General features: G+C 38.4%; 3 protein-coding genes and 1 long non-coding RNA gene across 9 annotated transcripts; 1 reads left to right on the top strand and 3 right to left on the bottom strand.

Annotated features, from left to right (window-relative positions):
• Positions 1-18,441: 18,441 nt before the first annotated feature.
• LOC121761935 (NEDD8-conjugating enzyme Ubc12-like) lies at positions 18,442-23,435 on the bottom strand. Of its 5 annotated transcripts, none has more exons than XR_006042129.1 (6): positions 21,736-23,434; positions 19,350-19,458; positions 19,091-19,169; positions 18,881-18,997; positions 18,603-18,804; positions 18,442-18,493 (listed from the first exon to the last, which is right to left on the bottom strand). XR_006042129.1 is itself a non-coding variant. In XM_042157651.1 (6 exons), exons 2-6 carry the CDS (start codon positions 21,842-21,844, stop codon positions 18,667-18,669), a joined length of 552 nt encoding a protein of 183 aa, XP_042013585.1. In that variant the 5' UTR covers positions 21,845-21,885; positions 23,309-23,435; the 3' UTR covers positions 18,442-18,666. The 5 variants fall into 5 exon arrangements, 4 of the variants coding, with proteins under 4 accessions (XP_042013585.1, XP_042013586.1, XP_042013584.1 ...); XM_042157651.1 differs by having other exon boundaries at positions 18,442-18,804; positions 21,736-21,885; positions 23,309-23,435; XM_042157652.1 differs by having other exon boundaries at positions 18,442-18,804; positions 21,736-21,849; positions 23,309-23,435.
• An 11,545-nt stretch (positions 23,436-34,980) lies between these two features.
• LOC121761936 lies at positions 34,981-35,515 on the bottom strand. 2 transcript variants are annotated; one of them, XR_006042130.1, is made up of 2 exons: positions 35,407-35,501; positions 34,981-35,144 (listed from the first exon to the last, which is right to left on the bottom strand). XR_006042130.1 is itself a non-coding variant. In XM_042157653.1 (2 exons), the coding sequence occupies exons 1-2, from the start codon at positions 35,503-35,505 to the stop codon at positions 35,001-35,003; spliced, it is 429 nt and encodes a 142-aa protein (XP_042013587.1). In that variant the 5' UTR covers positions 35,506-35,515; the 3' UTR covers positions 34,981-35,000. The 2 variants fall into 2 exon arrangements, 1 of the variants encoding a protein (XP_042013587.1); XM_042157653.1 differs by having other exon boundaries at positions 34,981-35,330; positions 35,407-35,515.
• A 16,346-nt stretch (positions 35,516-51,861) lies between these two features.
• LOC121761940 lies at positions 51,862-52,625 on the top strand. The gene is made up of 3 exons (XR_006042133.1): positions 51,862-51,903; positions 52,201-52,244; positions 52,472-52,625. It is a non-coding gene; the product is annotated as an uncharacterized LOC121761940 (long non-coding RNA).
• Positions 52,626-64,309: 11,684 nt separating this feature from the next.
• LOC121760480 (protein FAR1-RELATED SEQUENCE 5-like) lies at positions 64,310-66,256 on the bottom strand. The gene is made up of 2 exons (XM_042156139.1): positions 65,463-66,256; positions 64,310-65,309 (listed from the first exon to the last, which is right to left on the bottom strand). The coding sequence occupies exons 1-2, from the start codon at positions 66,254-66,256 to the stop codon at positions 64,310-64,312; spliced, it is 1,794 nt and encodes a 597-aa protein (XP_042012073.1).
• Positions 66,257-72,089: the final 5,833 nt, after the last annotated feature.

Below are 72,089 nucleotides of genomic sequence, written 5' to 3'. Positions count from 1 at the left end.
GTTTTACCTGCTCACTGGGTTGGATTAAGCAGGATCAGTGGAATTTCTTCCACTGTGCCTGCTTCGGTCTTGTCTCTGTAGGGCTCAACCCGATGACTATTTACCACGAAGGAAGACGAATTGGGGGGTGGTCTCCTGGGAGTATGTTTGCCTCATGTATGTGCACTGCATTCATGGTACGAGGGTCCGCCCACTTTGAATTCCGCCGCCTGGGTATCAGTTTGAGTTGACACTGGAAGAGTAGCTCTTTCTGCCCCACTATGAGCTCTTCCTTTCTCAAAGTGGGGTCGAGTCTGCGTCGTCGATTACGGTGGGGTGTCACTTCGTCTTCTAACCTGGCGGGATTCATGCACAGGTCTAGGTTAATCTCTGTTGTTTTCCACTTGACCACCTCTTGACCCAGTCTCAGTTCTTCCTTCCATTGTCGTCCATGTCCTTGCGGATTTGGTTTGACTGGTTTTTGGTACGTCTGGTTGGACTGGCTCTTGAGGGTAACTGGCGATGTAGGTAAAGACAATAGTTGCCTTGTAGGCGAGGGATTTTCCTTCAGCATTCCTCTCAATGGGTCAGTCTGGTCAGGTGGTTTCTCGACCCTTGCCGGTTGAGTGATCTTAGCTGGTCGTGGCGGCTTACAGAAATCCATAATTTTCAATGGCTTGATCATCCATTTCCCCAGTCATCGTTGCATCGAACCATTCAGTTGCTTCCTTCTTAAGCTGTTCATACCCTTGCTCCCAAGGCCTAATAGTATCCACATTTTGTATGCTCTCACTGTCCTGTGGCTTTCTCACAGCTCTATCAATGCCAAATGTAAACTGTTCTCCATTAAAAACCAGATTCATCGTCCCATGGCGGACGTCTATGACTGAGCTGGTTGTAGATAGGAAAGGCCTTCCCAAAAGGACTCTAGTAGATTCCTCCGCTCCTGGCTCTGTCATCTTCATGACGAAGAAGTCGGTGGGGTACTTGAATTTGTTGACATTGACGATTTCATCTTCCAGAATTCCCTCTGGGTGAATGCAAGACTGTCTGCTAGCTGTATCATCATTCCGGTTTTGACGAGCTTAGCTTCGCCCAGCTTTTCATATATAGAATACGGCATGATATTGATGGAAGCCCCGAGATCGCACATCGCGTGCTCTACTTGAATAGCTCCGATTGAAATCGGGAGAGTGAACATCCCTGGGTCGGTCTTCTTTGAAGGAAGATCACTCCGCTGGATCACGGCAGAGATATTTTCATCTGCAATCATTCTACCTTCCTCATTGACCTTCCCTGCCAGGTAGTCTTTAATAAATTTGCTGATCGGGGGAATCTTTAACGCCGTCAAGAGAGGTACCTTCATTTCTACGTCCTTGAACATACTTGCTGTTGGGGTTTGGAGCCCCTTGCACATCGGAAGACATGCATAAACAAATAAATCAGATCTATTTGACCGATTATGAGATTAATTGATTCACATGTTAAACAATCAATTGCATGCTAGAACGCACATTAAATCATGCTTAAGGAATTTAACCCTAATTCATGAATTCCTACGATTTAGAATTACCGATCTGATTCTCCAAAGAATCGACGATTGCTTGCGCCTTCTCATGTGATGTTCTTCATGCTCAACCACAAACCTTCTAATCTGTATCCCGAACTCTGATAATGACCTTTGGGTGGGCAAAGCTTGTCAAAATCGAAAAGGGCTTGACTAGGCAGAAGACAGAATTCCCACCAGAAGGGAATGAAAATTTCCGTCTCTTCTGGAAAAGAGGGAGCACGAAATTTTATGATTAAATTCATTAATTTTGTCTTCTATTTACTCTCCTTTATATAGAGTTATGATGGGCCAGATTAGGGATCCATGGAGGTTGGACTTTTACTAATTAAATTGAGCCCCAATTTAATACAAGTCCAATAGAATATTATTATCAACCACTATAGTATAATAATATTGACTGCCCTTTCCAATCCCAAATTACGAGGAATCCGGGGCTTTACCTCTTTAATTTATTATTTCCCGTGTTTAAGATATAATTATCTATTAATTAATTTAAGTATGCTATTTGACTTTAATTAATTAATATCTTTTTCCAAGAGTTGTCTAGTTCAAAATCTTTATTTATTATTCTGGAATAAATTCCAACCGGCCGGGTTTCTGAATAATCAAATCTTTATCGAACACCTCTTGAGGATATTATCAAACTGGACTCACCCAGCACACGATTCATTGCAATAACAATACTAGCACCTCTAGACATTAATCACCACTACCCAAGATATCAGGATTCTTGGATTGCGAAAAATCCGCACCATTTGATAAATCAAAGTAGTGCATAATCAATATCGTATTCTCAATGTTATATCAACAATGATTAAGAAATAAAAATCACCGAGACCTTGTCTTTTAGTAAATAGCAAGAAAGACTTATCTCAACTGTTAGATCCTTCAGTGCTATACCACACCAGTGTCGTTTATTTCCTAAGGTAAGGAAACATGCGGACTGACACTGCAACCTTTAATGATAGGTAGCCAAAGCCTATCTAGGTTGTGAAATTCTATTTCTCTTCTACAAAGGACCGACTGCGTCACCTTCTGTGAACGTCGTTCACGACCAGTCTACTATGCAGAAGAATTAGACTTATTTGCTTCTTATACATTTAAATGTTTGAGAAACATCTTATAAATGCATAAGAAAACACCAGTGCGATAAAATTAATTCTTCTCGCCTTGGGTTAAAAGTGGATTGTAGAGTTTATTGTTTACAAGCAATTCTATCGGTGCAACATGCTCGAAATATGCTTTTCAGTATACCAATCATAACACTTGCCACATCGATTGTGGCATCCCTCTTTCTTGTCACCATTCCACGGTACTGATATGGCTTAATTTTCTCAGTTTCCTCTCTCTGACTTTCCTTTGAGGATTCACCTCCAATTTTTGCCTTGCCCTTTTCACTCCCTTTTGCTTGCTCTGCTCCACTGGATTCTCCTTCTCCTTCATGGCTCGGCCTAGACATAGATGCTGGAGATTCCACAGGTGGAGTAGGGCCTTGGTAGGCTTTTCCTGATCTCAGTGTTACTTCGCTAATGTTTTCTCGACCGGGTGGCTGCACAGTGGTTGGAATCCTTCCTTCATTTCCTCTCAGCTCGCCCAGTGACATCGCAACTTGCGAAAGTTGCTTTGTCAGCATCTCCAACGTCGCCTGCTGCTCCTTCTGAGCCTCTTGGATTTCTAGCATCGCATTGTTAGGATGGTGCGACACTATTATATTCCCTTGACTATCGTTGGGGTGTCGATTGTATCTTTGATCCGGCGGTCCCCCACTGTAGTTGGGCTGCGGGTAGTCATATTGCCCATAATGCTCTTGCTGGTATTGCGGCTAATTGTGCTGTTGATTTCCAGGGTACAGATTTCCCCGTTGGTGTGGTGGAACGTAGCTGACCATCTGGTTGTTTGGCTGTCTTCCCTGGTTGTTTGACTGTGGGCCCTGGAGTCTGTATCCACAGTTCTCCCCCCCCCCCTCGATTGTCTGCTTGACCAGTTGGGTTGTCCTCCATTAGACCAGTTCCCTTGAGTTCCATTTGACCAACTTGCCTGACTTCCCTGCATTATGTTCCCTCCAGTGTTTGATCTATCATGTATCCGAGCAGGCCAGTTGGGCTGCTCTTCAGAAGGTTGCATCTGCTGTGTCGAGGGCTGTGGTGGCTGGCTTTGATTCTGGTCAGTCCATCGAAGGTTTGGGTGATCACTCCATGGGGTGTCTCTTTGCTTTCCCTGGATCCAGTTGCCATTTGCGTTCCAGTGGCCAACGGCATTTGCTTGGGGCAGCGGCTCTACCTCAGGGGGGGAATTCGCAATAGTAGTAGTGATGTTATTCTGGCGGAGGCGGTGGCGGCGCATACTGCATCTCTTTCGGTGCAACTGGTGGAGGCGGTCTGGCTTTCTCCACTGCCTCAAGCAGCTTCTTCTCCATCTGCTCAAATCGAGCCTCCAGCTTTTCGTCATTGCGTGCCTCAGCCACGTGCACCGCACCCCTTCTGTACTGGCCACGGGACGTCTCGTACGAGCGTTTGGCCTCGATAAGCCTTTCCAGGATGTTTTTGGCTTGGCTGAATGGGGTCTTTGAGAAACCCCCTTGGGCTGCGAGGTTTAGATCATTCTTGCTATCGACTGTCAGTCCACCATAGAATATCGAATAGATCTCCCGCTCCCCCAGTTTGTGGTTGGGGCATGCTTGAAGCAGCCCTTGGAATCTATCCCAATACTGGCCGAGGGGCTGATCATACTCCTGTCTGGCTTCTGTAATCTCCCGCTTGAGGGCACTCTTTTTTGACGTTGGAAAGAAGCGATCAAGGAATATCATTCGGAACTCGGCCCAATGTTTGATGGACCCTTCTGGCAGTCTCGACAGCCATACTCCAGCATCATCCTTCAAAATGAAGGGGATGGCCTTCAGCCTATAGTCCTCAGACGTAGATCCAACCGGTACAGGATGGATATCACTGTATCGGCAAAACTCATCCAGGAAGGCGTACGGAAATTCTTTTGTAAGGCCGTAAAAATGGGACAAAACGGCCAGTAGTCCTGACTTGATCGTGATAGTCCGCATCCCAGAAGTAACGATGATGGCGTGTGTGGGCTCCTTCTCGTCATGAGCGTGCAGAGAGCCAATTCCTGAGTCGTCGGCGACGAGGGCGATCTATGCTTCTGCTTGTTCAAGTGGTGGTTGTTTAGGTTGCGTGTTCTGCTCTCCTTCTCTTCGCTGGTCAGTTGATCAGCGGCTACTGCTGCTGCTAGCGCGGCTCTGTAACGAGTGGTAACTACGCCGGCTTCCTGGACTCTCCAACGCGTGTTAGTTTCTCTGTATAAAAAGGGTGATTCCATTGTCCACAGCGTTGGTACCTTCTCATCAACAGAAGAAGAAAAAAAACAAATTAGAAAAGAAGGAAACAAAATTATATACACCTATACGCTACACACAAACATAAAATAACACCATGCTTCCACGGCAACGGCGCCATTTTGGCGGACCTAACGATCGCCGCTTTTTTCTCTTGGATTCAAGTTATATGGAAGAGATAACTGAACCGAATGGATCAGTTAGCAAATGCCGTTGCCACTTGATCAAGTTGATCTCGCTACCGCACGCCACCAATGTAATTTATAAACTCTCAATTTTGCACTACTTTAACACTAAAGCGACAAGTTCGGGGTCAATCCCACAGAGAAGCTAGTGTATCAAGTGTGTGAGTAGTGAACAGGGGGTTGGCTGCTGCGACGCTTTAACTTGAGAGTTTTTAACTACTGATTTTTACTCTAGACAGAATTTAAGTCACTAACTTGATCAAGGAAATTTTTAACTACTGGGTTAAGTGAATTTCAGACTGGAATGAAAATTAACTACGTGAAACAGTAAACATGTCACAACTGCCCTCACTAAGGATAGTAAAGACGGGGAAATCGTGACTAGGGAAGGGACTAAGGAGCGGGGAAGAAAAGAGGGACGCAATGAAAGACAACAATAAAGGACGAGATTGAATATGAAAACCCAATTAACTTCAAAAAGAAATATTTTGGTCTATCGAATAGTTAAACAACAGATTAATGTCCCAAGGTAAATAATGTCATAGCGTAGTGTGGGAAAAAATGAAAGACTTTATCAAGAACGATTCGAAACAAGGCAGCGGAAACACAAGTATCAAAGGAGAGTGATAGGATGACGCCCATGTATGAAGACACGACGCATCCGGGAATTCCTAAAGCTCACTCAACATCCATCGCAACATCCCGCTCAACCTGCAAAATTTTAAAAAGAAATGCAGGGCTGAGTACTTATTGTACTCAATGGGCTCATGCCGAAAACATTTTATAATAGTTATGTCATCCATACCAGTGAACTCGAGTTTTACATGTAGTTAAGAAATATCATCGAGAACACAAAAACATTTTCATAGACTGACCAGACAAAACAATCTCCCCACTTTCTCATCAATCAATCAATCATTCACATCCTCTTACCATAGTGCGACGAAAGTGTGGCCACACTATTCACCCACGAGACCGGCCGACTTGCAAGGACGGCTCCCGATCCCACCTGTGTACAAGCCTGATAGGGTTTGCGGCCCTACTTAGACCCGAATTCGTTTATCATAGACCTATAGCCTAATGGAGCGAACTCACAAACTAGGCATCAAGCACAATCTCAACATAGCTCTATAGCCTAACGGAGCAAGCTCAAACTAACTAGGCATCAAGCACAATCTCAACATAGCCCTATAGCCTAACGGAGCAAGCTCAAACGAACTAGGCATCAGGCAACAATCTCAACATCAAAACAATCATGGCATGACATAACACTTTAAACCACCCTTATAGCTCCACAATCATATTTTTGAAACATAAAAGAGTTTAGTAAAAGAAAGCCCACCTCGCTTGCTTAGACAACACAATACGCAACTCAAAAGCAACCCTCGTTCCTTATGCTCACGTACGCACAACAACCCTTGTCAACACCACAACACAATCAGCCTTCCATCAATACAATTTAACATGCATGCCCTATCGTTCCTTTCATCGTTCTCTTAAATTACCCATCCCAAACATTCATCAACATAAGGAAAACACCCCATAGTATACCTCAACGTATAACACATAACCACGCCATAAGATACGTTCCTTAATCACACATGTATCATTTATTCACTCAAAACTTGACAACAAGTATTATTTTAACATGACAGAAATCTGGCAGAACTGCGCGGTTGGTTTGTAAAAATCACCAAAATTTCATCCGACCTCATATGAAGCTAAAATTTGGTCACAACACATTAGACACATTCAAGTTCATCCAAATACAATTTTTCATGCTTATAACACACAATCATGCTTAAAAAGGTTCTCATAATCATGTTCTCATATATTCACATATCATTCACCTACGAATCATCCACAACCTCACACACACATACATACACGCACATACGCATACTTTCTCATGCAAACATCCTTCACAACCGATTAATTTTTAGATCTACGATTTCTACACTCACTATATGCATGAGGGGAACAAGAAACATGGATTCAATGGTAATAATGAGAAAGATGAATCAAAGTATACATTTATCTTGAAAAACAATCGGTAGGAATGACGAATGATGCGATTCTTCGATGAATCTTGAATTTCCAACTCCACAATGATGCAAGAACAAGGAATTGCTAAAGGATTGATGGAAAAGGAGAGGAAGAGAGGGAAAAACGTGTGGGGTATTTATAGGCAAAATTGATAGGTATTGATAGATTTGGTGGTTGGAGAGATTTGATAAGATATGGTAAGATTTAATTGGATTTTAATTTGGATAAATATCCCAAAGCAATTAATTAAATCCAAGAAAGAAAATATTATTTCCAATAAATAGGAGGGCCGAAAATTCCAAATAAAATGGCTAGAAATATATGCATGATCCCATTTAATTTAATTCACACATTAGAAGCTTAATCACATTAACTCACATAACCCACAACAACTATTTTACATAATTAACTCAAACACATAGAGACTCAATTTCCACAAAAGAAATTCTTATTCAACATCCACATTAATAAAAAAAAAGCCATCAAATAAAAAAAAAAAATCAGAATTTTTCGGGGTGCTACAAAACACCATGATGAAAACGAAAACAGTTTGATTAAAACTAAAACTCAGAACAGTACAGCGTGAAATTTAAACTGAGCTAACACTTCGGAAATACGAAAGAAAGTAAAACCGGGGAGATCCTCGGCGGGAAACTTAAGAATACGCCGACAGATATCAAGTATTCTGCAGTGCTCCTTCGATCGCCCTTTCTAACTAAGCGTTACTTTATTAAGCTATCTAGAGAACTGAACTAGACTAGAGACCTAAACTAAACTAAACTAAAGACGGAAAGTAAAGGATCGGATCTCCTTTGCGTGGTGGCACATCCTCTATTTATAGGCTTGGCATGACGTCCAGCTGGATAACGATCTTGGCAGGGAATATTCGCTCATGCTTAGAGTTAGCGACTCATTGATTGATACGTGCTTTCCTTCTATAATGACGACGCTTTTCTATTACAGATTCGTGACTCAGCTCCATCCTTGCGTCTCATATATCAGCATGTGTCCCCTTCTAGAATGTTGTCCTTGATAACAGAATGCTGCGCACCATCCATCTCATAGCCTCATGTGTCCTTCTGGAAGCCAGCGGTCCCCTCCTTGATGCTTGATTACTCCCCTTGATCAACTCCCCTGCTTTCTGGCCATTTTCTTCTATTGTACTTGCTCGATCAGTTTGGCCTTGTTGCCTTGGTCAAGTGGCATTTCTGAACATTTAACACTTGTTTTGCGCGATAAAACTGATCAAGTAGCGATTCATGAAATGAGCCTTATCACTCCATCAGAATCTCGAACCAATCCTCCCTCCCCCGCATCCAGTGTCGATGTAGAGAAGGCACAGTCAGTGTTTAGCTTCACCCAAGGGCATCAGGGGGATGCCATAGGACCATGAGTGACCGCAGAACACGCTGTTTGGAGGAGAAAGGCATGAAATTAACCGACGGCGAACTTCCCCTCCAGTGGGTCGGGGTGATCTTGCCGGCCAAAACAAGCACGTGCAGGTGGTGAGTGACCTTCAAATAATATGAGAGTGACGAAAAGGACGACCGCCATGCTTGCAGCCGTTCCTCTCCGTCAAAAGAAACCAAGCAATCAAACATGGAACAAGAAAACTAATATGTAAAGCAGGAGCCCTCTGGAAAGAGGACCTCCGTCAGTGACCTAGTCTAAGAGCAATACCGGTGCTCGTGTGAATCGGTGTGTGCGAGGAAGGGAACCAGGCATCGAAATTCTCCCATGCAGAAATCGCCGACTGACTCGAAAAAAAGACATGACTAAGAGACTCGAGTGAAGGAGAACGACAACACTGACACCTAGACGCTAACTCAATCCCCCTCCTCTGCAACTTCTCATCCACCGGCAACCTACCAAACAACAACCTCTAAATGAACACCAAGATGGTAGGGGTCAACCCTTGATTCCAGATAAGCCCAAAAATCTCCCTCTTCGGCAGTCTAGTCCAGATGCTTTCACAGGCTGAGGTCACAGAGAACTCGCCATGGCTAGTTAGACTCCCCCACCTCACATCCTTTGCCCCCAACTAGATCGGCGTGGCTCTGATCTGGTCTATCACATCTGTAGGTACGCCAAACCTGAAAGATAAACTGTGCAGCATATCCTCATCCCATGCATGATCATGCCAATATGATGCAATGGCCTGAGATTGAGGAGGATCATTTCTCAGGACGCAAAACTTGCGCCGGAGCTGCTCGTAGCCTTGAGAACAGGCCCTAGATTCAATCTTTGAGACTTGGTTGTGTCCTACGGTTTCAAACCTTGGGCTGGACGATCAGGTGTCGCAAGGATCATGGTCATGGCGTCCGAGCCATGACCAAGCTGATCCATATTCACGCAAGGCTTTGGAGCGGCTGGCACTTTATCGCTGAGAGCTGCTCCTTCGACGGAAAATCAGTGGGAGCTGCCGGTTGAATGCCGGGGCAGCTCCGGATCACACGCCATTTGTCGACAGGAAGCAGGCGCTGATGGTCGATAAGTTTTGATCATGTTACAGGGCTTGCTGGTCGACGAGGAGGCGAGATCAGTGGGAGACGAAGGGCGTTGCTGGCTGTTCTTCAAGCCAAGAGAAGCGCCGACGATTTCCGTGATCTGAAACTGACGGAGACGGCTGCTGGTTGTGTTTTTTCATCCGAGAGCAGTACTGAGTGTAGCCGCAAGATCCGGAATTCTTTGAAACTGATTTAGTTTCGGGTTTTACGAGAATTAAGGATTACGTGAATTAATGGTGATATTTGTTTGCATGTTTTGTGAACAAGTGCGTTTATTGCGTGAATATGAAACTGACTACGTGTTGAACTGAATGAGACTATTTTGTTTCATGAATATTTAAATATGTAATCTGTTTGTGTGTTTACGAGAATTGTGGAATCATTATTTGAATAATGGGATTGCACATTTTATATCATTATGCGACTAATGGAATTATGTTTATTCAATTGATTTCTTGCGTAAACAATGATTGAGACATAAATTAATTTTACAAATTTTGGATTCCTATCCAAAATTAAAATTAATTATATGGAATATCATTAAATTAATTTATTAAGATTTACATGTGTTTGATTAATCTATATCTTATGGATTTTGATAGATTATTTCTATCTAGATATATCCTAGTTAGAATAGATTTGGTTGTTCAAATAAATCCAATAAATCTAGGATTCCATTTTTTATGGGAAAAATAAATTGGAATTTAATGTAGATTATGTCCATAACATATATACTTATCATGATATAGTTAGGTTTGAATTATAATCCTTATCTATAAGATATTGATAAATTTTATTTATCTAAAATATATCTTAAGATGATTTGGATGGGTATTTTTCTAATAAATCCTATTATATCTAGATTTTCCAAAACTAATGGAAAAGGATAAGTATTATAATTAATATTATTATTAATTATTAATTAATTAAATTATTTAATTATCTTAGTTTGATTTCATGGATTTAATAGAACTACCTATTAATTTGAAATTAATATAAGTGAACTTTCTGCCAAATTCACTTAAGTGATAATTAAAATAAAAATCATACCTTAAAATAACTAAGCAATAATTACAATCTCTGTCGTATATGGTCTCCAAAGAATTAGTCTATGTATGAAGCAGTTTCTAATATTAACGCGACTCACCTTAATGGGAGCCTTAATCCTAAGAAATAGCAAGTTCATTGGTTAGAGAGAAGGTATAGATTACTATGAGACCTTTTATCCAGTAGCTATGCTCAAGTCAATCTGAATTCTTTTGTCTATCGCAGCCTACATGGATTGGGAGGTATGGCAGATGGACGTCAAGACAACTTTCCTAAATAGAAGTCTTGAGGAGACCATCTACATGGAACAACCCGAGGGATATGTAGTCAAGGGCAAAGAACACATGGTGTGGAAGCTTAAGAAGGCCATTTAGGCCTCAAGCAAGCATCCCGATCATGGAATATGTGTTTTGACCAAACTGTTAAGTTTTTTGGCTTTGAGCAGTGCCCAGATGAGAGTTGTGTGTACAAGAAAGTTGAAGGTAAGAATGTAGTGTTTATGGTACTCTACGTAGATGACATACTGTTGATTGGAAACAGTAAAAAAATGTTGTCAGACGTGAGAGATTGGTTTTCAAGTCAATTTGAGATGAAAGATATGGGAGAAGCTGGACACATCCTAGGTATTAAAGTTCTTAGGAACCGCCAGAAAAGGATGTTGTGCCTATCTCAAGAATCTTACATCGATACGATAGTTAAACGTTTTAGTATGCAAGGTTTCAAGAAAGGTTTTCTACCTTTTAGCCATGGAATCGCCCTGTCTCAGGATATGTATCCCAAAACACCTATTGAGATAGAAGTAATGAGAAAGATCCCTTATGCATCAGCTGTCGGGAGTCTCATGTATGCTATGTTATGCACAAGGCCCGATATTTGCTTTGTCGTTGGCATGGTAGCAAGGTATCAGTCAAACCCTGGTCAAGCACACTGGATTGCGGTAAAGAAAATACTCAAGTATCTCAGAAGAACGAATGAGTATTCTCTAGTTTACCAGGAATCCTAGATATATCCTTTGGGTTACACAGATTCAGATTTTCAGTCAGATCAGGATTCGAGAAAATCAACCTCTAGATATGTGTATACTTTAGGAGGTGGAGCCGTAATTTGGAAGAGTGTGAAGCAGAAATGCATCGCAGACTCTACCATGGAAGCTGAATATGTGGCAGCATCAGAAGCCGCAAAGGAAGCAGTATGGTTCAGAAACTTTCTTATTGATTTGAATGTGATTCTGAGTATGCCCAGAGCATCACTGTTTATAGTGATAATTCTGGTGCTATGGCAAACTCAAGGGAACCAAGAGCCCACAAGGCAAGCAAACACATAGAAAGGAAATATCACATCATTCGTGATATAGTGTGGAGAGAAGACATTGAAGTGGTCAAGATCGCATCAGAAAACAACTTGGCAGATCCATTCACAAAGGCACTTCCAGCCAGGGCGTTTGAACGTCACGTGAAAGGATTAGGTGTTCGATTGACCTAGACCCGCTTTTAGTATAAGTGGGAGGATTTTGCAGTTTCGGTATACTCGAAAGTTGTTTTGAGTATAAGTGGGAGATTGTTAGAGTTTAGTATACTGAAAGCATCTTTCGAATGATTGTATATGTAATAACTCTTTTATCCATTTGTTACCATTTTATGAGAAAGAATATTTTGTTACAATGTATTTTGCTTATGTATTGCTTATGTATATATGAGATGTTGAAATGCGTTTTCCATTTAAATACATAGTTTAAGCAAAATGAGTCTAAGTCTTCTGCATAGTAGACGAGTTGTGAGCAGCGTTCACAATAGGTAACTTGTCGGTTCTTGCAGAAGGAAAATTATTTCACAACCTAGATAGGCTTTGACCACCTATCGTGAAAGGTTACGACGTCAGTCCGAAAGTTTCCTTACCGAAGGAAATGAACGACGTCGGTGTGGTATAGCACTGAAATGATCAAACAGTGAGATAAGTCTTTCTTGGCTATTTACTGAAAGACGAGGTCTCGGTGATTGTCGTTTCTTAATCATTGTTAACATAACATTGAGCATAAAATATTAATTGAAAACTACTTTGACTTATCAAATGGTGAGGGAATTTCGTTGCCCAAGAATCCTGATAGATTGGGTAATGATCATTAATGTCTAAGTGGTGCTAGTATTATTATTGCAATGAATCGTGTGCTGGGAGAGGCCAGTATGATAATATCCTCAAGAGGTGTTTAGAAAAAGGTTTTATTATTCAGAAAACTGGCTAGTTGGAATTTATTCCATGAATAATAAATAATGTTTCTAAACTAGATCACTCTTGGAAAAATAAATTAATTAATAATAGTCAGATAGCAGACTTGATATTAATTAATGGATATTTATATCTTTAACGCGGGAAATAATTTAATTAAAGAGGAAGTCCCAGAATACTCGTAATTTCGGTTTGGACGGGCAGTCAATATTATATCTATAGTGGTGATAATGATATTTAAGTTTGGGCTTCAATTAAATTGCTTTTAATTTAATTAGTGAAAGCCTGAACTGTGGCCCAATCCAATCCTCCACAGATCCCTGGTCTGGCCCAAAATAATTAACTTAATATAAAAGGGAGAAGAAGAGAAGACAAATTAATTAATTCTACCGTAAAAATTCGATCTCTACAATCTGTTGAGAGAAAAATATCGGTTTTTAGGGTTCTTCTTCTGTAGAGATTTATGTCTTCAATTCTTCCCCAGCTTTTGAGGATTTGACGAGCTTTGCCCACACAAAAGGTCAAATTTGAGTTAAAAGGGAACAGATCAGAAGATCTGTGGTTGAGATAAATTGAAGAAGGTGATTGAATTCAACTCTTGAATTCCTATGATATATTGTATTTAATTGCATATATTCAGTACAGTATGTGATTATATGCTGGTTGTAAACATGTTTCTAGTATACAACCGGATAAAAGCATGTTTAGATGTAAATCTTTCAATCAAAGTAAATAGATTTCCGCTGCAAAACCAACACACTGCCCATCCAAATCCAAAATTACAAGTAATCTGGGTTTCTGTTTTGTTTGTTTTTTATTTCCCGCGCTTAAGATATAAATGTCCATTAATTAATAAAAGTCTACTATGAACTTAATTAATTAACATCTTACTAATTCCAAGAATGGATTTAGCAAGAAACACTTATTTATTATTCATAGAATAATTAAATTCCAACTGGCTAGTTTCCGAATAATAAAACTTTGTTCGGGCTCCTCTTGAGGACATTATCAAACGAGACTCACCTCGCGCACGATTCAACATAATAGCAATCCTAGGACCGCTAGATATTAATCACCACTATCCAATATATCAAGATTATTGGGTTGATAAGTCAAAGTAGTGCATAATCAATACCGTATGCTCAATGCTAACTTATGTAGATTATGAAATAGTTATTTATCAAGACCTAGTCTTTCAGTAGATAGCATAAAGACACGTCTTGGTGTTAGATCCATTCAGTGCTATACAACACCAATGTTATCTTATTTCAGTAAGGCTTAGAAATAATCAGACTGACATTCCAACCTTTCGCGATAGATAGCCAAAGCCTATCTAGATTGTAAAATTCTTCTTTCTCTTTTGCAAAGCATTGCATAGAACCGACTGTGTTACCTTAAAGTGGACGTCACCCACAACCAGTCTACTAAGCAAAAGACTTAGGCTTTATTTACTTCTTATACATTTAAATAATTAAACAACATCTTATAAATGCATAAGCAAACACAATGTAATAATATATTGATTCTATTCGTGCAAACTGATCGAATAATATTGAATCGGGTTAAAAGTGGACTATAGAGTTTTTCGTATACAAACAAGATTCTATTTGTGCTCGAAACATGCTTTTCAGTTTACCAAACCTAACAATCTCCCACTTATACTCAAAACATGCTTTTGAGTATACCCACTGTCAAAAACTCTCCCACTTATACTCATGCTAAATTAACAACAAAGTCTAATTCGTACTCCCGCCGTCCCACTCTAAGTAGAGCATTTCTATTCTGGCACGAGATTTTATGTAGAGTTGTTTTGTGAGTTAATGTGTGAGAATAAGAGAGATAAAAAAGTACAGAGAGTAATGTTTCTATTTTTAGAAATGTGTCATTTAGAGTGAGACATTGCAAAAAGGAAAATGGTTCACTTAGAGTGGGACGGAGGGAATAACTTTTAAAATGAAACTTTAAGTTTATGAAAAATATCATATTTAAACAAAAATGAGTAAATAAGTTAATATATAGAAAAAAAAATACTCCATCTATCTTTTAAAAAAATAGACTAACTTGTATATGATTCGGATTTTAATATGCAATTGATAAAGTAAGAGAAAGAGAGGAAAACGATAGTGGAGGTAGCGTTAGTGAATTATAGGGTCCACATTATTAGTAGCGTTTAATTGACTAAAAACGTTTCATATTTTAGACTTTATCTAATTTTGGGGACGACCAAAAGTGGTAAAACTAGTCTATTTTTTAAGAATGGAAATAGTATTATATAAGGATAATGTTAAGCTAAGTGTAAAAACTGGTATAGATAATATTTGGAGATATTGCCAAAATACTTCATCCGTCCCACAATAATTGTCACTCTTGGTGTTGGCACGAGCTTTAAGGAATGTAAAGAAAAGTTGGTTGGAAAAGTTAGTGGAATGTGAAATCCACTTTTTTTCATATTAGTTTTATAATAAAATGTGAGTAAAGTGAGTTAGTGGAATGTGGGACCTATTTACCATTCATGATAAAAATTAAGTGTGACAATTATTGTGAGACGAGCCAAAATAGAAAAGAATGACAATTATTGTGGGACGAAGGGAGTAACAAAATAGAAAGAATCTCAACTCACACATGGTATAAAATAAAGACAGTACAGACACTTCAATATTTGTATCTTTTATGGGGTGGAAACTAGATAAAGTAAAGATAGATACTGCCTCAATTCACCAATGACCATCCTATTTTACTGTTTTTATCTATCCATCAATAAATATCTCATTTGTTTTTTATTATTTTTAGTAATGTATCCACATGTGGTTCGAGATATCTTTCAAACCCTTCGGCGTGGTCATTAGATTCATTCTGAAAAGTTTGTGTAAGCATATGATCAAAACAATATTATTGCACATAAATTATATGAAGCATTTCATCATCTGAACATTGGTGAAGTTTCCAAACACAGATGTTACCAGACCGTCTCAAGAAGTCAAATAAAGCGGCGTCCGTACAAAAAAAAAAGTAATCTCTCTGTTCCATAGTAGTGGATGCATTTCTTTCGGGCACAAAAATTAAGAAAAATTATGTTAAGTGAATTAAGTAAAGAAAGAATAAAGTAGGAAATGAAAAAGATAGAGAGATGAAGAGAATAAAGTAAGAGAGAATAAAATGTTGATATTTACTAAAATGGAAAATGACTCCACTACTTTGGAACGTACCAAAATGACAAAATGACCCAACTATTATCGAACGAAGGGAGTAATGTATTCACTACATTGTCTACACAGATTCTAAAGTTGGGGTTTAACTTCCCACTATAGAACATTTTGTAAGACAGTCCCAAGATGCGTATATGGAGGACACGTCTAAGGTAGCAAGACACTAACAGACTCCTTTACCTCCAATTGTAATGTCAAATCCACTTGTATTTACTTATTTAGAAACTAAAACACCCGAAGAGGGAGGGGTAACTTCTCTTAAATGGAATGCCCCAAACCACAAACCTAAGAGCATCCACAACCGTGCTTTTGCCAGCGGCACGGTTGTGGGCCCGACCCCACTTTTTCTACCTGCTCTCTGGCAAGAGCACAACACCCACAGCTGTGCTCTTCCGCAATGACGAACACAATTAATTTAAAATTCAATTACACAAAAACATTTCCATAATACTAAAATTCATTAAAAAACCACAATAAATATTACAAATTACAAATAAAATAAAAAAGACATAATTAAAATCCTAAAAATTAAAAATTACATAATTAAAATCCTAAAAATTAAAAATTACATAATTAAAATACTAAAAATTAAAAATTATATAATTAAAATCCTAAAAATTAAAAATTATACAATTATTGGCTAATATTACCCGAGGAAGACTACGCATCCGGCGGCACCAACCCCAATTATTTTTGGAGACCCAATATCTTGGTCTCGTGCGTTTGAAGTTGCGTGAGGGTCATAGATGACCTATCGGCCATATTGAGTTTGGCCAAAAGGGCACACAACGAGTTGTTCGGGGGTGGAGGTGGAACATAGGGTGCGGGTTCGGGAGCGGGGCAGATGGAGTCGCGGCGCGACGGCGTTCGGCCGCCGCCTTCTTCCTTCCTTGCGGTCGGCGTCGGGAACCGCTTGGTCCGGCATCGGGGCTACCCAAGTTAGCTTCGGCTAGTTGGCTAGCCACTTCTTCGCCGGCGTACGGATAGGGATGTCGACCGTGACCGTTTGGAGGAGCCGCTAGAGGAGGATGTTACGCCTTCCAGATACTTCGGGTGCGTCCTCGTTTCCTGCCAAACATTTAGGTACTTGAACGACTTACCGTTCATGGATTGGTAGGTGCTCAGCGCCGCAGTGATGATGTCGACCTCGCTCCGGCCGCTCCCAGCATTCCGCGACTTCTGGAGGAAATAGCCATTGAACTTGCCAATTTCGTCGTTGGCTCGACCGATGCAGTTGCGCACCATACTCTCGTTGCGCTCGATCGTTCCCGGCGGCCGGTTTGCATTGTACCGCCGAGAGACGCGCCACCAAAAGTGATCGCCGGATTAGTTCGTGCCAACCACCGCATCTTCGAATATTTCCAAGTACGCCTTGAACAATCTATCCATCTCCGCCGGTGAGTACGGTGTGCGGACACCGGCGCGAGATGGAGGAGTCGGAGTTCCTAGGCTCCGGTGTCCACCCGTATCGCCCATCGGAGCCACCTTGGTCGTCGACCGGGTATGGCCGGTAGCCACCCGGAACGCCCGAATCTTGGGTGAGAGGAGGGGCCGAATAGTCCGTTTCCGGACTAGGAAACGGTTGTGAACCGAACCATTCGGGGTTCCAACCGTGGGAGCCGCTTGGGTTATCGTCGTGACCGGACATAGTAGTGTTGTAGGGTGGGTGTGAGAGAATGAAGATGAAAATGGATATGAGAGATTGAAGATAAGAATGGAAATGAGAGAATGATGATGAGAATTGTGTAGTTTGATGTGAATTTTTAGAAGTGAAATTGGGGATATTTATAGATGAAAGTGTGTACTTTTGGGTAAAAAAAATTAAAAAAAAATTAAAAAGTGAGAAAAAACGGTTATAAACGGATATAATTTTTTTAGAAAGTGAAATTTTTTTTTATCGATTTTTTTAATTAAAAACTGATTTAAAAAAAAAATTAATTTAAACACAACGGCTATGCCGTTGACGAATGAGGGCGCGCCACGTCAGCTGCTCGCTGGCACGACGCTGCTCAATGCATCGAGCAGCGCCGTGCCAGCGGCGCGAGCGCAGCGGCGGCGGGTGGCGTCCGTGCCAGCGGCACGGACCGCCGTGGCGACGGACGCCACCGTTGTGGATGCTCTAACCTAACTTCCATCTCATCTCTAAATAAGCTCCACTGTTAGAACAATGATTCCCCAGAAATCTAAGCATATAAAGTGGCACCATTCTATTCTCTCTTCATCTACTGGTGGCAGGCACCCCCAATTTAGCAACTTCTCATTGTTCCTATCAAATTATTGATTGCTAAACAAGAAGCCTAATCAACTACATTCTTCTGTGGGGAAGCCCAATACATTCAAATAAAACCTGGTGTACTTGATCAGATAATGTGCACAATCATGAGTACCTGTATGACATGTTTCGCCCATCTTTAATCGAAACCAGACATAAACAAACATCTTATAATTTCACAGACTAATATGATACAGCACAATTTACTTGCCACATAATCATACCATAGCTCAACTAGTTCAATATCCATATCTTCCAAATCCACATAAATGCTGGAAACTTCACATACTATATGCAGCGAGGGAAGAATGTTTGTCCAACATAGCCACCAGCCATTGCTCTCCTAGCATTAGATTCAAACATTTTCGGGTTGTCTCTCAACACAGCAGCAGCATCATGATTGAGCGGATCCTCGTGATTGGGTTCCTGTAAGCACATTCATTAGAGAACAAAATGCTACAACAATATCGTGTTTAATAAAAAACTTATACTATTTCTATACCGTGAAAAGGTGATACAACCCGTAAATGATGGTGTTTATGTTAAGGACAGGTTTCCAATCTTCTCGAAGAATGTTTAGACAGACGTTTCCATCCAAGTCAATATTGGGATGGTATACCTGTAACATTCCCACGAATTGACAATAAAATTCAGATCAAAATACCTTTTGGAATAACATTTTCTACAAAGTACAAGACACCAGATTCACTACCTTTGTCTTGCATTTTACCTTTGGTGCCTCATGCGGATAGATGGGTGAAATTTGAAATGAGAAAACAAAAGTTCCACTCCTGAACACATGGTACTAGTATTAAGTGCGGATAGTAGATGGGTGAAATTTGAAATGAGAAAACAAAAGTTCCACTCCTGAACACATGGTACTAGTATTAATGAACACAAAAAAGGATTAGAAGAATACAAAACTACCATACAAGATTAACTAAAAGCCAAATTAAGACATAACTACTTACAGATAATATCCTTCATCAGGACGAATGGTAACTTCAAAAGTCATTAGCTCGTCCTTGCCATTAGGGAATGAAAAGGTACAGGTTTTTGGTAGGTTCAGTTCACTGATGTCTACACAAAGGAGTCAATGTAAAATGTATAAAGGGACTAAAAAGGATTAAAAGACATGTATATACGTTAAGGAGCCAGAGAATGCCCTCTCTGAAGTACTGGTATCATAATAGTAAAAATAAGATTTGCAGCCCATATTACTGGCAGACATGGTTATAATGACATGTCTGCACATGAAATCTGTGTCAGTTTCAGGCAGCAGTGGAGAGCAATTCAGGGTGAAGAACATGTGAGGAGGGAGAAAGGAAACAAATGATGCTGCACAACAGTAGTAGAAAGGGTACAAGTTCTGAAAAGCTGTAACCGAGGAAGCAAGCTATGAAGAAGAGTTGAATATTGAGCTGTAGGCATTGAACTATCATCAATATTGAAATTATTAACGTACACCTTGTGTGATGGGACCTGTCGGTGGCTTAGTTTTGATTGAATAACAAAAACAATTTTTAAGTTGTTGGACTTCATTTATATTGTAATAACGACAGATGTTAAGACATATCTATTTAAGACGTGTGCGTTGGATGAATTCAAAGGAATGGTTCCAGGTGTAATTACTAATTGACAAATACAACGATGCAATAATATAAATCTCCTTGAACATAATAACATCAATTACAGAGTTTTCTTCAGTTTGACAACCTGCTCCATGTTCTACACTGATTAATCAAGTAGGAGACGGAGGAAGTATTAGTTATCATTCTCAGTGTGTGTGTAGACACACTTACATAATTTTCCAATAGCATAACTACAACCTAACAGATACACCAATAAATATTATTGCATCCAGTACCAATTACTAAATATAACACATATCCATGCGCCGAATAATACGTCCACTAGCAATGACAAACCCAATTTGCAGTTAATTATTAGTGCATTGTAGATTTGATAGATGGACCAAACAGATTACTGTGCAAATGCTGTATCATCAGCAGAAAAGGGTCAGCCACCCCTACACACATGTGCATCTTATTATATTAATGTGTGCAGTTGTGCAAAGGAAGAAACTGGAAGCATGTACTCCCTCCGTCCCAAGGAAGATGACCCCTTCCTTGGGCGGGACAGGATTTTATGCAACATTATTTTGTGTGTTAATTGGAGAGAGTAAAGTAAGAGAGAGGGAATAATGTATAGATAAAAGTGTTTCCATTTTTGGTAATGGGGTCATCTTGGTTGGGACAAACCAAAAAGGAAAGTGGGTCATCTTCAATGGGACGGAGGGAGTATGTCCTAATTGGGTAAGAACATCAAGATCTAGTAGACTATGTGCCAGTGGTAATATCACCAGGCCCCAGCAGAGAAGTATCAGTTTGCACGTTCAAGAAAGTGATTTGGGAGGAACCTAACACAAGATGTTTTCAGGATTAGGCATCTAGCTTTAACTAAGTATACCCCTAAAGAACCTGTATTCCGGGTGCATTAAAGAACAAGTTGTAAACATAACATGTGTTACATTTCATTAATGAAAAATATTGTTTCCAAAAATAGTATTAGGATGTTACATCATAGGTATAGAGCTCAGTAGCATGGCATGAACTAACTGCAGTCAGAAGTCTATTTCCAATTTCCATTACATCATAATAAGGTTAGTATGTAACTGGCATATGCAAACTGAAAATAGTTCCAGAAAGAATGATGAAGACGTGTATTTTATAGTGACAAAATTGAGAATGAAATGCCCGACGTGTGCAAATGCAATTGGCCATGGGATATGCATCAATTCTTAGTTCTTAAGTTAACTACTTAGAGTGTCTATCTCTCCAACACCCCTATGACAATATTATCATGAATTGGAGTAAAAATGAGGGAAAAGGGGCAGCCCAAAAGAATTTCCATCATGAACATTGACCAGGGAAAAATTATTTATCTTAGAGAACATCTGAAAAGAGAAGAAAAGGCCGGAAATATATCAGAAGTGGAAATTTAAGCAGAATGTGCCTTTAGAAATATTTCCAAAAGTATGCCAACAGAAAAAGTATCATGCAAACTTCCATGCATTCTATCTTGTGTGAGAATCAATGTTGGCTTCTTCATACTACTGCACTTCTCTCTTTGGATAAGCAATGCGGTTCGTAATATAAATCTTAAGTCTTAATATAAAAGTACACAACTATTTAATATGCAATCAGTCAACACAAATCAACAGTTTCCAGCTTTGCCACATCTTTCCCAAAATAATTGCACTTAACTCTACAAGCATAAAAAAGAACTTCAAAAGGAAAAGGATAAAAAAAAGTGACAGCCATGCGTTCAAATATTTATCAATACAAAATAACAAACCTTTTTGAAGACGTAGTTCTCCAGCACTTTGTTTCTTCACTGGAGGCTTCCCATTAGCACTTTCTGCAAGTTCTCTCTGTTTTTCCTTTACTTTGAACAACCTAATCATGGTTCCTAAAGGTATAATACAGGAACACACTTCGTAGACAGCTATGAAGCATAGAGACAATATAAGAAACATGAGGGTATCTTCTAGCAGAAATATACTAAGTACTTCCAAATTCCAATGATAAAGTTTGGGAATTATTTTTTTGTTCAAGCATTTCGAGTACAGTGTCACACATCAACCAATCATAAATACTAAAAGCTCATTCAGGGAAGTATTACATGCCCGTGTTTGAGTGCAGATTACAATGATTTATCTGACCAATAAATGGGTTGGTAACAGCAAATAGTCAAGTAGACTAACATACACAGTATCTCAAATAGATTGCACGGATAGGATATATGACCTTCATCAGCTGATAGATGGTTAAGAGGCAAGAGCTTAAAAGTGCATATATTAAACGGCATGAAAAGTGAATGTTATGAAACGTTAAAGTAAGGTGTAAGCCATGTCTGTCAAACATCAAAGTACGAATATCTGAAGAAACACTACAAGTTTGGTTCCAATAAGACCAATTGTTGTTACTAAAAACAAGATAAATTATAAAGAAGTCAAATCAACAGAGCACAGGTACTCCATAGTCCATACAATTCTAATCTAAGCAAATCATAAACTTTTGAGAGAAGCATTAATGAGCATATGGTACTTTCAATGGGAATTTCTTTTTTTGGAAAATTCAAAACATATCCTGAAGTGCAGACAGTCAGATCTGTGTAATTTAGATGACCAGAGTATGTGTATGTAAAATAACTCAGACATGTGAACCTTATACTTCTTCGTGCAATCACAACTCTTTCATGGTGGAAGAGTTTTCAATATAAGACATAAATCATACCTACATTAAGCTATGGTATTAACTACAAGAAACTCAACAGATAGCTAGTCACATCACGATTTCAATGCTTTGATTTACAAGTTAAGTATCTTCTCACAAGAAACACTTTATGAAACTCGGATTCCATGCTTCGGAGTAAAATAAATAATAAATTTTGATTCAGCAAAGCATTGGTCTTGAGGTCCTGTAACTGAATATCGATTCTAGAACAAATCACTGCTAAAGGTGAAGTGTCAATTGCACCCAAATAAGCTGAATTAATCAAAATAAGGTGAAGTGTCAATTGCACCCAAATCACACAGCACGCACATGAAAATTAACTAAAGACCTAGCTACCGAAAATGTACTGAAAAGATTGGGATATCGAAACCTAACATAGCAATCGTTCAAAATTTAATAACAATTGAGAAAAACACTCCAACGATAACGGTCAAAGAAGAGTCAAAATCACAATAAGGAAAGATGTACACGGTAGATAATGGATTACTGATGAAAACACAACGATTTGAGAAAGATTCAACAGCTCCAATACGCTAAATGGGGGAGATTAAATATTCAGAACCGTGAAAAACGGAGATATGTAGAAAAGGATTGGGTTTACGGAACAATTAAAGGTGGTCGGGAAATTATACCTTTTCTGTGAGAAGGAAAATTAAGGGATGGATGAATTGATTGGAAGGGTTTCAGAGTAGAGAGGGGGGAGGAGGTGAGAGCGACAACCAGAGGAGAATCTGTGAAATGCCGCTGAAAGAGATTATTGTTTTGAATTCAATTTCAATTGCTTAAAAAATTTTGTTATTTTTTTTTTTCAAAACAATACGTTTTGATCTAAAATTAATATTTTAATAAATTTAACATTCACATATGATTTGATCAAATTATTGATTTAATTTTAAAGTTAATTAAACGATTAATCTGACTAATTTCATTTTAAAATTTATAAAATATTTTTTAGCTACATTAAAATATATTAATATTCATAAAATATTTTTTAACCTATAATAAAAATAAAATAGAATTAAAATTTATAAATATTCAAATTTTTCATAATATTAAAATTTATAAAATATTTTTCACCTATAATAAAAATAAAATTAAATGTAATAAATATTTTTTCACCTATAATAAAATGAAATATTCAAATTAATATTTTTATTATATGTAGAAAAATATTTATAAATTTTTTATATTAAATTAATTAGGTTAATCTGACTAATTAGATTCATAATTAAGTCACTAATTCGGTCAAATCACGTCTAACCGTTAAGTTTAATGGAAAATGTTAACTTTGAACCAAAATATATTGATTGAGACAAAAAGGTAGTAACAAACTTAATGTAAAGGACCTAAAAGTTTTTTACAGCAAATGTATAGGACCAAATTTGGACTTTAGTATTTTCAATTTTATCATAAACTAGTGTTAACCCTCGCGCTATGCGTGACTCAAAAAACGGAATAACGCACGAAATAAAATACAGAAACAACATATGATAAAAAAAAATAATCCATATACTACTAGTGGGTCATGTTAAAATACATGATTCAATCCACAACTAAGACCAATCCTACGCCATTAAATCTTAAAATGAGTAGATGAGATTAAATCTCACGGATTTCAATAAATAGTAGACAAAATATAAACAAAAAGGTAACATTGTCAATCTGTTATAATATACTTAATTTTCATGGGTTTTTTTTATCAACATAGTGTATTACAAATATTAACACAATGCATGAGAATTTCAACACAAATACAATAAAATATTAACATAGTTTTATTGATTTTGAACATGCATTACATTAAAATTTTATGATGCATTTATTGATATAAAATATGTTTATCAACAAATACGAAAATTAAAATAAAAATAATAAAATTTTATCATCCGATCATCGTCGAAAGTATGGAAATGAGATATTGTTACAATCCTTATAAAATTATCTTTGATTTGATATAGTTTTTACGAAAAAACAATTTAATTCCAGATAGTTACATAAATTTAAAGTTTTAAGATAATTTTGAGGAGAGAGAAAGAAATTAGTTTTAACTAACATATAGTATAAGAATTAATATCAATACCCTTTATGTTTATTTACTAATTATTCAAATTTTAAATACAATTCACTCGACATTATTTCAACCACTAGACCTTCTAATCTAATGGCTAAGAATTGGTCTTAATTTGGGATTGCTAATTAGTTAGAAAATGATCATAACCTATGATAAATATTTACATATATACATTTAAATAAGTTTAAAATTAATAGTAAATAATATGTTAATAACAACAATTAATATGGGATCTCTAAAATAAAGAAAAATATAGTCCTTAACAACATACGCACTTCAATACTAAAATAATCAAATTTGATTTGTCTATGCAGGAAACCTCTGTGTTTTCGTGTTGTTCGTGTCTCCCATGTAAATGCTAAGACCTTCTTCGACACATTTCTAATTCTGTATAGATAGTGTTTAACCGATGTACGATGATCCTGGATTCCTTGTCTTGCAGTCCGACATTCAAGAGGATCATAAAAAAACAAATCAACATAGCAGTTCTCAGGGCTGTTTTACATCTACACCCTCTTGAACTGCTTGATATGCCTTTGGTATGGCATGCCGGTTGTCTCTACCCGGTTCTTGTTTGTGATTAAAATATAGAGAAAATGGAAATTGGCAATCTTAGAATATACGAACAAATTAGGAGGATATCATGGGATTTATTTCCATATAGAGTGTGTATATTTTTAGGTGTATATTGTGTATTTCTTGTTCACTACTTCATCCCCTCTATAAAGGGTGATCACTGTAAACGTAATTATTCATTCAATTCAATTGATACATTTTCCTCAATACAATTCGATATGGTATCACGAGCAAGAGTTCGATCCTAAATCCAAAAATAAAAAACGATTGTTGGAACTCAGAAAAGTCTCATCATCGTTCCAATACCTTTCCCAAACCTTCGACAAAAATCCGGCAAACGTCCAAACCAGAGACAATCAATCACCTAACCTGAAAACAGAACCAAGACCAAATTCATTACCAACAATTGCCAATTTTTGCACCGTGTGTGGAATGACGAAACACATGAAAGAGACTTGCTTTCAAGTGATCGGTTACCCGGAGTGGTGGGAACACGGCCACAAACTTAATCGAAACTAGACGTCGAATGGGAGGTCGGCGATTTGCAGAGAAGGAGATGAAGGGGGTGACCGATTTGTCACCCCAGCGGGCAACCATGAGACCGTCGGCGCTGAGGTCAACGGTGGCAGATCGGCGGACGCTCCGACAGCGGCTGGCAGCTGGTGGGCCACGGGACAAGCGGAGGGGAAGAAGGATGAAGCTGTGAGGGCTCACTTTGCCCAATTTGGAGGTCGGCGATTGGCAGAGAAGGAGATGAAGGGGGTGACCAATTTGTTGCCCCAGCGGGCAACCATGAGACCGCCGACGCTGAGGTCGACGGCGGAAGATCGGCGGACGCTCCGGCAGCGGCTGGCAGCTGGTTGGCCACGGGACAAGCGGAGGGGAAGAAGGAGGAAGTTGCGAGGGCTCACTTTGCCCAATTTGGAGGTATTTGGTTTGGGGATTTATCCCTAGACCCACAAACTTTGCCTTTATTATGTAAAAGACCCCATTTGTTCGAAGATCAGCCCCCTACTTTGTTGAAACAACAATTTGACCCCCAGAAACCTAAGGAGCCGAGAATTAACCCCAAAAAATCCACCAAATACGAAATTGGCCCACAAAAATTCAATTATTTACATAATAACCCTCCAGTTATGTGTGAAAATCGTTTTTCTATTTTAGAAAAGGAGTTTGATGAATCTGAAATAGGAACTGCATGTCTAGCTAAGAACGATTGTGTAGAAGATGATAGGGGTTGGATATTCGATTGTGGGGCAACTAATACAATGACATATGATAGATCTGACTTTGGGGAATTATTTCAAACAAAATGAACACATGTTGAGACTGCTAGGGGAGCTCTTCCAATTGTTGAAGGGGCGGGAACTGTCCAAATTTCATCTACTCTGAAAATTTTAAATTGTCTTTATGTTCCGTCATTATCTCAAAAGTTGATGTCTATTAGTCATGTGACAAGGGAACTCAATTGCACTGTCCTAATGCATCCAAAATTTTGTTTCCTACATGATAATCAGACGGGGACGATCATTGGGCGTGGCATTGAGCGACACGGGCTGTACTATGTGGACGAGATAGCTCAAACTGGCAGGGCAATGCTAGCTCACAGAACTTCGGAGCGAGAATTATGGTTATGGCACAGGCGGTTAGGACACCCGTCTTCTAGTTATTTGAATATTTTATTTCCACATTTTATTAAGAATTCAAATTTTGAGTGTGAAACTTGTGTTTTGGCCAAGAGCCACAGATAGTCGTTTAAACCGAGTAATACTAGAGTTGATTCTATTTTTTCTTTGATTCATTCGGATGTTTGGGGACCTTCACCTGTTCTTGGGGGAAAGGATTTTGATATTTTGTGTCGTTCATTGATGATTGCACACGTATGACATGGGTGTATTTTTTTAAAAATAAGTATGATGTCTTCTCTTAGTTTATTGAGCTTTATACTATGATTCTTACCCAGTTTAATACAAAAATAAAGATTCTACGATCTGATAATGGGGGAGAGTATGTCAACTCTAGGATGAAAGAATTTTGTGCGGAAAAGGGTCTAGTGCACCAAACTTCATGTGCCTACACTCCCGAGCAAAACGGGGTAGCCGAGCGTAAAAACCGTATCATTCTCGAAATGACTAGAGCTATTCTCTTTGATTCAAAAGTCCCAAATTTTTTCTGGCCTGAAGCAATTGCCACTTTTGTCTACCTTTTAAACCGCCTACCAACAAAAATACTTGACCAGAAAAATCCCCTCCAAATTTTGTCCACCCTAACAAAAGTCCCACCTCCACTGTCCCTTGAGAGCATCCACAACGGAGAGCACGCGCTCGTTCGTCCGTCCGTGCCAGCGGCGCGGCACCACTGTCCGCCGCTGCGCTCTTGCCGCTGGCATGGAGCTGCTCGATACATCGAGCACGTCCGTGCTAGCGAGCAGCGTACGTGGCAGCGTGTGATTGGCCAACGACATATCCGTTGGAAAATTATTTTTTTTTAAATCGAAAATAATACCAAAAAATTTTAAAAAAAATTCCCAATCCCAAAAAAATAGCTGTTTTTTTGCCCGTTTTTCTGTATTATTTTGATTTTTTCCCCCAAAATCATCTATAAATACACACATTCATCATCCATTTTTCACATCAAATCATCTCTTATTCATCTCTCATTCATATTTTTCATACAACTTATCTACACCTTCATCTCTCACTCAAAACCTCAAATGGATTTCACCCATCTCATTGCGGAAGCGGAGCGCGAAGAACAAGAATACTACGAACAACATCGTGCCGCTTATGAAGCATATGTCGCAGCGAATACCCCCGCCCCTCTTCCTCAACCAACTAGATCAACTCCCCGCTACATCCATCGTGACCGGGAGGGAGCCCACGAAAGGCTCGTTGTCGACTAGTTTGCCGACCCGCCGCGGTTTCTGAAAGATTACTTTAGGCGCCGTTTTCGCATGTCAAAGCGCTTGTTTATGTGTATTGTCAACACATTGTCCGCCCGTGTTGAATTCTTCCAAACAGGTCCAGATGCAGTCGGTCGGCAAAGTCTATCGGCATTGCAGAAGTGTACGTGTGCCATCCGACAACTCGCTACTGGGAAAACGGCCGACCTCTTCGATGAGTATTTGCATGTCTGTGAGTCCACTGGAATCCTTTGTCTTAAAAATTTTTGCGAGGGCGTTCGTACAGCTTTCGGTGATGAATTCTTTCGGGCACCAACCACCGATGATTGCCAACGGTTGCTTCCTCTTCACAAATCAGTCCATGGCTTTCCAGGTATGCTTGGCAGCATAGACTGCATGCATTCAAAGTGGAAGAATTGCCCGACTGCTTGGAGGGGGCAACACTTAAATGGCCACAAAGGCGGCGGCCCACCACTTATCCTTGAAGCGGTCGCCGACTACCGCCTATGGATTTGGCATGCATATTTTGGTGTTGCCGGATCCAACAACGACTTGAACGTGCTCTTTTTTTCACCCCTCTTCAATGATATGTTGAATGGTGTAGCACCGGCGATCGACTTCACCGTCAACGGAAATATATACCACATGGTTACTATCTCGCCGATGGTATCTACCCAAGGTGGTCGACTTTCGTGAAGACGCTCAGCAACCCGCAAGACCCGAGACGGGTTCTTTTTGCGCAGCATCAAGAGTCCGCGCGGAAAGACGTCGAAAGAGCCTTTGGGGTCCTTCAAGCCCGATTCAACATTGTGAAAGCCCCGTCTCGGCTGTGGTAAGTGAAAAATATTGCCGACATCATGTACACGTATATTATCTTACACAACAATTTGACCCCCAGAAACCTAAGGAGCCGAGAATTAACCCCAAAAAATCCACCAAATACAAAATTGGCCCACAGAAATTCAATTATTTACATAATAACCCTCCAGTTATGTGTGAAAATCGTTTTTCTATTTTAGAAAAGGAGTTTGATGAATCTGAAATAGGAACTGCATGTCTAGCTAAGAACGATTGTGTAGAAGATGATAGGGGTTGGATATTCGATTGTGGGGCAACTAATACAATGACATATGATAGATCTGACTTTGGGGAATTATTTCAAACAAAATGAACACATGTTGAGACTGCTAGGGGAGATCTTCCAATTGTTGAAGGGGCGGGAACTGTCCAAATTTCATCTACTCTGAAAATTTTAAATTGTCTTTATGTTCCGTCATTATCTCAAAAGTTGATGTCTATTAGTCATGTGACAAGGGAACTCAATTGCACTGTCCTAATGCATCCAAAATTTTGTTTCCTACATGATATTTGGACGGGGACGATCATTGGGCGTGGCATTGAGCGACATGGGTTGTACTATGTGGACGAGATAGCTCAAACTGGCAGGGCAATGCTAGCTCACGGAACTTCGGAGCGAGAATTAAGGTTATGGCACAGGCGGTTAGGACACCCGTCTTCTATTTATTTGAACATTTTATTTCCACATTTTATTAAGAATTCAAATTTTGAGTGTGAAACTTGTGTTTTGGCCAAGAGCCACAGATAGTCGTTTAAACCCAGTAATACTAGAGTTGATTCTATTTTTTCTTTGATTCATTCGGATGTTTGGGGACCTTTACCTGTTCTTGGGGGAAATGGATTTCGATATTTTGTGTCGTTCATTGATGATTGCACACGTATGACATGGGTGTATTTTTTTAAAAATAAGTATGATGTCTTCTCTTAGTTTATTGAGCTTTATACTATGATTCTTACCCAGTTTAATACAAAAATAAAGATTCTACGATCTGATAATGGGGGAGAGTATGTTAACTCTAGGATGAAAGAATTTTGTGCGGAAAAGGGTCTAGTGCACCAAACTTCATGTGCCTACACTCCCGAGCAAAACGGGGTAGCCGAGCGTAAAAACCGTATCATTCTCGAAATGACTAGAGCTATTCTCTTTGATTCAAAAGTCCCAAATTTTTTCTGGCCTGAAGCAATTGCCACTTTTGTCTACCTTTTAAACCGCCTACCAACAAAAATACTTGACCAGAAAAATCCCCTCCAAATTTTGTCCACCCTAACAAAAGTCCCACCTCCACTGTCCCTTGAGAGCATCCACAACGGAGAGCACGCGCTCGTTCGTCCGTCCGTGCCAGCGGCGCGGCACCACTGTCCGCCGCTGCGCTCTTGCCGCTGGCATGGAGCTGCTCGATACATCGAGCACGTCCGTGTTAGCGAGCAGCGTAAGTGGCAGCGTGTGATTGGCCAACGACATATCCGTTGGAAAATTATTTTTTTAAAATCGAAAATAATACCAAAAAATTTAAAAAAAAATTCCCAATCCCAAAAAAATAGCTGTTTTTTTGCCCGTTTTTCTGTATTATTTTGATTTTTTCCCCCAAAATCATCTATAAATACACACATTCATCATCCATTTTTCACATCAAATCATCTCTTATTCATCTCTCATTCATATTTTTCATACAACTTATCTACACCTTCATCTCTCACTCAAAACCTCAAATGGATTTCACCCATCTCATTGCGGAAGCGGAGCGCGAAGAACAAGAATACTACGAACAACATCGCGCCGCTTATGAAGCATATGTCGCAGCGAATACCCCCGCCCCTCTTCCTCAACCAACTAGATCAACTCCCCGCTACATCCATCGTGACCGGGAGGGAGCCCACGAAAGGCTCGTTGCCGACCCGCCGCGGTTTCTGAAAGATTACTTTAGGCGCCGTTTTCGCATGTCAAAGCGCTTGTTTATGTGTATTGTCAACACATTGTCCGCCCGTGTTGAATTCTTCCAAACAGGTCCAGATGCAGTCGGTCGGCAAAGTCTCTCGGCATTGCAGAAGTGTACGTGTGCCATCCGACAACTCGCTACTGGGAAAATGGCCGACCTCTTCGATGAGTATTTGCATGTCTGTGAGTCCACTGGAATCCTTTGTCTTAAAAATTTTTGCGAGGGCGTTCGTACAGCTTTCGGTGATGAATTCTTTCGGGCACCAACCACCGATGATTGCCAACGGTTGCTTCCTCTTCACAAATCAGTCCATGGCTTTCCCGGTATGCTTGGCAGCATAGACTGCATGCATTGAAGGTGGAAGAATTGCCCGACTGCTTGGAGGGGGCAACACTTAAATGGCCACAAAGGCGGCGGCCCACCACTTATCCTTGAAGCGGTCGCCGACTACCGCCTATGGATTTGGCATGCATATTTTGGTGTTGCCGGATCCAACAATGACTTGAACGTGTTCTTTTCTTCACCCCTCTTCAATGATATGTTGAATGGTGTAGCACCGGCGATCGACTTCACAGTCAACGGAAATATATACCACATGGTTACTATCTCGCCGATGGTATCTACCCAAGGTGGTCGACTTTCGTGAAGACGCTCAGCAACCCGCAAGACCCGAGACGGGTTCTTTTTGCGCAGCGTCAAGAGTCCGCGCGGAAAGAAGTCGAAAGAGCCTTTGGGGTTCTTCAAGCCCGATTCAACATTGTGAAGGCCCCGTCTCGGCTGTGGTAAGTGAAAAATATTGCCGACATCATGTACACGTGTATTATCTTACACAACATGATTATAACCGACGAAGGACCGAGGGCGGCTAGCTTTTACGATGAGGATGAAGCCGGAAGCTCAAGAGCGAGGTCTCCCCACGCCGAGGTGTGCATACGAAGGTGGGTGAGAGGATCGAAATAAGGCACACAATGCGCGATACCCGAACCCACGTTGAGCTACAAGAAGACCTAATCAAACACATGTGGGCGAAATTCGGCCACGAGTAGTGGGTTTTTTAATTTTATGAATTTAATAATGTAATTTTTAATTTTTAGGAGTTTAATTATATAATTTTTTATTTTTAGGATTTTAATTACGTAATTTTTATTTTTTAAGATTTTAATTAAGTAATTTTTAATTTTTAATGTATTTTGTAATATTATTCCGGGTATGTTTAGTGTATGTTAATTTTGTGGAAATGTTTTTATTTATATTGAATAATGGAATGGTGGGACCCTTGTGCTCGTCCTTGCGGAAGAGCACGACTGTGGGTGTTGTGCTCTTGCCTAAGAGCAGACAGATAAAGTGGGGTCGGGCCCACAACCGTACTCGTTGGCAATAGCACGGTTGTGGATGCTTTGACCATCGTATATTTGGCTGCTCTGTCTTCGTTCATGTCCCGAAACATGAGCGATAGAAACTGTCCCCATGCGCTATTAAATGTGTGTTTATCGGGTATGTGTTCAATCAGAAGGGATATCAATGTTATGATCCAAAAACCCGACAAGTTATAACCATGATGAACTGCACCTTTCTCGAAACTGAATTGTTCTATAACACACAATTTACCAGTCAGGGGGAGAGGGGAATAAATGTCCTTATAACTGATGACATGCTAAGTTGGTTACATGTGTCCCATAATCATACTCTCACTGAAGGGCCACTCGAGCCAGCTACATCTGTCGCCGAGCCTGTCTTAAACACTACTCAGCCTGTGGAATTAAGTGTCCACCCAGCATCATCCTCTTCGGTATCTGTGGTAAATAATCTTACTGAGATTCCTGTGACTACTAATATAGACATATTTGATGAAGTTATAGATGGAGACACGGAACAATACATCCTACCTTCGAGGAGTACTTGGGGAGTTCCACCAAAGCGATATTCTCCAGATAGGGAAACCAGACGACCACGATATGCAATTGGAAATATGGCAAAATATAATTTGACAAAGATGGCTAGAGCATTCGAGGAAGCATTATACGAAGAGGAGGAGATTCCACAGACATGGATGGAGGCCATAAAAATCACACTGGAGGGAGGCAATGATGCTAGAACTGAAAGCTCTAGCAAGGAATCACACATGGGTTAAATGTCTATTGCCAGAGGGGAAGAAACCTGTAGGATGCAGATGGGTCTTCACGATCAAGCGACGGCCTGATGGATCAATTGAAAGATACAAAGCTCGTCTTGTTGCAAAGGGATACACTCAAACCTATGGAGTGGACTACTCAGAAACCTTCTCTCCGGTAGTCAAGATGAATACCGTCAAAGTACTGTTATCCGTGGCAGCCAATAAAGATTGGCCCCTACACCAGTTTGATGTAAGCAACGCATTTTTGCATGGTGAGTTGAAAAAGGAGGTATATATGGAGGCTCCTTCGGGCTTTGAGGATGAATTTGCAGATGGGGAAGTCTGTCTGTTAAAGATAACGCTATACGGGTTGAAACAATCTCCAATAGCTTGGTTTGAGAGGTTCACCAAAGTAATGAAGAAATAAGACTATCAGCAGAGCAATTCCGACCACACCTTATTTCTGAAGAAGAAGGGGAAAAAATCACTTGTCTTAACATTTATGTTGACGACATGATTATCACATGAGATGATGCAGATGAGATGGAATAGTTAAAAGGGGATCTAGCTAAGGAGTTTGAGATGAAAGATTTGGGAGCTCTAAAGTACTTCCTTGGAGTTGAAGCGCTAAGATCAAGAGAAGGAATTTTCATCAATCAGAAGAAATACATGTTGGATCTCCTAGTAGAAACTAGAATGATGGAGTGCAAACCGGCAGACACTCATATCGCAGTAAATCATGGTCTTCAGAATTCCAGAAGGAGCCCAACTAGCTAATCGAGAGAGGTATCAAAGGTTAGTAGGGAAGTTGATCTATTTATCACACACTAGACCAGATATAGCATATGCTGTCACTGTGGTAAGTCAATTCATGCATCGGCCACAGTGTGACCATCTTGAAGCAACTTTAAGGATAGTTCGATACTTGAAAGGTACGTTTGATCATGGTGTAATGTTCAAGAAAAATGACCATTTGGAGATTCATGGCTACACGGATGCTGGTTGGGCTGGGAACCCAGTGGATAGACGATCCACTTCTGGATATTTTACCTTCGTTGGGGGCAATCTGGTTACATGGAAGAGCAAGAAGCAGAAGGTGGTAGCGTTGTCCAGTGCAGAGGAAGAATTTAGAGGAATCAGGAATGGATTGACTGAGGTATTATGGCTCCGAAGATTGATGAATGAATTGGGATTCTTATCGCAGAAAACCTGTCAGATATTCTGTGATAATAAGGCCGCGATCAGTATCTCTGAAAATCCCGTCCAACATGACCAGACAAAACATGTGGAAGTCGATAGACATTTTATAAAGGAAAAATTGAAGATGGAATTATTGAGTTTCCATTTGTTCGATCTGAAAATCAACTGGCAGACATCTTGACAAAGGCAGTGGGATCCAAGAATTTTGCAGAAGCTTTGGGCAAGTTAAGTTTCGAAAATCCCGTTACTTAACTTGAGGGAGAGTGTTAGAATATACGAACAAATTAGGAGGATATGATGAGATTTATTTCCATATAGAGTGTGTATATTTTTAGGTATATTGTGTATTTCTTGCTCACTACTTCATCCCCTCTATAAAGAGTGATCACTGTAAACGTAATTATTCATTCAATACAATTGATACATTTTCCCTAATACAATTCAATAGGCAAATGGTCTTTTTCATCAATCAATTATGAATATATATACAATTTACAGAGTACAATTCATGAATGTATATACCAATTTTCTTTATAGACTACAATTCATGACTTTGGATGTAGGACTTGAAAAACCTTTCTTCATAGATTACAATTCATTAATACATATACAATTTTAAATATATGATTCCTTTCTTTTGTTTTGGGAATATACAATCACATTTCTACTAAAAAATTTCTTCGCTTTCTGGATCATCATCTTCCACATAGTTTTCTTTCACGAACAAGCGAATTTGCTCCAAGGACTTCGAATTTGGATAGAGACCAAAGAGATTATCCATATCTTTCAACATGTTTGGAGGCCTATCGATCTTAACAGTTTTTTTCCACCCGAAATACAAGCAACAGTTTTCGACGGTTAGCATGAACACAAAGCTAACAAAGAAAAAAATGAATTTGCTTGGCCAAATGTTAGAACTATGTACTATCCTTGCATCATTTCTTTCTCTCTCACGAGAAGCCATTTCAGCAGCATTGAGTTGTTCTACAATACTAGACTAGTAAAGAAACACACAATATTCAGCATACCGACCAAATATACAATAGAGTGTAGCAGAAGTATAATGTACATACAAGTGTCGGATGTGTATCTTTGAAGATAGTATCTGCGAAACAACTTTTGAGCATTGCAACCCGCAAAGCCTTCTTTGGAGACATTTGGACACCAGCCATCAAATCTGTAGAGGAGTAACCAATAATGAAAAGTATGAAACTATTCATAATCATGTTCACATCTGCAAGAAATTAAACAAAGTTAAGAACATCTATTTATACTAGTCAGGAACATGTGAAACTAAGATGTTAGAAACTTAAAGCAACAGATTAAGTCATGTGTAACATAAAGTCCTCGTCGAATAAACTCATATATCATGAGAAAAGCCTCATCACTCAAGCCACAGTACAAGGATTTTTTTCTTGATTGGAAGCAGCATCACGAGTACGAGCATCAATAGCTGGTTCTTGATATACAGGTTTAGAGTCGATAGAACAACCAGCGTTGGCAAATATTGAAGTGCACCACTTCATAAGTGCACCACAACCAGCGTTGGAAGATACCGAATTCAAACACCATCAACAACTCACAAATATTTCTCACGGATTTGCATACAAAACAAAAACATAGGCATCATGTCTCATATACTCCCTCATGAGTACTATAAAGTTGGCCAAGAAAAATACTAAGATAAAATAAAATCGTGAACTCGAGATCCGACCGAATAGTAACAATTGTGCGAAACAAAAATTCAAGGATATTGAAAAGAAATTCGATAATATTTAACATTAATTCCAATGAAAACATTGTACTATTTCTACAATGACGTTAATGTAGTTTGTGTTTCATCGAAACAAGAAGACTAGTTTGAATTGAACAACGAGTTTATGAATTATTGGTCAGGAAGATCAAAGTCTTCAAAATTACGAGAGAGTAAACAACCAAATTCAAGTGTTTTACAACCACAAATCAAACTTACAAGTTGAGGAAGGTCAGAGGAGGGCTTCGAAGAGAATTAAGTGAAATTTTACGAGTTTAAATAGGCTTTAGAGGTTTAGCAAAGTACAGACCTTTTGGAGTTCACTAAGGGAATAAAGACTTCAAACTGACTTAGGAATTTAGTAAGGAATAATTAAAGATAGTGTTTAGTAATGTAATCTGTATGGGATAATTAGTATTAAGAAAATGATTTAACATTCTATATGGAGACTTGGGTGTGAGCGTTTAAAAAACTTCTCTTAACAATTAATGAATGTATGTCTTAAAGATGGTAATCGAGAGAAATATTGAAAGATTGGTAAAGCATTTTAGTAGTAGGAGGTAGAAAGATAAGTTTATTGTATGTTTTTCTTGTATATTTGAAATGCTCATCTCCCTAGTATTTATAGGGAGATTTGAGTCCCTTGGAGTACATCAATAAATGGATATTGGAACTCTACCACAACTAGGAACTCTACACACATAAATATATTCTAGGAACTCCACTGTAATGAATGATGGGCGGCTAATGAATGATGGCCGGCTAATTTATGATTTCTTTTTCCAACACTCCCCCTCAAGTTGAGCAACGGTATCTCCGATACTCAACTTGCCCAGAAATTCTTTGAAGACTTTCGGACTCAATGCCTTGGTTAGTATGTCTGCAAGTTGTTCCTCAGATCGGACGAAGGGAAATTCGATGATGCCGTTTTCAAGTTTCTCTTTGATAAAGTGACGATCGACCTCAACGTGTTTGGTCCTGTCATGCTGTACGGGATTTTCTGAAATGCTAATTGCAGCTTTATTGTCACAAAAAAGCTGACTCTTCCGAGTGGGTGGAAAGCCAATTTCTGTTAACAATCTCCTAAGCCAAAGTATCTCCATTAGGCCACTTCTGATTCCTCGAAATTCGGCTTCTGCACTTGATAAAGCTACAACTTTTTGCTTCTTGCTTCTCCAAGTGACAAGGTTGCCCCCAACAAAGGTAAAATATCCTCCGGTAGATTTTCTATCCACCGGATTGCTTGCCCAATCGGCATCAGTGTATCCATCAATTTCCAAATCTTTCATCTTCTCTAAGAATACCCCATAGCTGGCTGTTCCCTTTAAGTATCTCACAATTCTCATGACAGCATCCATATGATCTTCCTGGGGCTGGTGCATGAATTGACTGACAACTCCGACTGCATATGTGATGTCGGGTCTAGTATGAGAAAGATAGATAAGTTTACCTACTAATCGTTGATATCTTCCCTGGTCTGTAGGTTTAGCTCCATCCACAATCTTCAATCCATGGTTGGGTACCATTGGCGTTTCGGCAGGCTTGCAGTCCAGTAGGCCCGTTTATGCTAACATGTCAAGAACATACTTCTTCTGTCTTAGGAATATTCCGTGCTTGGATCTCAACACTTCAATTCCTAGGAAGTACTTTAAGGCTCCCAAGTCCTTCATTTCAAACTCCTTGAAAAGATTCTCTTTTAGATTTTGGATCTCCTCGGCATCATCTCCTGTTATGATCATGTCGTCAACATAGATTATTAGACATGTCATTTTACCGTTCCTCTTCTTTAGGAATAGCGTGTGATCTGAATGGCTCTGTTTGAAGCCATGCTTGAACATTGCCTGGCAGAATCTTCCAAACCACACTCTGGGGGATTGCTTTAACCCATAGAGGGTCTTCCTCAGTCTGCACACCTGTCCTTTTCCAAATTCTTCACAAAAACCTGGGGGGACCTCCATGTAGACTTCTTTGTCTTTCTCAAGTTCTCCATGAAGGAAGGCATTTGTAACATCAAACTGGTATAATGGCCATTCTTTACATGCAGCTACAGATAGAAGTGCTCTTACTGTATTTAGTTTGGCCACAGGGGAGAAAGTTTCTTCGTAGTCTACTCCATACACCTGAGTATATCCCTTAGCAACCAATCTTGCCTTGTATCTCTCGATTGAACCATCTGCACGCCTTTTTATGGTGAAGATCCACCGACATCCTACTGGTTTCTTTCTCGGAGGTAGAGTACACTTTTCCCACGTTTCATTTTTTATCAAGGCATCAATCTCCTTCTTCATGGCTTCCCTCCAGTGCTTGTGTTTCCTTGCCTCTTCGAAGGACTGCGGAATCTCTTCTTCTTCATAAAGTGCAACTTCGAACGCCCTAGCCATTTCGGTAAGGTGTCCCTGGGTGAGATTGGCAATACTGTATCTGGATTTGTGCCCTTTCCAGTCTGGCGAATATCTCCGAGGGGGGATGCCCCTTGTACTTCTTTGGGGCAATCTGCCGTGCCCTGTTCCTTGTTCCGTTGGTGGCTCATTTATATCACTTCTGTTTTCCCTGCCACTGTCAGTGGTTTCAAGTAGGGTACCAATATTGGGATCAGAAGCGTTTACCTCAGGATTCAAGGACTGGTCAGATAGCTTGGCAGCGTCCTGAAGCGGCATGTTATGTTCCTGTGGATTTGATTGCCCGGCGGTACTGCTAACTTCCTCTGTTGGACCGATATCTATGACAGGATTTTGGCCTGATATGGTAGTTTGGCTGTTTTCCCCATGAATATCCTCCCCCTGAATGGTTTCTCCCCACAGAGGTAGCCAATTTAGGGCGTCACTGCTTGGATTTTCTGTCTCACTCTCCCCCTGACCACTAGATTGGCTATAGAAGTACTCACTCTCAACAAAGTCGCAGTTCATAGTTACGTACATGCGATCTGTTGACGGGTCATAACATCTATACCCTTTCTGATTTTTTCCATAACCCAAGAAGACACATTTTACTGCACATGGCGAGAATTTGTCACGATCATGTTTGGGTATGTGAACAAATACGGAGCAGCCGAAAATTTTGGGTTCGAGGTTGAGAGATGAAGGTGTCGAGTGTAGGGAAGAGAAGACCTCTAGGGGGGTTTTGAAGTTTAGGATTCCTGTTGGAAGACGATTGAGGAGGTAAACGGCTGTTGCAATAGCTTCTGGCCAAAAGGATTTAGGAATGTGGGATTCGATTAGGAGTGCACGGGTGATCTCCAGAATGTATCGGTTTTTTCGCTCGGCTACCCCATTTTGTTCTGGTGTATATGCACACGATGTTTGGTGGACAAGGTCTTTTTCGATGAAGAAGGTTTTCATTCTAGAGTTCACATATTCCCTCCCATTATCGGACCTAAGGATTTGGATTTTGGAGTTGTACTGGGTTTGAACAAGACTATAGAACTCTGTGAACTTCTCAAAAACTTCTGATTTTGTTTTCAAAAAATAAATCCAGGACATACGAGAAAAATCATCAATAAATAGCAAAAAATATCGAAAACCTTGTCCCCCAGTAACCGGGGCTGGACCCCACACATCAGAGTGGACCAAGGCAAATGGTGATTTTTCTCTAGTATTGTTCAATCTGAAGGAATGTCTATGACTTTTTGCCAAAACACAAGTTTCACAATTCAAAACATGTGAAGAAGAAACTAACTCGGGAAAGAGTAGATGGAGATATCCTATAGATGGGTGCCCTAACCGGCGATGCAAGAGCCAAATCTGTCTGTCTTTCAGTCCGTGAGTTAGCATCGCAGTACTCTGTTGGGCTATCTCATCCACGTAGTACAGTCCATGTCGCTCAGTGCCACGCCCAACTATCATCCCCGTCTTGATATCCTGTAACATGCAAAAACGAGGCTGCATCAGTAATTTGCAGTTAAGATCTTTTGTGACATGACTTACAGACAAAAGTTTGTGGGACAAAGACGGAACATAAAGACAGTTTGAGAGGCGAAGGGTTGGTGAGATAGTGATAGTTCCCGCCCCCTCAACTTGTGCTAATTCCCCACTAGCGGTTTGAACAAAATTCTTTGTGGATTGGGAAATATCTAGGAAATCGGACGCATCAAAAGACATTGTGTCGGTTGCCCCACAATCAAAAATCCAGTGGTAGTCTTTAGGTCCTATGTTTGAGGATGATGAGCACGCTAGAGCTTGGTATGAGTTTGAACATGGGATGGAAGGCTGAAATTCGAAATTCAGGGGTGTATTTCTGGAATTTTGAACAGTTTGGGGTATCTTTTGAAATTTCTTGGTCAAATGGGGCATATTTCGAAATCTCGGGTTTGACTGGGGTGGGTTTTGGTAGGCATTTTTAGGATGGGGTTGTATTTGGGATAAGAACAGACTGGAGGGTTTTTTTTGCAAAATGGGTAAATAATTAAAACAACCCCTCCCCCATTCAACCCTAGCCGTCCCCATTTTGATTTCCGCCTCCCTTCCAACCCTAGCCACCTCCTGTGAGGCGGCTCCTTTGGCCGGAGCTCTACTCCCTCCCCGGTCACCTGCGTCGCCTACCTTTGGAGCCCTCATTTTACCTTCTGTCCAATTCTTGGTGGTAGCAATCGAGGCCTTGGCTGTATTGTTTGGGAACGGGTTCCCGGTGGGATTTTTATTGGTTCCGCCGCCGCCGCTGTTGAGGTGTAGGTGGTTCTGTTGGAACGGTGGTGGAGGGGTTGGCGTGGAGGTGTAGGTGGCTCTGTCGCAGATGTTGCCCGTCGATCCGTCGGTGTAGGTGGCTCTGTCATCACCGCCTACTGCCGTCGCTGCCCTTCCTCCGCTATTGCCGCCGCCGCGCTTCCCACCTTGCTTTGTCCGCTTGATCTCTTGCCACCAATCGGGGTAACCGTGGATGTGGAAGCATGTCTCCAATGTATGTCGTTTTCCTCCACAGTGTGTGCAGGTTAACTTGCTCTTATCCTCCTCTGATTTCCGATTTGCACTAAATTTGGTTGTTGGCTGGTGTGTTCGGCTTCGGTCGAAGGCGCCAAGTCCAGTGGCGATTCCGGATTGGTCAGCTTCTCGTTTGAGAACTTTGTCATTGACCGCTTCTCTTCTCACCATTCCGTAAGCTTTTCGGACTGTGGGTAAGGGTTCTTGATTTAGAATTTCTCGTCTGATTTTGTCATACCTTTCATCCAGTGCCCAAACGAATTGATAGAGTCTGTGCCTTTGAATGTGCTTGTTGTATTTGTCGATGCTTTTAGGGCTGTCCATGGGGTTGGGATCTCTTGCATCAATTGAAATCCATAAATCTTGAAATTTATTCCAAAGGGCTTCCAGGGTCATATCTCCTTGCTTCATTGACATGGCTTGTCTGTGTAGGTCATGGACTTGGAATGGATCTGCTCCACTCCCATATGTGACAGCCAGACCTTCCCACAGGTCTTTGGCTGTCTTGTATTGGGATACTTCATTTACAAGGCTGGTTTCCAGATTGCTGATAATCCAATTGAAACAGCAGTGATCCCGTTGCTGCCATTTTGAGTAGCCGGGGTCGTCGGGTGGGGGAGGATCTGAACCTCCAGAGATGTGAGATGTCAGTCCCTTCCCCCCTATTGCTCTCTCCATCAGATTGGCCCAAAGGGGATAATTATCCCCATTAAGTTTGGTCTTCAGGTTGATCTCTCCTAAGGACTCCAGCTGCAGTTGTGGCTGTTTTGTGGAGTTTTCGGACTTGTTTCCAGATTTATTCATGAATTTCATGAATTCAGCAAATTGTGCTGCAAAATCTGCCATGGTTTCTGTTGGGATTGGTTTTGAGGTTTCTGTGTCAGAATCTGACATTTTGAATTTGTGTTGGTTTTGCAGGTTTTTAGAAAGGGCCGAGAAGGGTATGATCGGGACTATGATGACATTGTTCTGAGTCCCAAACTGATATATCCCGCTCTGATACCATCTTAAAGATGGTAATCGAGAGAAATATTGAAAGATTGGTAAAGCATTTTAGTAGTAGGAGGTAGAAAGATAAGTTTATTGTATGTTTTTCTTGTATATTTGAAATGCTCATCTCCCTAGTATTTATAGGGAGATTTGAGTCCCTTGGAGTACATCAATAAATGGATATTGGAACTCTACCACAACTAGGAACTCTACACACATAAATATATTCTAGGAACTCCACTGTAATGAATGATGGGCGGCTAATGAATGATGGGCGGCTAATTTATGATTTCTTTTTCCAACAGTATGCACCAAGAATTTGAATCAATGATTCCTTCATTCTTTGAAATAAATACGATTATATTTCTACTGGAAAATTTCTCCCACTTCTGGATCATCTTATTTCTCATTCTTCATATTCTTCCACCCACATGTAAAAGCCAATTTTCTCCAAAGCCTTGGGATTTGAATAGCAACCAAATAGTATACCCATCTATCTCTCTTAGAACATCTGCAATGGGCGGACGATGGCACGCCCGATGGCGCGCATCGTCCACGCCATTCATCGTCCGCCCCCACTGTGGGTGTGTGGCATAGGCCGCGGACGATAGTCGCGGCCTATGCTTCGGGCGCGACTTAAACCGCGGACGATGGCGACTTAAACCGCGGACGATGGCCATCATCCGCGCCATCGTCCGCCTCATTGCGGACGCAGCGGACGATGGTCGCGGACGATGGCCATCGTCCGCGACATCTTCCGCCCCATTGTGAAGGCCGCGGACGATGGCACGCGGACGATGGCAAGCAGTTTCGTTTTTTTATATAAATCTCGTTTCTCATTCAGTTGTGCATACGAACATATCGACTATCTCTCAACATATTCTCTCTCAACATCCAACGAAAATGAATCCGGCGAAGACACCAATAGTTCTAGTTCGTCTGATTCCGGTCGTTCGATTGACGAAGCATTAGATGCAGCCGTTGAAGAGGCCATGGCGGCATGCTATTCGCAAATGCAACGCGAGAAGGCGGCGGCTGCAGCGGCGGCTGAGCAAGTCCATCGTCCTATTCGACCTAGAACGTATGTCCGACGCAACCACGAGGAAGCTCACAGGCGTCTGGTTGAAGATTATTTTGCCGATCAACCACGTTGGGGCCCGACTGTTTTCCGCCGCCGGTTTCGAATGTCGAGGTACCTTTTTCTCAGCATTGTTCGTACATTGTCTTCACGTGAAGAATACTTCACGTTTCAGGAGGACGCCATCGGGAAACCCGGCCTTACACCATTGCAAAAGTGCACGACTGCTATTCGTCAATTGGCATACGGCACCACTACAGACCTTTTTGACGAGTACTTCCACTGTGGGGAGACTACAGGCCGCGAGTGTCTGAAGTACTTTTGTCGGGGGATAGTAGAGGCCTATGGCGACACATATTTGCGCAAGCCGACTGCCACTGATTTCCAGGGTTTGATGCAGATGCACGAGACGGTGCACGGGTTTCCTGGGATGCTCGGGAGCATCGACTGTATGCACTGGCAGTGGAAGAACTGTCCGAGGGCGTGGAGAGGCCAATTCACAAGTGGATACAAGGGCAGCCACCCGACGATGATACTCGAAGTCGTCGCTGACTATCGGCTTTGGATCTGGCATGCTTACTTCGGCGTAGCCGGGTCGAACAACGACATTAACGTCCTCAACTCGTCCACTCTCTTCACCGACCAATGTAACGGCAACGGCCCGGCCATAGAGTTTACTGCCAATAGACGCCAATACCATATGGGGTACTACTTGGCCGACGGCATCTACCAACGGTGGCCAGTTTTCCTAAAGACAGTCAGCTGCCCGATTGGTGAGAAGAGGGTTTTATTTGCGCAAAAGCAAGAGGCGGCGCGGAAGGATGTAGAGCGGGCATTTGGGGTGCTCCAATCACGGTGGGCAATTGTGAAAGGGCCGGCTCGTTTCTGGTACAAGGAAGTCATCGCCGATGTCATATATGCGTGCATAATCATGCACAATATGATAGTCGAGAGTGAAGGCGGAAGCATCACCAATTGGAATGACTACGACCGTGCATCTAGCTCTGCCGGCACATCGACCGAGACACCCAATAGAGGGTTACCGTTAGGTTTCGATGATGTTTTATCTAGGCAGGCCTCAATGCGCAACCAACAGGAGCATGCGCAGCTCATGAGCGACATGATTGAAGAAGTGTGGGCTCGTAACCGCCGTCGCTGAGTTTGCGTTTTTTATTATTTCGCATTGTAATGTATTAATTTTTATTAAATGAATGAAATTTTTAAAATTCGTATTTTAAACGTATTTTAGTTTTTTTTTTAATTCGTATGTATTTTGTAAATATTACAAAATTGATGATGTGGCGCGTCATAGGGCGCGCCTTAGGACGCCCACTGCAGGTGGAGAAGGAGGAGGATAAAAATGCTGACGTGGCGGGCCATAGGGCGCGCCTTAGGGCGCCCCACTGCTGATGGCCTTAGCAGGTTAGGAGGCGTATCAATCTCAGCAGTCTTTTTGATCTGCAATACGAATAATAGTTTTACACTTTGGTTAGCGTGAACTCAAAACTAACATTAAAAAAAAGATTCAATTTGTTTGGCCAATTCTTATCAGTCAAAGAAGTATGTACCTTCTCTAGTGCCATCCTTGCAGCATTTCTTTCTATCTCACGAGAGCAGCTTTGAGTAGTTCTACAATCCTCGTTTTATCATACTAGACCAGTAAAGAAACACACAATATTAGTGTCACATTGATGAAAGTGGAAAGCACAAGGTGTAGAACAACCATACTTACATTCTTAATCCCTGGTCTGAGCTTCAGCTTTTTCTCCAGGGATACGCGCCTTGAGTAGCCACGTTTTTCAGCTTTGGGAGCTTTCATCAAGCCGGCTCCAGCTGTTGGCTTCATAACTTGGTGACTGTTATCTACAACTAGCTTCATTTTGTAGCCATTGTTTCCCACCTCCTCTTGAAATTGCAATTCAATAGCCTTGCCTTGCGTTGCGAGGGTGATACAACATTGCATTCCCAAAAGTCAGCAGCATGTCATCAGCAATTTCCTTTCCAGCAGAGTACATATTCCTCTCCAGATTATGTTTTATTGTTCCTCTTAATCTTCTTGAAGTAATCAAGAGTATTCACTAGATCTACCGGCTTAGTGAACGCCCGTGCCATCTACGATCCATCAATTCTTTCACATTAGCCTCAAGAGGCTTAGTTCCACCAACAGAAACTCTGCTTCGTTGCCTTTGGTCTTCACGTGATATCTTTTGTTTTTTGCGCCTTTGACCATCAAAAGACATTTCTGGCATCCATTTTCCCGAGTTGATACTTGGCTTCACAGTAGAAGGTATGCGAGTCCCATCAGTTCCTTCGAGTAACTTATCTTCTACTTTAGGCCATACACTTTTGGGAGTTACTACAACGACCTGTCTTGTTCGTACCAACCTTGTGAGGGAGTTGCATCAAATAGCACGACCTTGTTTGAGTTTTGTTTTCAGCCATTGCAATTGTATTGCTTCAATAACGCTGGAAACACAACAAAAATACAGAAATCATCATAAATCATACATTCTCTCATATAAATTGAATACGTCCAAAACATAAAGTTGGCCAAGAGAAAGGAGATAAAATCAAATCGTGAACTAAAGATATCAAACAAAATTATAGTTTAAGAAATCCAGAAAAAAAAAAGATCGAACAGTTATGATTGTGCGTAACAGAAATTCAAGGAGATTTGGATAGAAATTTTGGTAGTAATACTTACTATCAGCTCTATAAAATGCATTACTCCTATTTCAACAATCAATTTATCGTAGTCTGTATATTCATGAAATAAAAAGAAGTTTGATTTTTTGGGTACACGTCAACAAGTTTATGAATGACTGATGATCGACAACATTAAAGACTTGAAAATTATGAATTGAGTAAACAACCAATTGAAAAATTTAACGACAAAAAATCAAAGTCTAGCTAGGTTTCGCTATCATAGCTGCAATATGATGAAGTTCGTTAGATAATCTGAGAGCGGATTTGAAGAAGAACGATGAACATTGGTAGTTAGCGTGAGAATTAATTAAGTGAAATTATCTGATTGATCTTGAGTTTAAATAGGGTTCGTGGTTTAATGTCAGGAAATAACGACTTCAAGCTGACTTTGGGTCGTTGTAATCTGATCGGATAATAAATCTCAAATTATTGTTTAGTGACACACATTAGTTAGTTTCATGTTTTATTTTTATTAGTAATCAATCATTATGTAAATCAATTTTAGTGGCAATGTGAAATTCGTAGGTTACAATTCTAGTTAATAAATTAGTTAAAATCTGTATAATAAATTTGTATATATCCTTAAGTATATGATTAGAGAATAAATTTCAACCACAAGATTAAGAAATCAAGGGTTGAAAAATCAGCTTAGGATTTCAAATTTATCCAGAAAATTACTTCATAATATAAGTAGGCAGGGGTAAAATACTCATTTAACAAACAAAGCTGGGTAAAACATGAATCTCTCTCATTTATATAATTTTTCTTCAGCCCGCCATCTCTTCTACTCAAATTCTCCAGAATCTCTCTCATTTATATAACTAGTTTTACCACCCGTGCTATGCACGGGCCATAAAACTTTCAGAGAACTCTAAGATAAATGAACAAAAAAGAATTAGATGATAAAAATTGTATAATTATACTTGCTGAAAAAGAATAAATGTCTAATAAAAAACATTATAAAAAAGGTTTACATGATGTCTAGAACTAAAGACTGAAGTTGTAAACTAACATAAAAATGTATTAATAATTTGCATCCCTCAATACTTATGACTGTTTTACATGTGCTCAATGTACATATAATCATAAACTGCTATTTCAAAGAATACTATACATAGAAATTAAAAAAATTTAATACTCCCTTTGTCCACATAAAATAGTAATATTAGCTTTGTGGACGACACAAGTTCTAATGAGAAATTGATAAGGTAAGAGAGATGGGGAGAATAAGTAGGTAAAGTATGAAGAGGGGAGAAAAAGTGAAAAAGTATGTGAGAGAAACTTTCCATTTTACGAAATGAGACTATTTTATGTGGACATCCCAAAATAGCAAAATTAGACTATTTTTCGTGGACATATGAAGTATATACGTTTCAAGTACACTACAGGAACTAAGAAGGACTGAACCAGAATCAAAGCAACTTTGGAACGATGGAACAAATCTTGTTTCTAGTGCATGCACAAGCATAAACAACACAAATAATCTGAAAAGGTAAGAAATATTTTACTGAATATAGTTTATACAATGTGGAGCCAAAAGATCTTTAAACTCAGACTATATGATTTGGATTAAATTCTATTTGGTTTAATAAAGCTTAAGATTTATATTTATGATTCAAATACACAACAAAAAAATTTTGGTGAAATATTACCAATCGTTTATAAAAGTTACAATAATTTCAACTATCAATTATTGAGTGTAGAAAACTACAATCTAATAATCAAACCAAGCAGTAATACGAAAATACATCAATCTTCATTCAAAATCGATGATTCTAAAATGCTCTCATTGACAATAGATATAGTACGTTCATAAAAAACAACATTACTTATAACTATAGGACTTTGAAATGATCCACCCACATTAGCTACAAAATATAAATCATAATTAGTAGAAAATTAATCAATAATATATAATTAAATTATTATTACTTTTCAAATTAAAAGAAATAAAAATAATTTACTAAAAACTTAAAAATAATAATAATACAAAAATTTACATTAATAATTTAAAGAATATTAGTACAAAATTAAAACCTAAAAAGCCACCAAACAAATTAGCACAAAAAAAATTATCATCTTTTTTGCCCCAACACAAAAATTAGTAGACACTTTAATTAGCTTATTTAAATATTCTAGCACATAAGAATGTTGCACGATTGAGTTCATATGAATGTTGGCAATGTAATAAATAAATATGCTACAATGCTACTGCTTGAATATTGCAGATTTGAAAGGAAGCAACTAAAAATATGGAATGCAGAAGATCTATTCAAAGCAGATTAAAAGAGAACAAATCTGGGAAGAAAGAATGTGGAGGTAACTACCTAATATTTCAGTTGCTTGTTTCACTTGATAGTAATTTTGGAAGAATAGTAGGTTTTATAGAGAAAAAAATGTGGGCTTACATTATAAAAGGTGGGCCTGTTGTGTAATCCAAAAGTATGCATGTTTCCCATAAAAAGTTAAAAACATAATCATAGAAAGGACCTTCCAAATAACACAATTAAAAGTATCAGATATAAATTATCATCCCTGAAAAATATTATTATGGTTAGTAAAATATTATTATGTAGTATTATATAATTAGGTTTAGTAAATCTTAGAATAAATAGAGTTTAGTGTAGCCTGTCAATTGGAAACCCATTGCATTTAATAAATAGAATTTATTATACCCACCTGCAAACATAGTATTACGATAAGTAAAGTATAAATGATCAATATATTAGGTTAAGTAAATCTTAATATACATCTCAATAAACAGAGTAAATAAGGCCTTGAAATCAAATACTTTAACTTTCAAAACAAATAATATAGACTTAAAGTAATACATCAAATAAACAAACAAACAAAAAGTTTCACCAAACAATAGAATTAAGGAGTAGCCGCCACGTGTCAATTACAAAAACAATGCATTTTATAAATAGGGCTAGCATAACCTAAAAAGATAGTAGCAGTTGCCTTCTTTGTGGAATTGTGGTAGTCCCTAATAGCCTAGACTGGTTCAGGAAGAAGTAGGACAAAAGAAGATAAAAAGGTATACTATTAAAACTTCATTCACAAAACGCATAGGGCTTTAAATTTGTTTCAAATATAATATGCTTCATAAGACTTAATAATTGCTGCAAAAAAAATTTAAGAATAGCACCCCTCCAAAAATTTTAAAAATTGCATCCATACAATATCATACTTTGTCAATAACTTCTTTTATGAAATAGAAAGATAGTAAAAGTGTATATATAATTTGTTTTCGTTTTAAGTTATGATTTCAGAAAAGAAAAATGCAGATATGATTGCTGGTTCAAAATAGTGTTACTAATCTTGATTTTCATAAATTGACAGAATTCGATTAGTTTTATAATCATGCCCAAGTAATATAGGAATATATGTTATTATTCTGTCAATTATGAAACATATTAAGTTTATACTCTACAATTATGCGGGGTTGGAATACTTATTTTGATGACAAATATGGTTGAAGGGATAGTAGGAATTAGATTTGTGTTAAATTTTTATTTGCCAATGTAAAAATGAAGATTATACTTTTAGTTATGGCTTCTAAATTATTTTAAATTGCAGGTTTGTAGTAAAGAGACGCACAAGAGGAGAACCGACTGATTGAAAATCTAATAAAGATAATCAAGATTTGTAGTAATAGATTTGGATTTTATATTTCCAATGTAAAAGCTAATCATTTTGTTTAAATAGGCCTGCAACATGGACATTGGAACAACCAAGAAAGATAGTCATCACACTGCAGTTTAACATGCGCAACAACTGGCCCGAAATTTTTTAAAATATGCTTCTAAAAATTAAAGCCTACAAAAATTATTTAAAAAGAAAATCAATGAAACCACATTTTCCCGCTAAAAATGTGCCAGGTGGCATTCTAAAAAACTGTCACTTTATATATTGATAGATGATAGATAACCCAACATGAGCCAAAGATTGACCTTGACTTTTGTTAATTATCATTGCATACGACACAACCAAAGGAAATTGTAGTCGTTGAAATTTGAATGGCAAACTTGGATCAGAAGGAATTAAAGACATTCGAGGGATCAAAACTTTATGCCCAACATTATGGCCAACCAACAAAACATAATCACCTAATCGTGTAATTAGCAATCTTGTGCCATTACATAATCCATATATACAAACTAAAATAATTTAATGCATAAATAATATTAACCATATATACAACAAAGTGCAAAAAAATACCTCCACCCAGATTCAAATTTGATGAATTCAAACTAATCTAACTCACGTTACCGAACCATGTTGATTAATAACCTATCACTTAAAATAATGGATCTATCAACGAATCCACCAACATCAACTACAAAAAGAAAAATTGTTATTAGTCGAATCAATGTAAATTAAATATAATTAAATTTCAAATAAAAAATTCTTTACAAATTTAAAAAATTTAGAGAGAAATTAACATTTACAAAACTATTATATAAAAGAGGAAATATATTTAAAACAATTACTCTTATTAAATTTAATATAATTCATACAAATTTATCATAATAATGGGCCACAAAAAAATTAACATCTGGCCTATTTTCTTTATCGGTATAGGTATTAGAAACAGCCAATTCAAATACTCCAAACTAAATTGAGAAGCCCAAAATATTCTTACTCTAGATTGCCCAATTAGATTAACTGATAAAATTATAGAAGCCCAAAATATTCTTACTCTAGATTGCCCAATTTGATTAACTGATAAAATTATAGCGGCCGAATATCTCATCTCAATATATTTATAAAAGCCCAAACGATTTTTTCAATAACTTGCTAAAACTTAACATTACACTAACTAAAATTAATCAGCATAATTAAAGACATTAGGAATTATTAACTTATTGCTCAGAAAATATAAATAGTGTTTTTGTCACATTTCATGCGCATCCTAGATTGGAAACCCTAATTTCTCTCTAACTTCTCCACGGTTCCACCTGCAAAAATGGAGAAAGAAAGGCGGTGGACGGTGCACCGGGTCCAGGAACAACAAATCGGCGACTCCTCCACCTTGAGGCTAGTTTCCAACGACAGTAACAACACTAATCGCCGCCTCGGTGAAAAACCCTAATTCCCTCTATCTTCTCCACGCCTCGACCGACGAAAACGGAGAAAGAGGAAGAGAACGCCGGCAACGACTCGACTGAACAACAAATCGGAGACGCTTCAACCATTTGGCCAGTCGCCGACGGCGGTCTAAATCCTATTCGCCGCCTCAGTGACAAAACCCTATTTCCCTCTACCTTCTGCCTCCACCATCGAAAAAAGAGAAACAGAGGACGCCGAAGCGATTTCTTCAAACCACTACCAGATCGGCAACCGATCATCTCTCCCTCACCAAAAAAGGTACTTCACAAATTGTTTTTGTCATATAAGTTTTAAATTTTCATTACACGTTTAGATATGAACCAATTTCATTGAAAAAATGTTAGCAGGGCTGGATCTAAAAAAATCGATAAGCTTTCATTTTCTCAGCTGCAGAGCTTCTAAAATAATGAAAATATCATTTACAGATTAACTGTGGAGCTCTTCATGATTGTCAACGTGTGACTTGAATCATGTTATGTTGTAGCATGAGCCCTTTCCTGATTATGAGCTGTATATTATTCATGGAACAAACCCTCGTTTATCTTTCAAGCTGAGTTGTGGAAGGAACAAATGTGGTGATATCTCTCTGCTTAGTGACTATATTTATTGTTGATGATGGAATTTTCGTCACTCTGATTGAGAACTATTCTTTGCCTGTGTCTTCCATTGTTCTATGCAAATCACTTTAACGACTATGTTTATAGAGCTGCATTCATTCATACAACAGTGTAAACTGATAGTATTAATAAAACTTTACCTTAACCGAGATAGTAGATCAATTAGAGTTTGTTGATGGTCTTGCATACCAATTTTTGTATGAAAAACAATTGCATCTGATGACTCTCACTCTACTTGAATTGCAATCACAATGTCACATTTACTTTGACATGTTGTGCCTCTAACTCTCTTCGGGCTTTTGTTGTAACAGGAAAATTTTGTTATTCTAATTGGAAATATTGTGGAGAAAGACTTGATGGTTCTGTCCTATTTATAATTCTGATAACCTGAAGTGTATTCGGTAAGCCAGCTTCATATTTATTAATAATTCAAAACTCATCTCTGCGGATTAATAACAATTTTCAAAAATGTTTCAAGCCTCTCTGAAAATGAGCCTCTACACAATCTTTGCACTTGAGTCGATGTTGATCAGCTTTTTTGTGAGCCAATTCTGTTTGAGGCTAAAATTGTAAATATATCTAATTTCTAATTATCTATTTAAAGGTAGAACCCCTAGGCAATTTTAATATAAATATGTTTGCACCTGTGCAATTTTCGATGCATGAATTACTGACATAATTTCATATCTTTTGTGCAGAGACTGATTGAAAAATAAGGTATTGATGCATAAATATTCATGAGGTAATGCCTAATTTAGTTAAACTGAATAGACTATTAAGAAGAAACAAATATGGTAGAAATAAAAGTAGATACAAATATTGTTAAACATCACATAAAAAATGGTAAACATACCATGCTGGAGAATGAGAAGAACAAAAAATGAAGCTCAAATCTGAATGCATTAGTATTCAGAGGAATTACTATTTGAGAATCAACAAATAATGACATAACTTCATTCTTTTGTGCAGGGATTGATAAAAAAAGTATCGATGCCAGCTATGGAAAGCAGATTATATTTAAATATTAATGAGGTAATGCCTAATCTTCATAAACTAAATGCAATACTGGGAATAAACAAATATGGTAGAAACAGAAGCAGATTCTAATGTTAATAAAGATCACATAAAGATGGACAAAATAACAAACTAATCTCATCAATTTAGAGCTAATATTCAATTGGAATGATTTCAACTTCAGTCATTTCTTCCTATTAGTATGCAACAAATTTACATATAATTATATTTCTAAATAAAAGAAAATAATTTAAACATTTTTTTGCAGGTGATGATGTTCATAGATTGCAAATCGAAGTGGCAGGAAAAGATCCAAGAATGCATAGAAACTATAAAATAAGGAAAAATGACTATTAACAGGAGCTAACTACTAATTTAAAATGGTTTGAAACATAGTGAACATCGAAACAGAGAAAATAATACTCCGTATCACATATTGATTGCAGGGAATGATCTACAAAAATATCAAACAACGGAGGCATGACGAAAAAAGATGATATAAACATGGAGGCGATGGCAGATTCAAGGTTAGAAAACTACATTCATTATAAAATGAGTTTTTACTATGCTAATTATGTTAATTTTAATAACATTGAGAAATAAGACCACATAAACATGGAAATACTGACAATTTCAAGTTAGATAACTGCATCATCATGTAACTAAGTATTTACCGGAGCTAAATATCATAAACTAACTTCAGTACATATAGGGCATTTCAGAAACAGGAAGAAATATACTATAAAGAAGATTCAATAAAGAGGAATGCAGATAGAATTTGAAAAGAAACTTATCTAAGCTTGTGTTGTTGATTCGGTTGAGTCTTTCAGTTGTGAGGAGTTGGTGAGTGATAGAAGTGTAGGAAAGGGTATTTATAGGGTAAAAATGGTCAGCATGCTCCTTAAAAAAAGTAATTTAGGTTTCCAAAGCACACATGACATGACATGTCAGACATGAGGGGTTCAAACCTATTCTACTTCGTCAACATAAAACAGAATAGGTATGAAATTCTTTTCTTTTTAAATATGAGAACAAAATGACTCAGTTATATGTCTTGCATCTCACTCTAATGGGTCCAAATTAATTACTATCCCTAGTCAGAATTATATACTTTTAACTACATATACTTTAAATATTAACCACATAATACTACATCTTCTTTGCAATTAGCACAATACAACTTAGATTACATTTAATAATCTGTCATTCAGATTGAATCAGTTTCAAGTTACTAATTCCATGCCATTCCTGAGCATAAAGGAGATTAGGTCTTCAATACTATTAGTGAATCAGAGTTAATTTAGAATTAGTAGTCTTAGATTTGATTGCGAAGAAAAATACCTTCGAAAAATAACATTAAGACTTAGAAAAGATTAAGAGGTTACATTTTTTTAAACTGCCACAAATAAAACAATAGTTCGAAATAAATTTCATATACTAATCATTACAGTGACATTATTACTTTGCATATACTAATTACTTAATGCTTTGTAGTTAATATTATTGACTTTATTGGGATTTCTACATTTTTCCTATTTTATTTACAAAAACGAATTACATTGATTACTAATATATGTTGCATTTATTATCAGAGACAGATTGCATTAAAAATACACAAATGTACCAATGACAGCTTTGGAAATATGTAAAATATATATTTTGTAATAGAATACATATTTAATGACTACAATTGCTACTCTTTGCAAATCCTATTATCTATTTATTTAATAGGATGTATTATGCCTCCAATTTTCTTTACACAAACGAATTCAATGCTTTGTTTTTAAAATATATATACTATTTGATAGGTTTTTCATTTGGTATTGTATCTGTTCGTTTAGAACAGATTTATAAATTTATACTGTCCCACTCTAACACCTTTCTTTCTTATTTTTTATGTTCTAAAATTTTGATTTTATTCTCTTTCTCTCTCTTTCTCTTTTTGTCATGTTCTAAAATTGTATGTATACATTATAGGTTTTGAGTATGAGTACTAACATGATATTAATATATGTTCAGGGATTAATTGCATTGGGAAGAGATGGAAAGATATTCTGGAAGAATAGAATATACAGTATACATATATTATGTAATATAATAGTATTTCTTTTACATAAGCCTATGCAAGTATAAAACACATAGGCTGCATCCTACCCCCACACAATTCTCGGTACATACAAACTGATATAAGCTTTACTTTTAATCAAACTGATATAGGCTTGCTGCCTTTACACATTTTTCCAGAATGGCCGAAAATGGTGCAAAAAAACATGATATAGAATATTAACACAAAATGGTGCAAAAACACACAAAAACAGCAGTGGTAATGCACAGTTTCCCGCCAAAAAGGGCAAAACTGGCATTTAAAAAAAATTCTCAGAAACGGTCACTTTATATATTGATAGATTTTTCTTCAGCCCGCCATCTCTTCTACTCAAATTCTCCATCGATTCTCCACCGATTCTCCTCTTCCGCTCGAATTCTTCATCGATTCTCTACCAGTTCTCCTCTTCTGCTCGAATTCTCCACCAATTCTCACTCATAAATAGTGATTCACTACCGTCATCATCGCCTTCTTCACTGTGCCTAAAGTTCATTTGATTCACTACGTCGTCGCTTCCATCGGTTGCTCATTCCGTCGTCGCCTCCATCTGGTTGCTCATTTCGTCGTCGCATTCGATTCAACATACCTAATTGGCATAATTCACTTGTTCCTCGAAGAAGATAAAGTGACTGAGTAATCGCGTCTTAAAATTCAGGATCGTTATAGGTCCCTTCTTCTCTATTCTTTTTATGATTTGCTCATATGTATTTAAGAGCATAATCTGATATGTATCTGCTCGCTTTTGAAGGTTTTACTGAATGTTCGTGAGGGTCAGTTTCATCTGCCCAATTTTAGGCTGTTGAAAATTTGCATCAGATGACGATGGAAACTTTCCAACATTCAGGATGTGGGAGTTTTTGAATTGCATCCTGTAATATTATTCTATTGGATTTTTTTGCACTGACGGATGTAAATCTAATAAAATTGAAGTATGAAAACTCAAATTTGAATTGTATTAACTAATGGGGAACCATGAAGTGCCTATATTTTTATTGTATTATCTATCGTACACACTCTAACCATGGAACACATTACTATAAGCATATGTTTACTTCACTGTGATAAAAACAATAGATCACTATAAGCAAGGATCACAGAAACTTCACTATAATCACGAAATACATCACTCTAAGCATGTTTTTACTTCACTGATATGAAAAAAAATAGATCACTATAAGCAAGGATCACAGTCACATCACTCTAACCATGGAATACATCACTCTAAGCATGTTTTTACTTCACTGATATGAAAAAAATATATCACAATAAGCCAGGATCACAGAAACTTCACTATAACCACAGAATACATCACTCTAACATGTTTTTAGTTCACTGATATGAAAAAAATAGATCACTAAAGCAAGGATCATAGAAACTTCACTATAACCGTGGAACACATCACTCTAAGCATGTTTTTACTTCACTGATGTGAACAAAATATATCACTATAAGTAAAGATCACAGAAACTTCACTATAACCGTGGAATACATCACTCTAAGCATATTTTTACTTCACTGATGTGAACAAATTAGATCACTATAAACAAGGATCACAGAAACATCACTACAACCGTGAAACACATCACTCTTAGCATGTTTTTGCTTCACTGATATGAAAAAAATAGATCACTAAAAGCAAGGATCACAGAAACATCACTATAACCGTGGAACACATCACTCTAAGCATTCAATTGACCTTAATACCCTTATTGACGTTTTTTGTTGATCGTATTGATATTCCGGGGTTAATGATCTAGGCCCTTAATTTGAATATCTAATGGCTATTATTTAGTCGTAGTTAACAATTAAGTATTAAGTTAGCAATATAACACTCCCATATATACATATATATATATATATATATATATATATATATATATATATATATATATATAGGGGAGCATTATTCTCCTTTTCATCTATAAGATCATTTTCTCTTCTTAATTTACGCGTTAGATCTTATGCATCAACGGATCAGATTGATTCTACAAATCTAGTTCCGTGTTGCATTATAGAGTTTGTCTATATGCATTACAGGGGTAATGTAGACATTCAACGGGAAACGAACCGCCATATTTTGGTAAATGCGAATTCCACGGGATTTGAAACAATCCGTCTCTTCTTCTTTCCTCATTCATTATTACAAAACCGAAACCACTCCCTCCACCCTCTCCACTACCGAAAACCCTAGATCTCACTCCCCTTCGCCGTGTTTGAAGAATTAGCAGCAGTCCACCAAAATTTCAGCGACAACTAGCAACCGGCGCTAACATCTGCTCTAAAAAACCAACTCCTTTCGACTAGGAATGTTTGAAAAGGGATTTCGGCACTTTTTTTCGCGATTTTGTAGACGCGAATTGTTAAAATTGAAACTTTGAATATGCTTAGGCTCAGAAATTTCAGGAATAACTTGTTGTTTGTTTATGGTTTTATCTGAATTTATCGTGTATACATTGGGTTCGGTTAAATAGACATGAATTCTTGTATCTTATGTTTTTTTGGTTCTGCCAGATCCAAAATGCCTAAGAGAGGTCGACCGCTCTCTCAAGCATCAGAGGCTGCAGGTAAAATTTTCATCGGACCTTATGCAATTCAATATCCTATTTGTCGATTGTGTGATAGGGTGTTAGTAACTCTGTTGAATCCGCATTATCCATGTTGTGTGGTGTGGTGACTAAACACACGAAAGAGTTCATAAGTGCATATTTATTCAATGCATTGTGTAACTGTAATCGTGCATTTTTTTTAGTAGTGTCTGCATTATAGGCGCGGTATTATTTATACAGTCTAATACATTTTGTGTGTAACACATGTACGCCTTCATTATGGAACATAATTTATATAGACTATGCATTATGGAACATAATTTATGCATAATATTTACCAAATTTTGCATTACACAGGGTATTTGGAGTGTTGTAATATATGCTCAGGCAGGATGAGTTTTTTTGTATTATGTTGTGTGGGCAATGCATTGTGGAACTGTAATTGTGCATTTTTTTGTAGTACTGTCTGCATTATATGCGTGTAATTATTCATATAGTTTAATACATTTTGTGTGTAACACATGTACATTTTCATTTTGAGACAATGCATTATCAGGTCATATGTGAATATTTTAGTAAAGGCTATGCATTATGGAACATAATTTATGCATTATGTTTGCTAAAATATGCATTAGATAGGGTATTGGATGTGTAATATATGGTCAGTCAGGATGAGGTTTTTTTATTATGTTGTGCGGGCAATGCATTGTGAAACTGTAATAGTTTTTTTTGTAGTAATGTCTGCATTATATGAGTGGTATTATGTATATAGTTTAATACATTATATGTGTAACAAATGTGCATTTTCATGTTGAAACAATGCATTATCAGTAATATTTAATGCATTATGAGGCTGTGTTATGCATTAATTTATATGATATGATAGATGACTTTGTTTGCATTAATATGTAAACATTAATATGTAAACATCTTTAAACATAATGTAGTCTACTTTATTGAAAATGTTATGATAGATTATTTTTTTTTCAATTTCAGAGAAGCGACTAAGATCAGAAATCGACAACGCAGTAGATGATGTTATTCCGGTTGCGTTGGCTAAGAAGTTGAGGGATAGGTTGGCAGAGGGTGTCCCTAGTACGTCCGCAGGTGATGTTGAACAGAAACAGATTAAGGGACGAAAGACTGATCGTCTTTATTGTAGATGAACACTGTCGGAATTTCTGAACTGCTTGAAGCAGATAAATCCAAGACAGAAAAGGGCGGTTATAGAAATTGGTTTTGGTGCAGTACTCTCTTTTGACATAAAAGAAATCCCTAGCTTTCTTGCTTTTTGGGTGTTGAACGCCCTTAACCTCGCCCGCTGCCAAATACAGCTTTCTGGTGGCGAAGCACTGACTTTGGACGAGGAGGACGTCCACTTGACTTTGGGATTTCCAATGGGGCCCAGACCCATATCAAGACCGGTCGACAAACAGACAAACTTTGCTTACAACGACTTGGTAGTAGAAAGGTGTCAAAAGGGTCGGTTTAAGATGACCCCGTAGGACATCTCGGAGCTAATGATGGCTGAGACTGAGGGGGTGAAGAGTTCAAGAAACTCTTCATGTTCCTCCTGGAGAATGCTTTAATAGAGACTCCTAGTGATGGGCATTGCAAGCCCAAAATTCTACACTTCATCGAGGATGTCGAAGAGATTAAAAATTTGAATTGGTGTGGGTATGTACTTTCCGTCCTAGAGGCAACTTATCCAAGCTACGCAAATGGACAAAGTGTTTTGTTCAATGGACCAATACATTTCTTGGTGGTATGTGAATATGAAACTCCAATACATAATCAATATCTTCACTGGGTTATTTCATCCAAAATATTATCCTAATACTGCCACTAATTGCTTTCACTTTCAATGTTTCAATATTTAATCTTCTACATTATAAATATTCACATGCTACATTATGAACACTTTAATTTGCATTATTGACCCCTAACCTTGTTTGTTTGATAATAACAGTGCGCCTACGTCGACCGCGTTGTACATATCCGGAGGCGGGTCATCCGCGCATGGCCGACGATGAAGGGTTGGAACTTGGAGACCCTTAAACAACGCGAGGATGTGGAACGGAACCAATTCGGGACTGGGCGCTTAGAGTCGAGAATAGACAAAGAGAGATGGTTGGCCGAGGAGGAGATTAAAAGGCGAACAAGAGTGGCAGGAGGAGAGGCCTCCACTACAAGCATGCACAGAGCGAAGAGGCTACGAGACAAATTCATTGCTTCTAGCTCTTTGTTGGGCCATGCAGTCTCAATGTGGGTTGATGATTTCAAAAGCATACCTATGGAGCTACTGGACGACGACTGCTTCCGTGTGGGGAGCCAAATTGGACGAAAACTTTTGGGAATTACAGAACAGGAGCTTGTAGGGGATGACGAGATCACAACAAGACTGACCCAGGCTAGGCTTGATGAAGAGGAGTATAGTCAGGAATGGATAGATGAAATGGAAAAGATGATGGCAGCTCATGACAAGAAAAAGACTATCACAACTGGATTCACAAGGCCATCATTTGTGTTAGACGGTTTTGATTGCCCTGACCCCTTCGCCACACATTCTTCCCAAGAGGCAGGCCTGAGCGGCGGAGGTGTTGAACCTCTCCACACTGATGCCAGAGTAGATTTTGCGCCGGTTGTGGATCAGCCCGAAGTAGAAGAGCATCATGCAGGCTCGGCAAAGCCTGATCGAGTCGCCGATGTTGCCGGACGTGATGTCCCATCTGAAGTGCATACTTTGGATCCAGCATCAGGCGTGGTGGTGGCTGTTGACTTACGTGGCAAGGCTACGGTATCAGTAACAAGACTTACCACTATTACAGGCACAATTTTTTACTATTTGGCTTTGCTTAAATTCATGATTTTATTATGCAGGTTTCATGTTCAGTTGGTGCGTCGGTTCAGGAAGCTAGAGGAGTTAAAGAAGGTGGTAAAGAGGTGGTGACAAGAACAAAAGCAAAGAGTGTTAAGGTAAACAAAGATATGCCAGGTTCAGATGGGGGAGTCAAGGTTTGGATTAATTTTAAATCAAGTGCATTATAACATGTTTATGTCCACTTGTAAAGTCACATTTCTGACTTACTTGAAAACATAGGGAAAGGCAGAGAGCAGAGCACTCCTCACAACGGAAATGGCTGTTAAGCGTGGACAGGGGAAACAGTCTGCCATGTCAAAGGTTGGTACTAAACTATAGTTCGCATATTCAGTTGTAATGGATCAGATATGCGTGTATATGCAATGTAGTCAATAGTAACTATATAAATTATTTTGTTTGACTTTTGCATATTAGATATATTTAAAATGTCGATATATATATTAAATAATGCAATACTTAGGGTGATTTGTGTTATAATCCGTAAACATTAGACAGATTAAAGATGTGCATTATTTGGTTTTGTATGTGCATTATTTATATTATGTATTCGTTATGCATGCATTACATGTATGATGGATTGTTGAACTAACTATAGTTTTAGAGATTTCGTATGTGTGCATTGTTTGGTGTATCTTATGCATTACTGTGAAGGTATACAACATTATTTATGATGACATTTGCATTATTTGTAGTGTTTTAAGCAACTTTTTAATGACTACTGGATTATTTGTTTGGACATATTAACTAATTGTTGTAGTTTATGTATTATAATAAATTGTATATTATGATCGTGTTCACAGAAACCTCCCCTGTCCAAGGAGAAGGTGATAGTGATTGTTGAGGCTGTGACGGGTGGTATTGGTGAGGACTTGCCATCGAAAACTGCGGCTGTTCCTGGAAAAGGAAAGGAGAAGGTGAACAAGCCTAAGGAGGCTATGCGATCGGTATGAAATTAATAGATACCACTTTGGGTAAGGATTTTGCTTATTTATGCTATGAATATTTTATCTTTGCTGGAGGCTGCAAACGTTGAAACGGCACGTGTAAAGAAAGCTAGTCCGGCTATGCGGTCTCCTTTCAATGAGCGGGCTGTAAGGCTGACAGCCAAGGCCAACGGGAACGACAAGGAACTATATTTCTGGGTCCTTAGTACAGCGGAGACGCATGAATCTATCTGGTCTGTATTATTTGTTTTGCTTTTGATTGTGAATAGGGTGATTCTCTTTGTTGCTTTAGAAAATCAGTCAATATTACATACGCTTATCATTAGGTCTGGGTCGTGCATTATGTCTGTAAACATTCATTATATGTAGAGTATTCTGTGCATTATTTGTTGTACACTGTGCATCATGTACCATGTAGTGTATTGCAAGTATTAGTTTGTAAAGCCTATGAAAATTACATATGTGCATTGTTTTACTTAGTTAGTGCATTATGTAATTCACATAGTGCATTATGTAGATGCTACAGGCATTATATGCATTACACTACACATTACACTACATGTTTGCTAAGCACATTATTCACGGTTACATATGTTGACGATTTTGTTTGAGCATTGTATCAAACAGCTGTAATCAGACATTTTTAGAAGTATATTACCCATTTGGAGTGGTATTCTATCTAAACCAAAATAAACCTACTGGGGAATACATAATTTCATTATTTGGATTTGATAGTGCATTATGTAGCCTATTGTTTACATTACGTTTGATATGGATATGCACGGATGCAATTGTGTATGAGGGCAACTACAAACGAACGGTGCAGAGTGAGTTCCTTTCATTGGCACCGTTCAAAGCTGTCAGCCCGGTCATTATAGACACATGGTGCTCTTACTTGAATAACTTGGAGAAGCTGAAGGCACCAGATACAGCTTCCAGACTATTTTTTTCCACAAGGACATGCACGAGTGACTCTTTTGTGTTATCTAATTACAAAATGGATCTTAAACTTCAACATAACTAACTGAATTACCAACCAAAATTGCAGGCACAGTCATTGATAGACAGCCCTGAAGGTTGGGATGAAGATAGGCGATTTGCTTCTTTTTGGACCATCCTTTTCGAGGAAGCACTTGGAGCAGGATACATCAAATGGGAGAAGCACGATATGGTTAGTCTGATTGTAAACTTATGTGTCTGAGAATCAATTGTATAGGACAACATACAAGACCATTTAATGTTCTCTTCATTGTGTAGTTCTTCTTCCCAATTTGGGGTGAGAGACATCAATACGTGGTCTGTTTTGATGTGTCGGATGGCAAGATGAACATTATAGACCACACCCTGGCAGAACCTCATGCATCGTTCAACGACAAATATGGGAACACACCCTCTATGCTGGTACGTAATGAGACTACTCTATTTTTTTCGATCATACTACATAAATTCATATTATGTTGATGTGGTACACTTTTGTCATTTGTTTTAGCGAAAGTTCATGGCTGATGCAATGGATAAGTGCAAAGACTCTAGAATGGCTGATCTGATACGAAGCTGCACTACACATGTAGTGACAATGTCGTGGCGGAACAACGGGGTGACAATGGATAATGGTGTGTACGTCATGCGCTACATGGAAACATACTTCGGAGAGAAAGAGAAAGATTGGGATTGCGGGCTGACCGCAAAGGGAACCAAAAGCTTAGAAATGTTTAGAATCAAGTTTGCAAGGACGCTACTTACTTGTACGCACAACGCCCGAGGTGCCGCAAACCAATCTAAGGCAACAACGTATTGGAGAGATAGACCTGCCAAGATCAATTTCGAACAGTGGGTCGAGAATTATGGATTGTAGTGAGTGATGGTTACGAGTATATGTTGAGGCAGCCTAGTGACTGTATTGATTGCTTGGGTGACTTTGCACTTTAGATCTTTTTACAACCTTGAATACACTGAACAATGTTTTTTAGAATAGTCTTTATGAATTTGAACTTGCGAACATTCAGCCGAACAGTATGTGCATGATGTTTATTCATATTATTTTAAACGCGGTTTACCTTGATTTGCAATCCAGTGTGTATTATGTTATTTGTCTATATAGGTGTACGATTAACTCTCATAATGCTTAACTTAAACCACATAATGTACAAATCCTTGTGCATAATGCAATGCCTAAACCAAATAATGCATTTGTATATTATACACGAAATATATTAACCGATATACAAAATACGATTCAATATGTTGTGCATCATGTCTGAATATACTGTCATTATTTGTAAAAGATTTTGCATTATTAAACTTGTGTGTGTATTTGGGTGAGTTGGTTTTGTGGTAAGTCACATGGATTAAATTTTATAGTTTCTGTCTTTAACTTGCGTTTAGGATATTAAATAATATAGCAACCAATGTCAGCACGTATCAAATTAAAAATTAGTATGCATTATGTTAATTGTCTATATAGGTTTACGGTAAACTTTCATAATGCTTAATGTAAACCGCATAATGTGTAAATCATTGTACATAATGCAATTTCTGCACCATATAATGCACTTAGATATTAAACACTAAGTATATTAAGCCATATACAGAAAATGACTAAAAATGCTTTGGCATCATATCATCATATAATTGCATTATTTGCAATAGATCATATCTATTTATCAGTGGGCTCTCGGGAAAGTGAGATTGAGATAAACAAATGCTTATTAATAGAGTAAGTGACCGATATAAAATCTAATAATAAGCCAAAAAAATTGTTCTACAAAAGCTAGTAAACCTTGGATTTCTATTACAACCATTCGACTAACCAGAAATATATGACCAAAAAAAGAACAGTGTTGCTTTGTTTAAAAAACCTGAGTCAAGCTGGATTTTTCCCCTTCCGCGCATCTTTCTCCATATTCATCTCTTTAAGGACGGGACAGTTTCTGGAGTCGTGATGACCCAACTCATCGCACGCCTTACACCGTCTAAGAGGCCTGGTCGCATCCTTTATAGCCTTTCTCTCTTTGAAATCAGACGGCTCGCCGAGCTGCTTGCGTGACCCTTCGTCTTCACGACATCCGGAGGATGAACCTCAACAGATTCAGGCCGTACCATTCCATAAAACTCTTCAACCATAAGCCTCTTCTCAGCGGCTGAGGTTGACGGAGTACCAGTTTGAAGAGAGTTGCCAAGTTCTTCGACGCCACCTACGAATGCACGTAGCACATCGATGTCGGTCTCAAACCGTCTAAGAAACCCATAAAACATCGAAATCGCCTGCTTAGACACAGTTTGCCTATCGTCAACGGAGGAATGGGTAAGTAGGGGATCCTAAAACTCCCCATGTACAGCCTTGGCTAAGGGAGTCTTCATCCATCGGCTTTCACAGTATTTATCCGGGATTTTTTTCACCTCATTGTTCCGAAACAAGAAAAATATATGGCTGCACAAATAACCATGCCGACCAAATAGTTTGCATTCGCACGAGTAAGTATCATCAGTCTTGTCATGACGGACAACATATGCATTGCGCTTGCTATCCCCAAGCCGGTATGTGTCAACCGTTTCTCCGGACATAAAACCCAACACACGACATCTGTCATTACCCTCCATAATTGCTTCTTGTATTTTCTTGAACATACTGTCGGTATAAAACGTGAGAGCGTGTTTCTCGAACGGCAGAGTAGTTGCTAGTATGGGTATGGCAGTGGCATCGTGGTAGTCCAACGATGTTCTACTGTTCCGCTGGAATTCTATGGCGTGGTTGAAATTCAAGTAGAATTCAGCTATGTTAGCTCGGGGCTTCAGAAAATTTTTGTTGAAACTGTTCTCTGATTCAGATATGGATGTAGTCCTAATCATCGATCCCATAGGAAAATCCCTGAAGTACGTCGGTATCCAGTATTTCCTATACGCATACAATGTGTTGAACCAGTCGATGTCCTCTAGCTGATGATGTTCAACCAATCTATTCCACTCCTCCTCGAATTCGTCCGGCTCTACAAGCTCCGACCATACACAAGCGTTGATTTCCTCTTTGAAATCATCGTCCCGCAACAATCTGTTTGGTACCTTGACAGCCAACTTATGCATTATATGCCACATACACCAACGGTGACGTGTACCGACTAGGACCTCTTCAATAGCTGATCTCATGCCCAAATCTTGATCGGTCAAAATCATCCTGGGTGCTACACACATACAATCTACAAAATGTCTGAACAACCAAGCAAATGCCCCTGTTTTCTCGCTGCACACCAACCCGGCAGCAAATGTTACAGGACTACCATGATTATCCTTTCTAGTGAAAGGAGTGAAGATCATACAGTACCTGCATACATCATATTAACGTGGCATCAGAAATGTAAATAGATCATAATGCAACGTAGGGTATTGCGTAATGCAGTGACATATGGTAATAATGCACAAAGTACATAAGAGATAAATGCACTGTAACGTAAAAAACACATTAGTTAGTTTCAACCTGTTTGTGTTGTACGTGGAGTCGAAGGACACAATATCACCAAACATGTGGTAATTCCTCTTCATCAAACCGTCGCACCAAAACAGACCAACCAACTGGTCGGATTCGTTAACTTCGTAGTGATAGGTGAACGCCTCGGACATCTCCTTCTTCTTAGCCATATCATCCAACACCATTTGTACGTCAAATCCTTGTGCATATGCTTTGATGTCCCGTGAGACATTCCTGATATCCCCAACAATGCAACCAACTAGGTCAAACCCGCCAAGAATTTCCTTCAATACCTTAAAGGTAAGCGTGGGTCCTATATTAGCCTTGGAACAGTCGATGATGAATTTATGATGTACATCATCCAACTTGCGATTACTTGACATGAATTGCTGATGTTCCGTCTCAACCATGTGATGGTTATGAATCTTGTTGAACTCCTGAATTATATAACCTGACAAACAATCTTCCAAGAAAAACCTGAAGAATATACTAGCCGTACAACCACACCGCTTAGATAACTTCCTACGCTTGATAATGAAACCAGACCGGGCATTCAACTGGTCATCTTCGTCACCCTTCTTCCTTCCTTCCCTCTTGCGTATAACTTGATACCAGGTCGTGACATTATCAACCTTCCTCATCGCTTGTTTGCGCGTATCAAAGCCAACTGCGCGGGCATATACCTCGTAAAAAGTGAAGGCGAATTCCAAGGATTGGAATTTCTGACCAATCACAGGCTTCAGCTCGGGAGAACATTCAGGTACAACAACCACTATACAGAATAGGAAAAAAGGGGTCCCCATAAAAGTACAACTTTGCAATGTAGTATGCTGACAATTAATGCACGATTTTCATAAATTTAATCGGTACAATATTTAAATTGGACAATTACGTGATTTATGTATACGTCAAACGCACGCTATTCTTGAACGTTGTTTTTTATGTGTACGTACTATACCCTACTCCCTAGGCTTATTAAACCCTTAGGGAAAACAAGAAACGTGTGCCAAAAACCAAAACTACTAACCGATATTTAAGCCCTAGAGGAACGAGGCATATTATGTATACGTATACATTGCAAATAACATATTATGCATTATACAGACAATTTAATCCATTACGCATATTCAGTTGGTGCATTATTTGTACCAACTATAAATAGTATAATATGTAAATTGGAAACTTACGTGATTTATTTATAGGTCAAACACAAGCTATTCTTATAGTTTTTTTTAAAATTAACTCCTATATAAGGGAGAAAATTACAAATAAACTCCTATACTACAAATAGGAGGAAATTACAACTGATGTCAAGAGGGCTCGAACTCGGCACCTCATGCAATAATGTCTAAGCTCCTTGCCGCTAGGACAAAGGCTCTGGACAAACACAAGCTATTCTTAAACGTTGTAATTAATGTGTACGTACTATACCCTAGCCCCTAGACTTATTAAACCCTTATGGGTCAAAACAAACGTGTGCCAAACATCAATACTACAACCCAATACTTATACCTTATACATTGCTGCTCACGTATTATGCATTATATAGTAAAAAAATTCATTATACTTCATCATTTTGTGCATTACATGTATCGTTTTAAACTACTGCCCTAGACAGGCCGAGAACTAAATCCTGAAGGAATGTTTCATAATCGCGGTCGCTCATTATTTACTCTATCCTATACATTGCATTTCATATATTACGCACTATATAGTCTATAAAATAAATTATCCATTACTATTTGGTGTATTGTTAGTATCACTTTACAGAACTACATTAGCCACGCCGTTAACTACACCCATAAGGACTGATACATACTAACGGTGCATCATCATGGTTTTGTCTCTCACCCTATACTAAATTAACAATCCCCCACAATTGGACAACCACAGGCCATAACAAGAACCCTAACGGACAATAATTGAAACCTGGCCAAAAAAAAATTTCAATATATCGCAACACACGAAATACGTGCTCAATAAGTATCGGGATAACAAATCGGATCTGAATTGGTATTGATACCTCTGATACATAAACAAATACACGCCTACGGAGAAAAAACAATTGAATTACCTTCTTCCATTAATGACAAAAAAAAGATTGCAACAACGTCGGCGTGACAAGATAGAAAAACCGAAACTCCAGCAGCCGAGAGACAAATATTGTAACGTCCCAAATACTAAAATAAGAATTGCAAAGATGAAAGACTGAAAAAATTGGGTCTGGAACGCGTGAAAAAAATGCAAAAAATGGAAGATCTTCAAGGGAGGATTTCATGGAAATTTCCATAACCACCAAGATATTGTTTCCCTATTCTGCCCCTCCACGATTAAAATTGGATTAAAATGTAATATTTAAGTTCAATATTTTCGGCCTTAGGATGTAGAAATTAAACGGTTGAGATCAAGAATGAAAAATGAGGAAATATGAGAAAAGGAAATGAATACATCCATATATAGGGGAGCATTATTTTCCTTTTCATCTATAAGATCCTTTTCTCTTCTTAATATTACGCGTTAGATCGTATGCATCAACGGATCAGATTGATTCTACAAATCTAGTTCCGTGTTGCATTATAGAGTTTGTCTATATGCATTACAGGGGTAATGTTGACATTCAACGGGAAACGAAGCGCCATATTTTGGTAAATACGAATTCCACCGGATTTGAAACAATCCGTCTCTTCTTCTTTCCTCATTCATTACTTACACAACCGAAGCCACTCCCTCCACTCTCTCCACTACCGAAAACCCTAGATCTCATTCCCCTTCGCCGTTTTTGAAGAATTAGCAGCAGTCCACCAAATTTCGGCGACAACTAGCAACCGGCGCTAACATCTGCTCCAAAAAACCAACTCCTTTCGACTAGGTATGTTGAAAAAGGGATTTCGGCACTTTTTTTCCGCGATTTTGCAGACGCGAATTGTTAAAATTGAAACTTGGAATATGCCTAGGCTCAGAAATTTCAGGAATAACTTGTTGTTTGTTTATGGTTTACTCTGAATCTGTCGTGTATACATTGGGTTCGGCTAAATAGACATGAGTTCCGGTATCTTATGTTTTTTGGGTTTCTGCCAGATCCAAAATGCCTAAGAGAGGTCGACCGCTCTCTCAAGCATCAGAGGCTGCAGGTAAAATTTTCGTCGGACCTTATGCAATTCAGTATCGTATTTGTCGATTGTGTGATAGGGTGTTAGTAACTCTGTTGAATCTTAGTAACTCTGTTGAATCCGCATTATCCATGTTGTGTGGTGTGGTGACTAAACACCCGAAAGGGTTCAGAAGTGCAAAATTATTCAATGCATTGTGTAACTGTAATCGTGCATTTTTTTGTAGTAGTGTCTGCATTATAGGCGTTGTATTATTTATACAGTCTAATACATTTTGTGTGTAACACATGTACATGTTCAATATGGAACATAATTTATATAGACTATGCATTATGGAACATAATTTATGCATTATATTTACCAAATTTTGCAATACACGGGGTATTTGGAGTGTTGTAATATATGCTCAGGCAGGATGAGTTTTTTTGTATAATGTTGTGTGGGCAATGCATTGTGGAACTGTAATCGTGCATTTTTTGTAGTACTGTCTGCATTATATGCGTGTAATTATTTTGTATATGTAATGCATTATATAGAAATTTATTGACATAATCTGCAGTATATGATGCAATTTATGGGTATTGCGTGTAGTGTTTATGCAAATCAGTGAAGCTTACATATATATTATTTGGTTTGATTAGTGCATTATGTCTATACTGATACTGTCATTATGTGCAGTAAATTATGCAATATGTAGGGTGTTGTGTGTTTTACTGACTAAACTCAGGAAAGAGTACATATGTGCATTTTTTAGTTTAGACTGTGCATTATGGAACATGATTTATGCATTATGTTTACTAAATTATGCATTACTAAGGGTATTGGGTGTGTTGTAATATCTAGTCAGTCAGGATGAAATATGTTTATTATTTTGTGTGGGCACTGCATTGTGAATCTGTAATAGTGCATTTGTTGGAGTATATTGTGCATTATATGAGTGGTATTCAGTATGTGCAGTAAATTATGCAATACATATGTGCATTATTTGGTTTAGCCAGTGCATTATATAGCATGTTATTTACATTATTTGAAGTATATTATGCATTTTGAGAGGTAATTTGTATATGAGTTAATCAACTCAGTGTAGATTACATTGTGAAGCAGGTTTTTGTCGATATTGGGAGTATATTAAGCATAATCAGAGGTAGTGTTTGTATTTGTTAATAGACTCGGATAAGATTCAAAGTGGCCATTTATTGATTAAAATGATCCATTATTTAATGTAATATAAATAAGTGCATTATTTGATGTGTCTTGCGCATTATGGGTCAAGTTTTATTCATTATTTACAGAGTAGTATTCATTAGGAAGACTATTGTGTGTATGTGTGAATTATTTCAGATAACTTCAAAGTACAGATTATTTGAAGTCAACTGTGCTTGCTGTCATTAGTATTGTTCGTTATAAAGCTCATATCATGTTGTATTTTGTTTTAATGATAATTTTCTGATGTTTATGTTGTTTGGTCCATATCAGAGAAGCAGCTAAGACTCGACATCGACGATGCGGTCGACGACGTAATTCCTGTAGCTCTTGCGAAAAAATTAAAGGAGATTACCTCGGTGGAGTATGAATGGGTGCATTAGTTGATTGAGGCTGTGTACTATGTATCAAGTAGTTGTCATTATTTGCAATGTATTAGGCATTATTAGAATTATTGTGTATATGAGTGTGTTGTTGTTTTTGTCATTATCGGTCGTGTGGTTTTAGGTTTTAAAGTTCTTTTTAACTTTGGACATTAACTCAGTTAATTATCAATGTGTGCATCAGTCAACTAAAAATTTATATTATTTATGTTATGGGATGCATTGTTTGTCAATTATTTTGCATTGTTTGTCAATTATTTTTGCATTATCAATGTGTTTTATAACTCAACCTCGTGGTCTTTGTTAATGTTGTAATTAATGTGTACATACTACACTCTAGCCTCTAGGCTTGTTAAACCCTTAGGGAAAACAAGCAACGTGCGCCAAACAACGACACGCGGCACAACTTAAATTAAACGGGTCAAGATAAATGTTCATTACATATCACAAATAATGCATTACAGAAACTAAAGTACGCATTATACTAGACAAAATGTACATTATGTATATCAGTATAAAACAAATACATAGGCGCTATGAATGTGCAACTCCAGACAAATTACTGCAGCTCGTGTATTTGGACAACGTTTTTTAGACTAGGAACATACTAAACCCTATCCCCTAGGCTTGTTAAACCCTTAGGGAAAACAAGAAACGTGCACCAAACAATGACACACGGCTCAACTTAAATTAAACGGGCCAGGATAAATGTTAATTACATATCACAAATAATGCATTACAGAAACTAAACTACGCATTATACTATACAAAATGTACATTATGTATATCAATTTAAAAAAATACCTACGCGCTATGAATGTGCAACCCCAGACAAATTACTGCAGTTCGTGTATTTGGACAACGTTTTGTAGACTTAGAACATACTACACCCTGGCCCCTAGGCTTGCTAAACCCTTGGAGAAAACAAGAAACGTGCGCCAAACAATGACACACGGCACAACTTAAATTAAACGCGTCAGGATAAATGTTCATTACATATCTCAATAATGCATTACAGAAACTAAACTACGCATTATACAATGCAAAATGTACATTATGTATATCAGTTTAAAAAAATACCTACACTCTATGCATGTGCAACCCCAGACGAATTACTGCAGCTCGTGTATTTGGACAACGTTTTGTATACTTAGAACATACTACACCCTAGCCCCTAGGCTTGCTAAACCATTGGGGAAAACAAAAAACGTGCGTCAAATAACGACACACGACACACGACACAACTTAAATTAAACGAGTCAGGATAAATGTTCATTACATTTCACAAATAATGCATTACAGAAACTAAACTACGCATTATACTATACAAAATGTACATTATGTACATCAGTTTTAAAAAATACCTGCACGCTATGATTGTGGAACCCCACACGAATTACTGCAGCTCGTGTATTTGGACAACGCTTTTTAGACCTAGAACATACTACACCCTAGCCCTAGACTTGTTAAACCCTTAGGGAAAACAATAAACGTGCGCCTAACAACGACACACGGCTCAACTTAAAATAAACTGGCCATGATAAATGTTCATTACAAATCACAAATAATGCATTACAGAAACTAAACTACGCATTATAATATACAAAATGTACATTATGTATATCAGTTTAAAAAAAATTCCTAAGCCCTATGAATGTGCAACCCCAAACGAATTACTGCAGCTCATGTATTAGCTCATGTATTTGGACAACGTTTTTTAGACTAGGAACATACTATACCCTAGCCCGTAGGCTTGTTAAACCCTTGGGGAAAACAAGAAACATGCGCCAAACAAAAGACACACGACACAACTTAAATTAAACGGGTCAGGATAAATGTTCATTACATATCACAAATAATGCATTACAGAAACTAAACTATGCATTATACTATACAAAATATACATTGACGACTACAGAGAGATTATCCGGCAACATCCC

The sequence above is a fragment of the Salvia splendens genome, chromosome 13 (assembly GCF_004379255.2).
Source record: "Salvia splendens isolate huo1 chromosome 13, SspV2, whole genome shotgun sequence".
Lineage (NCBI taxonomy): Eukaryota > Viridiplantae > Streptophyta > Magnoliopsida > Lamiales > Lamiaceae > Salvia > Salvia splendens.
This window is presented reverse-complemented; position numbering and strand designations above follow the sequence as displayed.

What these genes read in the sequence shown, in the direction of transcription:
- LOC121761936 (XM_042157653.1), bottom strand. Translation starts at nt 35,505, where the DNA reads ATGGCTGGTGTCCAAATGTCTCCAAAGAAGGCTTTGCGGGTTGCAATG. An exon ending in AAGATACACATCCGACACTT is followed by an intron (nt 35,331 to 35,406) that starts GTATGTACATTA and finishes TTTCTTTACTAG; the next exon opens with TCTAGTATTGTAGAACAACT.
- LOC121761935 (XM_042157648.1), bottom strand. Translation starts at nt 21,916, where the DNA reads ATGTTTCTTATATTGTCTCTATGCTTCATAGCTGTCTACGAAGTGTGT. An exon ending in CCTGATGAAGGATATTATCT is followed by an intron (nt 19,170 to 19,349) that starts GTAAGTAGTTAT and finishes CCATGTGTTCAG; the next exon opens with GAGTGGAACTTTTGTTTTCT. An exon ending in AGGTAAAATGCAAGACAAAG is followed by an intron (nt 18,998 to 19,090) that starts GTAGTGAATCTG and finishes GGAATGTTACAG; the next exon opens with GTATACCATCCCAATATTGA.
- LOC121760480 (XM_042156139.1), bottom strand. Translation starts at nt 66,256, where the DNA reads ATGGGGACCCCTTTTTTCCTATTCTGTATAGTGGTTGTTGTACCTGAA. An exon ending in TCCACGTACAACACAAACAG is followed by an intron (nt 65,310 to 65,462) that starts GTTGAAACTAAC and finishes TGATGTATGCAG; the next exon opens with GTACTGTATGATCTTCACTC.